The sequence below is a fragment of the Melozone crissalis genome, unplaced genomic scaffold, assembly GCF_028551555.1.
Source record: "Melozone crissalis strain CALT ecotype California unplaced genomic scaffold, PUWL_Pcris_2 ptg000027l_1, whole genome shotgun sequence".
NCBI classification, from domain to species: Eukaryota; Metazoa; Chordata; class Aves; order Passeriformes; family Passerellidae; genus Melozone; species Melozone crissalis.
The window spans coordinates 12,480,002-12,552,090 of record NW_026535805.1 but is presented as its reverse complement, the minus strand read 5'-3'; the positions used below and the strand labels follow the sequence as shown (position 1 = coordinate 12,552,090).

The window sequence follows — 72,089 nt, the reverse complement described above, 5'->3', positions numbered from 1 at the left end:
TCAGCTAGGATGAATCCTACCTAGCCTGCACAGCATCTGCAGGAAAGAATGGGTCTGGTGCTTCCAAGGAAATATTGCTCCTTTTCATTCCTGAAGGCCCAGACAAGGACAGTGGGACTGTCCTGGCAGGGGGCAGCAGAAGTCCCTGTCATGTTTACAGGGTCACAAATGGCCGGAAAAACAACTTCTACAGGAATAAGCAAGTAAGTGCACAATGAGCAGGAGTCAAGGTACAAATCACACCTGAGCCCATGAAGCCTTTCTAGCTTCAGGTATCAGATATCCAGCCTTAGGGCAGGCAGTAAAAGACCCTCTGAGCTCTACCATCTCATGATCAATCACTCCTGGAAATGACCAACCCAGCAATGTCAGCACATCTCCAAGGGGCAGCCCAGGAGAGGTTAATGCAGCTCAGAGAGGACAAGAGCAGTACTCCTATCTTTGTCCATTCAGGGTATTTGTGTTGGCACAGACATTGTGTAACTGCCAGGGAGAAGGAGATTGTCATTCTCAGGAACACTTCACAGTAAGAAGAGCCTCTGTTCTATTCTCAGGGTGAATGTTACTGAGAAGGACACAAATGAATGAAACCTGGCCATGAACTAAAGCATATAAAAGAATGGTTTTGCCTTTTTCAGAGGAAAGACATATTTGCAGCTTTACTTGCATTTTAAAACAAGCAGACAAAGGATTTTTTATCTCCTATATGAGAGAAAGACAGGGAAGAATTTGTTTATTTTAACTGCAAAATTTTATAGATGGTCTGAAGTTGGGGGAAGCATTTTAACCAGCTGAAGCTTCAGCTACTTTAGGGCTGGGAAAATACTTTATCTTCCATGTTTCATTTGGATGGCTTTATGAAAGGACAGAAAGGTCCAATTTTGCTTGTAAGTGTCACAGCAGCAGGAAACAATCTTACTTCCCTGAGCTGTCATTCCCATTAACCAGTCTCCAGACTCATGTATTTATAAACCTAGTTGCTCATTTTCTCTGAGTCAGATTTTGTCAAGCTATGGTAAAGCTCCTTTATGCTTTTGTGTGCCTCAGAAGATGCTCTTTCTGCTTCCAGACTGCCTCACCTGGCCATATGCATGTTCTGTTCTGGCCCTAGCAAAGTCACAAGGTGCATGTGAGCCAACCTACTTCTTATCTGTTGAGATGTCTGCTTCTGAGATCTGATCTCCTTCAGATGCTTGTGTTAATGAACTACTGCCAGCAATATCACTGAGAGGTTTTGTTATTTTTTCCTTCCATCATGTTTGCATACTTTTCTTTCAAGTCTCCTGTCTTCTCAAACTTGACAGCCTTACACACAGAGTGTAACATCATTAATAAAGTAGATTATCAAGTGCAAGCAAACCTCACCCATATTATTCAATTGCAGCAGAGAGCAAAGCAGCACATCTTTCCTTAACTGTGGTCAATACCTGATAATGCTGGATATTTTTAAGAAGTCAAGAGATGGGTACCACATCTTCCTTTGAATTTAACATCAAATACTAAAAACCAAAAGCTGCTCATCTGTACATAGGTAAAGGGATTTTTTTAAAATTTCCATGCATGTTTTCTTCTTTGGCTCCTCTTTTTTTCTGAACCCTACAATCCAAAAAACCACTGTAGGGTTGGTGATAATAATAAATATGATTGGGGCATGTAGTTAGAATAACTCAGATGTCGCTACCAGTTTATTAAATCAGCTGAAATTAAAGGTGGCTGCTAGGTATCAGTCTTCTCTTTTGTTTTGTGTGTTAGTTGTGGCAGAGATATTTCATAAGCCATGTGAACTTGAGAATATATGGCTTTACCAGGTGAAAAGAAACCTGAGGGGGAAAAGCTCCTTACAGCCTTTTGTTGCAGATTCCTTTGTGCATTTGTGCTTCCTTCTAAAAGGTCAAAATCATGGCAATGAAAAAAAGAGAAGGCATTGTTGCCCTGATTTTTTAAGTTTTTCTAAGCCTTCTGATGTTTACATTACTGTAACAAACTTTCTCACACACTTTATGTAAATAACTAATTGTTTTGCATTTTTTTTATGGAGGAGGAGAAATTTGATGGACGGTTGGTTTGTCCAGTGTCATTGGAGAGGTGGCACTGTCACCCTCCAATCCACTGTCACTTTTGGAAATCTATAAATGTTGGAGTCAGAAATTAAGAATTCTCTTTTTACCCTTGAGAGAGCTGCGTGTCCTATAGTGACAAGGCATTCTTGACAAAACCTTCACCCTCTCACCTCCAGTTCCCATCTCAAAGTAGCTAATTCTGAGCTTACATAGGGATATTTTAAGAAGCATTAAAGTGCTGGGAAGGGCCTCCCTTGAAGGAATGTGGGGATAGCTGTGCATGGATTTGATGGAAATTAAAGAACATATGCAATTCTTGGAGCTGCCAGAAAAGTTTGGGCCAGAGGATGTGGCTCTGAACTCACATAAGGGAAGACAAAGGCAACAAAAATCTTTAGGATGCCAGTATACCAACCAATACATATTTTAGGTCTTTTATTCTTTTCATTATCTCTTCTTTTGACAGCACCTCTGGTCCCTGCTGCTCAGATATCAGCATGTGTGGGGTGAGGATGTTTAAGCTCTCTCCACAGAAGATGTTTATGGCTTTCAGACCAGCCACTTCATCTGCCCAGCCCACACAACTGACAAAAGAGATTGCAACATATCCTAAAACCTTACCCCAAATCCCACACCCACTTATCCAGGAAAAAACTGACACTTAGTGGTTTTTAAAGTAGTGCTCCTCCTCTGTCCACACCATAAGGTAAAATTTATGATGCAATCTATATTTGAGTGTAATTTATTCGTTAAGCCTCTTCACAACAACTTTTACAAAAATTCAGGGTTGATGAGACACCAGGTGGATTTGCTTGGGCACAGAAGGCAAGTGCAGAGGCAGCCCAGTGCTATTTGCTACTGTAGAGTTTCCGAGGGAGATAAATGTAGGGAGCATGGAAGTTCCAATGCTATTGGAAGTTTTGTAGAATTGATGATACAGAAAGTATTCACGCACTTTTCTCCTCTTATCACCACATCTTTAAGGTTTTGTGGGAATGGATTTCTTCCTATCATGATTATTATTAAATAATTGGTAATATTTTCCCCAATTTACCTATAGAATCATAGAATACCCTGAGCTGAAGAGATCCATGAGGATCACTGAAGTCCAACTCCTGGCCCTGCTAAGGACAGACCCATGAGTCACTCCATGTGCCTGAGAGCATTGTCCAAATGCTTCTTGAACTCTGTCAGATGTGACCACTTCCCTGTGGAACCTCTTCCAGTGCCCAAACACCCTTTTTTTGTCTGGTCTTGTTTTGAAAATTCAGCTAAGTTCTTTTTCTAGCTCAGAACACTAAAATTCACACTGTACTTTAGTAACAGCTATCTGTGCCATAGTATACAAAGGAAATGGTCCTGAGGAACTGAACAAGTTGTTTCCCCCTACTTCTCTCACCTTTTACTCTCACTATACCGACACATTTCCAAAATGCATTGTTTTGGAACTTTTTAAAATCATTGTTTACTATGGTTGGATGGTGCCATTTCTAAAACTGTAAACTGCCCTGACATATGACCAGCATTCCCAATGCTGCTGCTGCGCTGGGGGAAAAAAGATTCCCCACAAACCACCTACACACACAAAAATTCCTGATGGAGAAGCACTGAGTTGGAAAAGGATAAAGGTCAGACCCACAGCACATAAGTGCTCAGAAAACCATTTGTGGTTTTGTGGTGTAAAAGTAACATGACTTTTTTATCAAACAATGGTACTCTGATGCTGTCATAGCTTTAGAGATTATTCCCCTTCTTGACTCAGAGCTCACAACTGGCCGGAAAAACAACTTCTAAAGGAATAAGCAAGTTCAATGATAACTTCCTTAGTAGTGGATGAAAACTACTTGAGCAATCTAAGACACACAGTGTTCCAACCACAAGGCTGTCACCAAATGTTATTTCTTGTCACCCTGTGACTCACTGAAGAGGCAGCTATTAAAACCATGAAGCTCTCATTGCTCTTTTTCCCCATGAAGCTTGGATCCAAGTGCTGAGCACTTGGATGACATAGGAGCTAACAATGAGTGGTTTATATCATCAGACTACTTCAGAAGTATAAACTAATGCTAACTTCCTCTGTTTAAATCTTTATGATAAAAGTTTTAATTTGAGTCTCACTAAAACTAGAGTTGCTCCATAAGTAGAAGAGACTGAGCCCACCAGCCCCACTTCCAGTTTGCTGTATGTGGGACAGGCAATATTAGTGTCCAGTTTCCAAAATATGCTGCATTTCATACCTTGTTCTTCTGCAGTGCAAAGAGGAACAGGTTGGGGATTTTGTTGTTTGTTTGGTTTTTTTTTTCTGAAGTCAAGCTGACAGTATTTCAACAGAGGAGAAAGCCCCTGTGGAAATGTGAGGATGCACACAATCTCAGGAAATAATATTCAGGCAATTGAATTCTTGAGGGTGGACAGACTGCTAGATGCTGAGCCAACCCATCCTGAGGGACATTGCTCTCACCAAAAGCTGGTATATGAAGAAGCAACTTGCATCACTCTGAGAGAACTTGTTCTTGGAGGTAACAAAATCAGATAAAACTCTTTGCAAAAAACAACCAGCTGCAAATGGTGTCTACTATGAGAACAGGGCAGGAAACTCACTGGATTGGGAGCTGTACTTGCTCTTTTTGAAGTCTGGTAAATTGCACAGAAATGTGCATGAGAAGAGCAGGTAAACACCAAATGAAAGAAATGTTCTTTGTGTCTGGTCCAGACAGGAGCTGAGGCCAAAGTCAACACAAAGAGGTAGCTTTAGTCATAAAACCCCTCCGTCGTCTTGATGGCCTGGGTTTTTTTTCCTCCTTCCTTAGGAATGTCGTAATTATGTGCAACAAAGAAAGATTTAATACAGTTTGCTTAAATATTAACTGCCTCTGATTTGAGGAAAACCCACAGACTTTGCATAAATATTCTGCTGTTATATGCCAATGAATGACACATATCCCCTCTTCTGAAAGGGCATCATGCTTACCCCTTCTCAGCTGTATGCAGAAAGTCATGATTACTTGGTTGATGGGAAGAATTGCTTTCCACAGCTATCAAGGAGGAAATCAGAAAATTGTGGTTTCACTATAGGCTAAAATATAATATAAAGGGCAAAATCAGTGAAACGGAAAACACAATATCTGTAAAAAGAACATTAAAGACCCTGTGGAAAAAAATTGGTTTCAGAGTAATAAAATGTGCATTGAAAATAATGAAACCTCTATAAAAAGATGTATCTCACCTAAATCTCCTTGAGAAAGAAAAGCTAATACATTTAAAATCTTTACTGAAAGTGAGGAGGAGACATTTGAAACAATATCTGTGCTACACAATTATCTCTGTGATTTTCAAACTGCTGTAGGAGTTTATTCATTCCTGTTCTTGCCAAACATGAAAGTGCATATTGAAATAGTCTGGGTTTTTTTATATGACCTGATTTGGAATTGCTTGAGTGCTCATTTAGAGTACCAGTTCAGAGTCCTTAACCCTCCATTCAAATCCAGCTCTGGTGTGGCAGAGCCTGTAATGAACAAATAGAATTTGTTCAGCCAAGGACTGACTGGATCAGCTGCTGCCCACCCACACCTCATCACTTTGCCCTCTGACTCTGGGTACAGAGGTGTGACCTGAGCATGGGCAGCATCTTCATTACCAACACACTGATGAGCCTTTAGAAATTAAAACAACCCTTCCAGAGTTACCATCATTTACACAAGAATGACTGGGTGAGGGAGTCCACAGGGAACAGGCATCACAATACAGCCCTTGGGCCGCATCTTTTGTGGAGCTTAAAGCTGCCTGAACCTGGAGTAAAGCAACTTAAAGTCCACCACATTATGGTGGCTAATTGTAACTATAGAAATGCCATTAATGAGTGCTATTTAACTGCTGCCTTCACTATATAACCACATTATTGCATGCTTGGATTTTCACTTGTGTCCTTGCTGTTTCAATACTGTGACTCAGCGGAGAATAATTCTTAGCTTATTTTCCAACTTCTTTGTGGTCTCTCCCATTGATACATGCAGTACAAGACAGGAAAAAGACAGCAGAAAACCGTTCAAATCCTGCCACTGTGTGTAGACCTGAAAGCCAAATCTTCAGGCATTGTTGCATCCAGCATTGCTCACTGATGGGAACCATTGTGCTAGGTGTTTGGCCCTGGTCTTGTACATTGGAGCTGTGCAAGCAGCTTTGTGAGCTATCAGGACTGAGGTGGCCTAAACATTCCTCTCCCAGCCCTTGTACTGGTGCTGTAGTGTTTCCAGATGTAAGAGCAATATGAATGCAGGATATGGTGCACTCCTTGCACAGGATTTGACTCAGGCTCCCTTATCCAAACAACACTCCAAACAAGTACGACTTCTCCTGAGTAATTAGCCCCTCTCCTAGACCATGGTGCTCATCAGCTGGCGTGGCTCTTGCTCTGTTCTCACCAACTTTATCCAAGTGCTTGCAGTTTTCACAAGGCTGGGCTGTGAGCATGAGGGGCAGAGCACACACAGCTTGGCACAGACATGGGCTTTACCATCTATAGAGGAGCTTTGGATGCTCCAGAGGCTGAGAACATTCCTGGATCTCTGATTTTTAATTAAAGATTTAATCCTGTCATTTGACATTTTCTATTCCAAGATTTCTCCAGTGGTGAGCTTCTTCAATTGGCTTAACACACCTTGTAATCCCACATCTTCAGATCAGCTGTCAACTGGATCACTGTCTCCTCCACAAACACATGTATTTTGAGATGATGTTGATGATGTATGTGTGCATGAGATGTACATTCCTGGGAGTCATTGTTGACTGGGCAAACAGACCTCAGCTCCTCAGAATTTTGAGAAGGGTTGCCCATTCTTTTGGGTATGATTTGAAGTAACTTAAAAAACCAGGCAACTAAGGACAGAATGACCACTCCTACCCCCTGTCAGATTTCATCAGCGCTCTCATAGTGCTAGACAGGTTCTTCACCTTCAGTAAATTTAACTCTTTTATCACACCCTCCCAATCCTTCAGGTTTTGAACTCACTCAGACACTGTGCAATTTTGGGGACTGAAAAAGAATTTACTGCAACAATATTATCTGCGGGGCTTAAATCCTACTTGGTTTTAGATTATTACTTGGAGCACATTTCATTTATGTTGCTTCTACCAGCTGTGATGACTAGACTGAATAAATAACTAATATATATTAGTTGTATCCTGAGAGAGAGGAGCTACAGGTGGAGTCCAGGAACAAGAGCAGCTGCTGTGGTCTGCAGCCTTCAGCCTGGGGGACAGCAACCATAAATAACCTAAGAGATCTTCCTGATTATGGAAAAGCCTCACAGCAATATTTTCTGTGCTTCCATCAAGCCAAGACAGCATGAAATAGCCTTTTTTAAATATTTGATTTCTTTTGGAAAAAAATAAAACGTCAAAAAATGGTAAATGTTCAAAATTGAAACTTCAGAAGAATATTTTGGAATCAGAGAAGTTTAAATCTATCAGGAGCTCAAGATGTCACCTACAGCTTGTTTGATCCAGATAGAAATATCTGAACTTAGATATTCCCTGGCAGAGGGATCTTTTAAAAACTTCCAAAATCAGAGTCTCCAAAATGGGCATGTAGCTTATTTCTAAACTTAGAAAGCTCTTTTCAATCCTTCAGATGAGTGCTGATCACTTTTACATCCTGCCTCTACTGGACATGGAGAGCACCTGATGACATTTTTTTGAAATCTATTATCAAACAAGCTGATGACTTTCATCTGGAATAAGTATTTTCCTTTAAATTTCTTCCACCTTCCACACAGTCCTTATCATACTTCTTGATTGACTGCAGCCTGTGATATCAGCTGTGAATTGTGGTGCCTTTGTCAAAAGATTTGGAAGGTCTATGTCACCAGGGATACACTTTTACATTGTCTTAATTTCAGGTAAATTTGAGACACTGAAATTTGGGGATGTTCTGTACATAGATGAGGAAAGCTCTTTCCCCTTTGAATAATTCAGTTTCATTATAACATTATAGCCACTTGCATTACTTCAAGTTTAAAATACTTTTCTTCCCAATAAGATAGACAACTATTTGTGCTGATAGGCTTAGGTAAGTTTTCAGTCCAGCAACCTGTGAATTAATTGAACTTCCCTCCAATTCCATTTACTCAACACAATAAAAGTCAATGGAGATATACTACAGAATAATGTTTCCAATATGTCTAAGTTGTGCATCAGTGGACTGGGTGTTTATGTGACATTTATTTGTGGTTGTGTTGTTGAATTTCTCTCCACAGCAGGACTGATTCCTTGATTTTGCATACCATTATCTAACAATCACTGAAGCAGGATTAATACTACAGGCATATTTCAAATATTTGCAAATTATTATGATTATTTATTTTGGTCCTTGTTCCTACACAGCATCTGAGCATCTGTCAGTGTAAAATGTTGTGCAAGTGTTTTGCAACACTGTTAGTGTCCTCTTCTGCAGAAGGAATACTGGCGTTCTCTGTTGTAGACTTTGTTTAACATAGTGATCAAAAGGCACATTGCATTGCCACCAAACCTTGAGTCACCTTCCCCAAGGAACAATCACCCTTTCTTTCCATCTGGGTGGAGATTGTATATTTCTTAGTAAGGGCAGGGATGATCTCAGTCCAAAATTTCTTGATAATACTTACTAAGCAGCAGAGGGATATTTTATATTGAGGTGGCAGGAAAAATGCTCATTGCATACAAGCTGGTAAGCTTTTGTCATTGCAGTGCTGAGACCACGGCAGCAGCCTCGTGTCTGCTTTCTTCTCAGCACAGTTAAAGAGGGAGAGGGAAGGAGCATCTGTATAGGTGGTGCTGTGAGCTTTGCAAAAACATCTGGCAGATCCTGGCTGTAGCAAAGGAACAGAAATGTCTCTCAATTTTTTTTTCAGACACGCTGCCTGGTGCTCTTTCTCAGTCTCTAATGGAGACATTCTTCTGTGGAATCACTGGGTTTGGCTTTTTATGGCTAGCAAGATGCAGCAATGTCAGTACACATCAGGATACACCCCGATGGTGACTGTTTGCCGGCAGCAGCACATGGTAGCAGAGGGAAATGGTGGGAGGTGGAGGGTGATGAAGCTGCCTGTCATGTGCTCGAGGATGAGGATGGACTGGAGTGTGAGGAAGACTGGTTAATCCTGCCCTAGAGGAGGCAAAACAGAAGGCTTTGCAGCCAAAAGCCACTTCCTTTTGCAACAAGATGAAAAGCAGGAGGGAGGAAGGAAGGGGAGGAAGGGCAGGGCTCAGAGCCAGGCCTATGACAAAACCAACCCATCGGGGTCTCTCCATTTCTCTCCCATTGCTACCATAACCCTCCCAGCAGTGTGGTCAGGGGCAGGAGGGAATAGAAGAGCAGTTAAAGGGAAGTGCAGGGGATGCAGGGTGGTAGATCAGTAATTTGCTGGAACTGGACATTTGGGCTGGACCATGACGGGGCTCTAGAGAGTTACTCATAATACAAAGTTTCAAAATATGTACAACTCACACTCAAAAAATGATTCTGTCTGAGGGCGGGGAATGTTTTCCCCAGCCCCTGCTTGTGAGACAAATAGAAAAATGGGAGGGGTGTGTGTGGGGGGGGGGGGGGGGGGGTGAAATTACTGCAGCGAACTGTTTAAATAGAGTTGCACTGAAGTTTGCTCAGGTAATACTTCATCTTGCTGCCTTTTCTAGAGACTGTGCACAGCAGGTACCTGATAGCACAGCTGGCTCCTGGTGGGGCACAGAAGCAGCACAGGACTGTGGCTGGGAGCCTGAGCCTGGGCTCAGCAAGGACTTTGGGGGTTTTATGTAAGCTATTTTATGACTTAGGACAACTGATACTGAGTGCCTATGGTTTTTAAAAAGGCTGTCTGCAATCAGAAAGATTATTAATTTATTTTAGCCTTAAAGAGACAGCAGCTGGTAGATGATAGCTGCCTTTAGCCTATTATTTTTTTCTTATATGAATTTTTTGCTCTTTTTTCCCAAATGGACAAAAGCATGAGTCTCCTTATACACAGATACACTTCTGTACTGTCTAACTAAAAAAAAAAAATTAGAGCAATGGCAGGAAATTCTTTTAATTTTCACTATCAGATTGCTCTTAAAGATTATTGAATCTTATAGCTGGCCCAAATTTTGCCTGTGTTGAACTGGGTACCAGTGCTACTGCTTTACCATCACTGACCTGGGATGATCCTTTCAAAGGCACTTCTGAATAGATACATTTGACTGCTGCAAATAATTCAGCTGTGACTATCCCTGCATGGTTGTGGTGTGAAATGACAGTGACCGGACACCTGGATTTCTCATAGTTGCAGAAGATGAAGTGACAGAACAATGTTTGAGCCTGAAAGCTTCTTCCCAGCCTGTCTGACTTGGAAAAGATCTTTGCTTGCATCAGCCATGTATCAAGTCACTCTGACCTGCTACAGTCAGGTTTCCATAAATACAATCTACAAAAGGAAATACTTGCTCTAGCTAGTGCTGCAGGAAATTACAGGTCAATTCATTTATCATATGCATCAGTATAATATAGCAGTGGGTGCACACATTATTCCTTTGATTATTCAGAGCATTGCTCTAAATCATTTGGTGCTCAGGACATGTTGCTGCAGACAGCAAGAACCAGCAAGTTCAGTCTAAATTGGAGAGCCATAATTTGCTGTCTCTGTCAGTTACACTGACAGCTACATGGAAGTTTAGCTGTGTTGCTGAGGGCTCTGGTGCTCTCTCAGCTTCAAATTAACCTTCAGGTGATGTCCAGGGTAGATGGACATCAGGAGCCAGTGAAGACTCATCTCCTCTGGAGATGCAAACCGATGGGTGATTTTCCCTGCTTTGTCGCTAGCTCTCCCCCTTCCATTTCCATCTGTCTTTACCTGAAACTGCAGATAAGATTTGTGGTACCTGCCTGCCTTTTCCACAGTTGTCACTCTGGGGAGGTGGGGACAAGAAGCAATCAGAAATTAGCATTACATATGAGGAGTTTGCCAACATAGTAAAGAGATAACATTGATAGCATTGCCCTTTGCTTCGAAGCTCTTTTGATCTAGCGGATTTCAAAGCACTTCACAACAGGGCAAAGTTCAAGTGCTCTACTGCTTTTTTTGCAGCTGGGACCACTGAAGAACAGAGAGGTACCAGAATGTGTTCTAAATTACCCAGTGAGCCAGGACTTGCTGCACCTGGCACTCCAAAGAGCCCTTGCTTTATCTTAATTAAAATAATGTAGGGTGGGCAACTCAAGCCTGGTGAGACATGCAAGGAAGAACACACAATCTTTGCAGGAGTCACACATGCCATAGGAAGGACTCAGTAAGGGCTGGTGTCTCCTTTCAAGCTCCATTAGAGTTTCTCCCAGTATTTATTCTGTCTGTTGCATTCTCTTCCTGCAGATGTTTTGAAATATATATATTAAAAAATTCCTGATGAGTGTCTTCATGATGGAGGCTCAGCAGTTCTTACAAGACTCAAAGCCAAATCCTCACTTCTAAAAGTCTTTTTGAGACCTGAAATTCTTTGTAGGAATAAGGATCTCTCACAATCAAAACCATCTATCCCCAGGGGTACTAGAAGGATGATCTAGTGTGGGTTAACATCAACACTCAGATTATCCTTGTGCTAGGTACAGAAGTAAAGAAAGCCTCTAAGTTTCACTTGGAGGTATTGGGAGCTGTTGGAAGAACAACAGATTCCCTTAAGCAGATCATTCCCTGATGCTGATGTTCCCTTCTTCCCAAAGCATTCCCAAGTATTTTCACTTGAGTTTTAAGCAGTTGGATAATACCATAGCCAGACACATCTTTAAATACTTTTTTATGTTTGCAGAGGTTTACAGGGTGGACATTTTGGTGGAAAGAAGTTTCTGGTGTTATCGATATTTTTCACTGCATAGCTTTAAAATTTCCTTACAGGACATTCACTGAGTTAAAGAAAAAAAGAGAGAGATAGCTTTCATCTTCTGCCAGTGAAATTCAGTTTTTGTTTCTCACACTGAGGTCTCAGAGATTTGTTGTCCTTGTCACATGAAGCACTTCATGACAGGAATATGATGTTCCATTACCAAAAGTCATCAGCAGAAAGATCCTGGCAATGCAGCCATGCTTGCTGTTTACTTAAATCAGGTATTGTTTTAGCAAATTGGATCCACTTTTACAGCAAGGTGTTTAGATTTGGAAACATATCAAATTGAAAGGGAAAACACAACTGCTGATCTATTTAAATGTGTATTTATTTACTGAACTAAGCATAAATTTGAGAAAAGTGGCAAAATAATATTTCTGTGCAGAAGTGCAATTTGGTTTATCAATTCTCCATACTTTCAAAACTTCAGTGTGCTGCAAAACTAGGTTGAAAAACATGACAGTATTGCAGACTTATCAAAAGGAGATAGAGCTGGAATGAGGGCAGCTGCTTATTTAAGCAGCTGTGAGGAAGGGACAGACAGTGTGGGATGATAAACAAGTTAATTGGTTCTTCTTCCTAAAATTCACCTCTATTTCATTGCCACCATGAGGCTCTAACACTCACATACCTGCTATAGTGAGCAGAATAGCTTAGAGAGCCATTTTTCAGGTAGCAAATACCAGTGCATCAGTCTATGTTCAGGTTTCCCTTGCCATCACAGTGGTTGGAAACTGACCTTTTGGTAAGTGAAGGCAGATCTGAAGGGATTTCACACCAAAGGAAAATGCCATATTCCTGGCTCACAGAAATCATGCAGCATGCACAGGACTGACCTAAAAAGCTTGGCTGATTTGTCTCCAGGTGTTTTGGGGATTATAGCCATCCCCATGGTGAAAGCTGAGCTCAGGATCTGGGATGAGAGGAGGACCACCAGAGCAACAGATCTCAGCAGAGTGTGCATCTGTGCATCAGCGGCACAGGGTACTGCAGGTAAAGCAGCTCCTCTCAGCCCTCTGGTGAAAGTATCTCTGTTCTTAGGATGTCTTCAGAGCCTCTTAAGAAAGACATTTCAGATGTGCAGAGTCTCTCTGGGCCTGCCTTCAGTGCTCAGCCTGTGTCCCCAGCCCCAGCTGCTGTCCCCTGTTTTAGGCTCTTCTCCAGACATGGAATATTGTCAGCACTTCCCAGACAAGGGACAGCTCTGCAGCTCTTTGGCAACACAGCTCCAGTCAATCCCCATGCAGTGTAAAGCACACCAGAAGAAAACAAACTTCTTTGCTATTATTTTGCCTGCATCAAGGGTTTTGTAGTTGTAGTTACTGTGGTTATCCCTCCTGCATTCATAATTGAGACACAAAACAATTTGTTTTTTAGATTAAATTGACTCTTTCTTTTAATCTCCATTCTGCTGCTTGTGGGGGTGTTTCCTGGAACGTCTAGGGTTTGGTTTTGTTCTCTTAGAGAAGCTCAGGAAATTTCAGCCAGATTTGAGTTAAGTCTGACCTGAAATGTGATGTCAGCTCTCATACACTGAAGTTTGTTAAAAATATGAAAACACAGTGTGAATAATAAAGAACAAAATTATTTTGATTCCAGGATTATGATTCTAGCTGGAAAAAATGAGAATCAGTAAACTGAAGACACAAGATGATGCTTTGCTTTTGATGCATTTCCCTTGAAAGGGAAGAAGAAATAACTAAATGCATCTGTTGATCAGAGTATGAAAAGCAGATACCATACAATTTATTGCTATTGCTAAAATAGGAATACTAATAATAACAATAGCACCTAGAGTTTATTGCTGTAATAGAGTATTCCTTGCTGAATTTCCTAATGTAAAAAAGGCATCTTTGTTTGATGAGCTTTAATCTGTAAAAAGTCCTGACTACTGCTGTGCACACTGGAGTGGAGCAGAGAAAGACAAATATGCTGGTTAAGGAGAAGATGAAGGACATCAGCTTGTTTAGTCTAACAAAATAAGCACAAAATAGTGAAGTGGGGATACAATTACTGTAAGTAAATACACTGGGCCATAACACTTTGAAAGGAAGAGAATACTTAAGCTAAAGGATAAGGTTAGCTTACTAAAATTAGGTAAGAACACGTCAAGAATAGATCTCTGCTGGAAAACAGATTTCCAGACCCCAAAGGAATGAGAATTTGGAACAGTCTTCTTCTAGAGCTGAAATCCCTCATTAGTTTTAAAGGGAAGCTGGATGTATTTGTAAAAACAGTACCTGAGATGCCCATGAAATATGCCTGATTGTGTAGAAGATGAAGATACTCTCTGCTCTGGCATTTTTATTTACAGCCCTTTCTTTTGGATGTAGCATGAGAAAAAATTCAGAAAGTTTGCAGTCCAGACACACATTTTCACTGTACAATTACAGGGCAGTAAGGATGCACCTCTTGTACATCTGTCAAGTGGGAGCTGAAACATGGCCTTTCTCAAGAGCTGTTATCAGTCAAACTAAGCAAAACCAAATTTTCAACAAGTGAAAAAAGTTACTTGTTTCTCCCCACCCTGTATTTTAGTTATTTGTTTCCCTCCATGCTGTATTTTGTTTCCAAAGGAAAGAAACCAGGAATGTACTCCCTTGGTATGAAGTATAAAAGGGAGAAACTTTATTGCTTTGGAAATGACCTTGTTGAGTTGCTCCAAGCAAACTGATGGTTTTACATCTATCAAGTGCAAAGATTAAATTATTAATACATGTTTACAGCACCCATAAGCAAACCTCCCTACTACATCTAGACAGCAACAAGAGAAAGAACAAAATACATAATTTAATGGGAGTTGGTGAATCTGAGTCGTCAGTGGGGAATCAGACCTGCCAAACTTTTGCTACATCAGGCTGCTGAGGTAAAAGCACTGCCTCTTGTGCTTTGCTGCTGCAACAAGAGAGGGAACAAAATACATAATTTAATGGGAGTTGGTGAATCTGAGGAGTCAGTGGGAATCAGACCTGCCAAACTTTTGCTGCATCAGACTGCTGAGGTAAAAGCACTGCCTCTTGTGCTTTGCTGCTGCCAGAAGGATTCCTCAGGCATCAGCTCCAATGAGATCATTAGCCTGAACAAGGTATCCCTCTCAGCAGAATTAAGTCACAGTCTCCAAACATTCAGACATTATGACTCAGGCCTCACAGAGGCACAAGTTTTATCTTTAAAAGGCCTTTGATTTGTTAAGTATGTGTTTGTCTAATCTGATAAAACTTTAAATGCTGTTTTACCAGTCTTTTGCATAAAAGATCAGGACAGATTAGGGTATGCCTGATCCTCAGTGTGAAATCCTGACAATGCTGCAGGCAGTGGGAGCTCTGCTGCCGACTTCAATAGACCAGATGCCTTTTGCTTTCATCTCAGGAACCCTTGCCACTGGTGAATAAAAGCTTCGTTTGTGAATTACAGAGGAAAACCAGTTCTCTTCCTTTGTAATTGAAGAAATTAGTAACTAAAGGGTCATTTTAAAAGATATTGTTACCTAATACAAAAACTGGGGGGAAAACTGCAGTTCCTCAGCTGTTATTAAAATTAAACTGCCTAAGATGTCACTTCTTAAATCCTATGAAAGAGGATCTGGAGCTCATTACAGGCAAGAAAACAAGCAATCCAGGAGATGTTTATTTGATAGATAAGATTATATTTTGACTCATTTTTTTATATGTCTTTTGAGCTATGTAATTCATTGGCCAATGGGCTGCCTCTCCCATGAAAGCTCTGGTAATTAATGCAAACTCACCAAAAGCCTCAGATATTTTCTGCAGTGAAGCTTTATGGTAATGTGAATATTCACATCCCAAACCAGTGCTTCTCTACTGCTTCTTCCATGCTGCAGACAAGACAGTAGCAAAGAAACATCTCTGTGCAGCACAGTCTTGAGAGAAACATCTTTAGCTGAAAAGGGTGGGAGACCAGAAGCTGGAGATAAGGATCAACATGAAGTAAATAGTTGAGCACCTGCATTCATTCCCCAGGAATAGTATGGGACGTTTCTGAAGATCTTCAAAAGTATGAGGAAGGTCTGTCCTCTGGGGTAACTGGAGTATCTCAGATACTTACACTTGTCTTTTTATTTCAGAGGAGCAAACACTTCTACAGGACACAAGTGCACTGTGGTTTGATTTTGGTAGTAAATCAGTTCCACAAATTCCTTATAATCCATATGAGAAGCAATGACAGAAAATAGATTTTGAAAGTTATACCAAGGTCTTAATTCTTTTTGAGGTATATGAGCTTTCTGTGAGCCACCAGAGCATCCCAGGACAATGCCACATGGGAATGATGTCTGGGATGCAAAGTTATCATGCTGCTCTGCCAAAACATGTTCCAAAGGACAGTATCTGTTACTGCAAAGACTTATGCACTTTCAAAGGAATATGTGGAATGCAAAATGATTTGCATTAGGTGCCGAGAGGATCTGGTGAAGTCCTGGTCACATCTGTCTCAGACATAAATTTGGGTGGCAAGATCAGGGGAAGGGTTTGTTACTGTAAAGTCAGATGTTGAGAGAGCAGATAGTTTCAAGGTAAATGCTTGTATGGCAGTAAGTCATGAGCAGGACAGAGATACCTTTCCAGGTGGAGCAGAGGAAAAATCAAGTTGATTTAGTGCTGAAGCAGGATCCAACAGCAACGTTGAGGCTCTCCCTCCATGGCTCAAGAGTGAAATATCACCACAATGGCAGCTTCTTCAAAGACCAAAGCAGAAAGCCCCTCCTGAAGAACTTGCTAACTTTGAGGTGTTGAGAGAAGTTTAGTTGGTTTTGAACTTCTGAGGTTACAAAGACCAGAAGCAGATTCAAAGAGGTGGAGGGGTATTCAATCTTAAATGTGGGGGCTGGAGACTGATCAAAATGTCTCACAGAAATGCACACTAGAAGAGAAACTGGGAGTGGCTAAGGAGACAAGAACTCCAATAGCATTATTGTATGGATTTGGGCAAGGAAAAATGTCTGATCTTGGCAGATGGCATGCACACACATTCCCAGTCATGTGTACACTGACACTGTCTCAAAGAATAATCCAGGTTTTCCAACTGCCGTTCTAAGATAAGATCAAAATTTATAAAAATAAGTTATTTTGATAAATTTGATCTAAACATAAAAGTTAAAGAAAAAAAATGGCATCACAAGTTTTGAATTACAGTTGCCATTTGAACATTTCTTCTCCAACAAAAGAATTGTTGCTTTCTATTTGTGCCATTGCTGGAGGTGTACATTGCTATTTGTTATTATGGACAAGCAAACAAAGGGAAGAGAACAGTTATTTTGTGAAAATTATTATTTGTATAGAGTTTCATATTTATTTTCAATATTTTGAATTTTAGAAAACTATAGTGAGCAACAGTAGCTTATTTAACAAGTTAATATAAAATAGTTTGCAGTAGTTAGATGGCTGTTGCTAGTCTGTGAGTCTTTGCATGGTGTATTTTACCAGGAGTCGAATCTATTGGATTTTACAGCTGCAGTTAATATGAAAGATCCATCCAAACCTTGCAAGACAGGACTGTGTTGTGAGTGCTTCGTCCCTGATAGTGTTCAAGGCCAGGTTGGATGAGGCATTGAGCAACCTGGTCTAGGGGGAGATGTCCCTGCCCATGGCAGCGTGGGTTGGAACTAAATAAATCTTTAAGGATCCCTCCAACCTCGACCATTCTATGTTTCTGTGATTCTCTGAATAGGTCAGCCTGAACACTGAAACTGTGGTCCACATTTTCAGTAGTGTTGGTGTGCTACTCCATTTATCCTGTAATCTGTTGCCAAGCTAATGCGTCACATACATGTCCTTCAAGTAAATACAATTATTTTTCTACATTGTCTCAGATTTCTACATACTGTTGGTGCTGCCGCTGCATCCAACCCCAACACCGGCTTTCCAGCAGGATTCAGTGCAACATTTCAAGCCTACTGTGTGACCCATCAGAGTTGAAAGTGCCACCTAACATTACCAGCCTGCTGGCACATCCATGGCACCCATGGAAGCAATTCTCTTTGACCACTCTTGGTCGTGTTCCCTGAGCTCGCAAACCAACTGGGCTGTGCTTTCCTTGGAAATGAAGGAAAGAAACACTGTGAACAGCAATTGGCAGAGCTGCTTCATGTTCTCTATGAACCGGTTTGTTCATAAATAACCTGAAATCAGATTTCACTTTAATAAGTGACAGATTTTCTCCTTGCAAACATCGGGACAGAACGAGCAGAAGGGTTGCCTGCCCTGTCTCACCAGGGTGCTGCTGGGTCAGGTGCTGTAGGAATCTGCCAACAGAGTGTTTGCACAGGTCTGCTCCCCACCCCACAAGGGACTGCAAGGAGTCAGTGTGTCCTCCCTCTCCTCCTGTCCAGGGATTTGGACTAGCTGAAGAGATGGAGCCGTTGCCTGATGTGCTCCTGTGTTTCTGCAGAGTGCCAGTAGAGGGCAAGGATGGCTTTAGGCTTGATGTGAACAATCACACAAGTTGCCCGGCAGAGCAGAAAAATTGCATGACCTAAGGAAAAAGGCAAAATTGCGTGGGAGTCTGGGAAAAAGAGTGCCCCAGGACCTCTCTCTTGGCTCCTTCTCCCGTCTGTGAGACAGGCAAGTGCTGTGGACCATGGTGGTGAGCCCAGGCTGCGACAGGAGCCTTGCAGGACTCAGGCACAGGAGTCTGTCTGTCCTCAGCGGGACAGACGTGGCCCTGCCTGCCTGAGGTGCTGTCGGTCCCCTCTAAGCCTGGGCCTGGCTGCTGGATCTGCTGTGAACAGAGGCTGCTCTGTTACACTGGTCCAAACCTCACTTCTTCATCAGCTTTCCCACTGTCTTCCTTGAACTGCTGTTTAACATGAGCTACGAGGAAGGGTCTTCCACTGGAATCACATGGGACCTCATTCCCCTTTTCTCTGCTAGAAAATTTTAAATACAAGGGTAAAGAAGTTTTTTGACTCTGTTTTGAGGAAATGGAATTAGCTGCAGTATAAATAATCTTTAAAGGTTTTTTAATCCAAATAACTTTATAAATTAAGAATAAGAAAGGCAGCTCTCACTTAGGAACTTTCTCTGAGTTGAATAAAACATCATTTATGTCAGTAAGTACTTCAAATAGTCTCTAATATACCTTAGTAAAGCATTGTTTTCTCTTTTCACTGCAATTTCAAGTCCTCTGTCCAGTTGATTTATAAGTTCATTATAATACACTTCCCTTCTCTACAAGCGCATTGTAGGTGTCTGAGAAGATTGTTAATTCCTCTGCTCCAGAAACAGAAATAGCATAACATTTTGTAAATTTGTCTGAGTCTCTCTCAGGAGCTAATGTAAAACCTTTCAAAGGGAAAAAAAAAAAAAACCAAAACAAAACCAAAAAGAAAACCAAACCAGTGATAAAAATGGAAGTGAATTGTAAATAAGGTTCTTGTTTTTTTTCCTGAAAGAACGTTTTTCATAAGACTTCCCAATAGTCAGAGGTTTTGCCAGTTCTCTCACCCACGAAGGGAGTGATGCTCCTCTGAGACACCAGTTGCTGCTCTTTAGCTATGACTGTGCAAAGCATCTGTGCCACCCTGGAAGGCAAAGCCTTTCACAGAATTCTTGCCTCTCTTCCTATCCTTTCAATTAGGCAGAGAGGTAAATGAACAGGGACTTGTGACACAGCAGTGAAAGGCCACCAAATGTGGAACTGTAGAACTTCTGGAGAACTGTAATCAAGAGATAACTCTTGTAACTTTACATGCATGACAACTGATGTACAGAACAACCACTTCATCCGAGTCACACAAATCCATACATGTGGCTGAAAAGCAATGGAAGGAGTGGGAGGGAAAGGTAGGCAAGGAGAACGTACTGTTCAAGGAGAAGCTGATGGAAAAGAAAAAGAATAATTTCCTTCTTTCAAGGGGAAAAGCAGATGGGATACACTGACGTAGACATAGCAGTCTTTGCCTCAACTCCATTATATCCAAACACTTGACACTGGAAAGGAGAGCCAGACAATGAACTAGAAGATTCCACACAGCACCATATTCCAGTGGCCTTGACAACTAAGGAAGTGCAAGAAATAGAAAAGATATGAAGTCTCCTTGTCTTTTTATTATTTACCTTTTAATGTTAGTACATTCTAACCATGTTGGGGGCAGCCAGTCAAGTAAGTAGAAGAGTCATTTCTGCAATGCATATGAAATATTGCATCTAATTTAGAGTCTCATTAGTCTGAGTAACCCTAATACATAAGAGCAATAATTTAGAGAGTGATAAAAACAGATCAGACCTCTTAGAATGGATGGACCCAAGCTACAGCTGAAAGGGACCTCTAGAGATAACCAAATATGCCCTTCTGTACTGGGTGTCCCTGCATGTAGCAAGACTATCCCTGACAGTTCAGCTGTTTGCCTAAACCATTTGCAAATTCTCCAAGAATTTAAAGTCCATGTCTGCCTAGGAGTTTATTGCTCTTACAGTTGGAAATCACTTTGTTGTAGCACTAAGCTCTGTCATGTTTATTGCAATGTTGACAGATTTCTTTTATTATTTTCTCCAAGGCCTACAAAAGAACAGTTTATCTCCTGCTTAGCAGTCTTCACCAGTCTTTTACCCATCAGAAAACTTATGTGTACTGGCTCTTTTGTTTTCTTTTTTAGTCTAAATAAACATATTTTCAGCCTTTTCTAATGAACTTTCTCAAATGCCATCATTTCTTAAGGCATTTTCTTTTTTGCTATAATACAGACTGTCCTCAGTTTACCTACACCTTCCTTAAAATCTGATGATCTGATCCCATGCAAAAGTCTATATTAACCCCACCATCCTAGGGAGTGGAACAATACTTCTTTCTCATCTCTCATGTTCTAATTTTGCTCATACACCTCAGGAATTATGGCTTTGGAGGCCATCTGATGTGTTTGGTGGGGGATCTTTGACACCTCCCAGATCCTTTCATACAGTAGTAATTCTGATGCTATTCTAGATATTTTATTTGATTTTAATTATCTTTAAAGTGTTTGAAATTCCTTTCTTGAGGTGCGAGGATGGGATTTTAAGAATTTCCTGATATGGGCTCTATACTGGTGCATGTTGATTTTGTTCTCATTAATTCTGGTTTTAGTTTCTTCCTGTTTTGCTGCCCAGAGGCCTCTCCACCCAGGACAGTGAAAAATTAAAATGAAGATGAGAACAGGAACCAATTATTTCTACTTGCTAATGGGAACATAAAATGACCACAAAAAGATCTACTGGGGCTGAGGGAGGTGGTGGAAACAGCACCAGTACATCTTGCCAAAGACACAACCAGACTTCTTGTCAGCACAGTGTCATATGGGTTTGCTCACTGCAAAGAGTCACAGGTTTGTAAGGAAAGAAGTCTGCTCACACTCCATGGCCTCCCAAGGCTTTAATAGCATTAAAAATGGGCAAGATCAAACGAACCTTGCATGAGGGATTCTGCAAAGGAGACCCACCTAGGCTGTGGTCTGATCCTGAGGGAAACAGCGCCACTGTCTCCCTTGTGAGAAGATGGGTGAATGGAAAAGCAGAAAGACGAGACACCTCATGGTCTGTAACAACAGGGAACAAGGTTATCACTCCAAGAATTATCAGCTGCCCTCCTGGAGAGTCTTCTCAATAAGAGAGGGTTGTATGCTTCTCATGAAGCATATGGATATCATTTTTCATTGAAAGGTCATATAATGGAGACCTTTAGTATGAAGATATAGGTTTACGTCTTTTTAACCCTGAGGATCACTGTGGTGAATCAGTGGGAGGGAGGAAACAACTCTTTCTGGTGAAGTGATGACAATTTTTGCTTCTTCAAAGTCCTTTCCCAGCAGGTGGCATATGATGGCACATGCCCTGCCCTCCTTGCCTGTGGACTTCTATTAAGGGAACAAGTCCCATCCCAGAGTCCCAGTGCACAGGGATGCTTCAGGGCTTTCAGCTGCAACAAGAAATACAAAATACAGTGTTCTAAAGCTGTTAAATCCACCCAAACTCATGTTCTTATCCTTCCCACTCCAAATATTAGCCCAGCCTAAACATAAGCCCAAGTAAAGGTCAGTTTAACAGGACATGGGGATGTAGAAGAATCTTTCTCACCTATAGTTGACATGGTTTCTTATTGACCCTCATGCAGAGTACCTGCTGTGTGCAGGTGCTCTGGAGCGAGGGTTGCTCCATTTTCTTACTCCTTTTCGAAGTTCTAGAGGGTGACTGAGAGTCTCCATCTAGTCCTGTTTCTCATTCCCAGGGCTTCATTTTTGTGTACAATGGCTTTGGTGCTGCTAGATATCCCTGATACTTGAAGAAAACTCCTCTACCTCAGTTCAAGACTAACCATCCAAGAGCGATGCAAACTATAAAAATATCTCTGATAGTTCTGCCTGGGACCACTGGCAGCTGCTATTCATAGTCTGTCCTTCTGTGCCTGTAACCAGCTGATCGCCCCTGTCTGAAATGGTCCCTGTACACTCCCTGGCACCATAACACCCTAGAATTCATCTATGGCACGTGGCACCAGCAGCATCCATCCTATGAGCTTGTGCCCTCATGCATTATCAGCTTTCTATAGACTCCTTCATAACCCAAGTGGCAAATCTTCTGCACAGAGGTGGTGGTGTGAGACCCCATTCCTACTCCTCCCCTCTCCCTGGCATTCTGAGGCCACTTGGAGTCAAGTGTTACACATAAATGGCTCCTGACATTGATCTATGGTATTTTAAAGTCACAGCTTTGGCGTTAATTTGGAATTATTGTAACTGGGTAAGTAGCACATATGGATTTCTCTACTGCTTAAAAATATTCCACTGTGGGAGTTTTCTGTACCCTAAAGATTTGATATGTAGGCTGTCTAGATTATATTGGTTGCCATCTGGTTTTCAGTCCCACTCTTTGTTTTCAATCTCCAGGCCATTATGCCTTTAGTAAATAATCAAGCATATTTTGTTCTATTCAATTTCTTTTCTTCTGGTGAATTGTTGATTAGGAGCCAAAGGTTTATTTAAACAGGTGACAGCTTTGCTGCTTACTTGGTGCATTGGTAACATGATTTTAGGTCACATCTACAAAGACAAACGTAGTCATGCCAAGAGATCTGAACACACAACAACAAACTAAAGTGTATCTAAGGTGTGGAAGCCTTCTGGAGAATTCCAGACTAGAAAGAGCTAAGCTTTATCCTCCGAGTTCAGAGGCTGCAGCAGCAGGGACCACTGTGGTTATGAAGTGGGGTGGAGGAACGTAGGAGTGGCAGTAAGTGGGAACTGGAGTGGGAAGAAGGGGAGGAGGAACATGCAGCTAGAAAAGGTGCAACTAAAATTCACAATAGGCATGGCCTCTTTCAAAACCTGTTTTGAACTGGAGCCTCACTAACAAATCCCTGTATTTCAATAGGCTTGCCCAATTCATTGCCCCCTAGTGAAGTTCTACCCTTGCCCTTTACTGAACTAGATCCATGCAAATCCTAATCCCCAGCAGGTAAAAATAGCATGGCTGAAAGTGCAAAAGCTTGAGTTTTTCACTGAAGGAAGCCATGAGCACTCTGCTGGGTGCCTTGTCTGTTCAGTGTCTGCCTCCTGTAGCTGAAGCAGTTCAGACTGACATTGTTTGAGGGGAGAAGCCGAGTCTATCTTCTGGCTATCAGACCCAAGTGCCAGGAGGCTGCTGTGCCCTGCCTGCAGGCAGCTGTGGCGCTCCTAGGGGGCATGGGACAGCAACACGGCTGAGGGAAGGGGAAATTAAGACATATAAGCAAGAAGACAAGCGATGGGAACCAGAAGATAGAGAGCAAAGGGTTGGAAGTGGCATCCTTCCTTAAAAAATTGGTTGGGTCATTACTGCATAGGTCTGACCAGAATGTGTGTTTGAAACCACAGTTCTCCCCACCCTGAGTCTTGTTGATATTGCTTTCAAGAATGGTCATTTTACAGTAAATACACTCTGACAAGCCCAAAGTCTCTTCCTCCCTCTCTGTGCCAAGAGTTTATCCCAAGCATTTCCAAAACCACACAGCACTTGAAGGCACAGTAATATCTGGAGGCAGAAGCTTTTAAATAAGAGCCAGTTAGAGCTACAATCCATCTCCACCTTTTCTTTTTTTTAAATTTTCCTTGCATTCTTTGAAAGAAGCCTGTCTCAAGCCTACACATTTTAAAAGGCTGCCAGTTCTTTCCTGCAGATTTTGCACCTTTCAGCTGTTAAGCCTCCAAAAGATTATACTTTGCATCTACTGACAAATATCATAGAGTAAAACTCCCCCAGAGACTTGGCCTGACAACATATTCAGAAAACTGCTTGACATTATTTGCCACTAATTTCTTGTTGGTTTAGAGCAATTAACAGATTCCTCAGCTACTGTAGTTCTGATTTCTTCCTGTACTTGATACAAATTTTATATCTTGCCCTAAAAAAAAATAATTTCTTAATTCAACACCCCATCCCTTTAACTTTGCCTGACTGACATACTGGGATTACCACAGCTGGGGTTAAATGCCAGGGTCTCTCCATTTGAGCAGCTGTGAAGGATAGAGAACTTACACCACACAACTACAGATAACTTGAAGGTTAAATTTTAAAAGCAGGTATTTGCTTTAAATTCTTGCCTTCACCTGATCTCTATCATATATCTGAGAGTCTAGTCTCACAATTTACATCAGTGAATTTCACTTTCTGAAGATAAGCAGCACAGAAAAAACCCTTAAAATTTGAGTCTTCTTCATTGTATGAAAAAAAGCCATCCTTGCAAGCCTTTCTCATTTTAAGCTGCCAATTTTCTACCATTTATTAAAAACTAACAGCCACAAAAACAGCCAAAGTGTGCAGTGTCCCCCTCAGGTGTCCAAGGTGTGTTGCTTACTCCTGCTTTTGTATTAATTTCCCATTCTAATCAGCAGCTAAAAAGCAGGCCAAGTAGCTTACTATTTTTCCTTCCTTTCCAGCTGTGCCTGAGATGAGTTGGCAAAAGCCCCAGGATGAGAGGAATAGAGTATATCAATAGAGATTGTCTGCATCTGAAGTGTTAATTTGTTCCTTTACTTTTTGCTGCCTGCCAACAACCCATAAACCACAAATGTGAAGGTTGCCAGAGAAGGACAACAGAGCTTTATGAATAAACACTTACACTTCAGCTTCAGGAGCTTGTGACTTCCATTTCAATGTGAACACAGATTTATTTCACATTGGTGTGCACATATTTTGCAGTTCTGCCCAGCAACCAGGAGTGTGTAGGAACAAGTGCTCCTCTGCAGAGTTTATTTTGATCAGTATGGATAGCGCCCAGCCCACAAATCAGCACAGAAGAGGATTTTTGTCTCTGATCTCAGTGGCATTAGAAATTAGGATACTTCCTCATACACCCAAAAACTCAGCTAGATAAACAGAAATGTGATCAACAAGTGTCCAAAGCCAAAAGTCCACAGAACACTGCAAAGCTGTTGACAGGCCTTAAACAGGAATTTTGCTCTTGGTCATTCATACTGAGTGCATTAATTCTCCTTACAATTACAAGCATATTATGGTGCCACATTATATTTTTATATCTAATTAGATTAAAAGTGTCAAAGTATTTACATTTTACCTGAATTAATAATGCATAGAAGTAATTTGAAAACATGAGTGCTTTTGTTTAGCATATATAGGAGAGTAGCCAAAAGAATGTTATTAAAAGTTAGAATGGGAAATTTCAAAGAATGAAATATAGCAAAAAAAACCCCTGACTTAAGATATTTTGTGTTTTAACCTCCTCACAGAGGAGAAATTCATTGTTTCAGACATTTTCAATTTTTCAGAATTCATATTTTCAGTTTCTTTTTTCCTCTTTCTTTGTCTCTCACAGCCCCACCCCAGTAAGGAGAAAAGAGGAGACAGGGTATAAATTCCCACATCTTTCTCCATGTAGGAAACAACAAAACCATCAAAATATGAAGAGCAAGCTATCACTCTTTGCTCTTTCCTATGAGCAGCAAGGAGTGACAAGAGGGAGAGGAATTTTGGCATCCCATAAAAAATATTCTGAAAACAGGAAACCAAAACTCTTTGACTTCACAAGTCAAAACTTAACAAGTTTTTTCAGTTTAACTTGTAAAATCAAAAATGGTAATCAGAATATTTCTCATATGTTAATATATTTTTCATCTATTTACTCATTTTTTTATTAACCAGGAGTTCTGGCTATGGGCTGTACTTGGAATTTTGGCTATCAGAGGAAGCCCTCCCATCTACAACATGATACCTGGCTTTCAGGGAGCATAATGCTTCCAGCATCCCAGTCCACATGAACTCTCCCTTTCCAGAGAAGTCATGCTGGTGTGAAACAGCAAATTCCCCATGTCAGTTAGATGAGTATTTGTGGGTGTTCTGTTTTGGACCTCTATGCTGCCATCAGTCGTGGCACCCCTCCCTGTGCTGGGCTGGCTGTGTAGTCCAAGATAACCACTGGCTGCTGCTTTGTTCACCCCAGGATGCACAACACCTGCTTAGACACCTCTTGTCCACAAACCCCCAACCCCTTATGAGTGTTTCCTTGGGAGCTGGGAATAAAATCAAGGCAGTTAAGGGCAGCTTCGCATCCCTTTTTCCCTGAGTCGTTGCCCTCGTGCCACGAGTCAGCAGAGTTGCACCAGCTGCATGCAAAAGCAGGTATTTGCCCAAAATAAAGTGAATATCCCTCAACAACCCCTTCAAGTACCCCAAGCTGCTCAAGACCTGGTGCTGAACAAATGTGAGTGGAGTGCTACTGGCCTGCCAGAAGGAGGCAATGTCATGGCTTTGCTCTCAGTGAGATAGGTGACTCCCATTCACCCATCACTTCCCCCTTTTCCTCAGGGATGAAGCCACAACCCAGAATCAGGGAGTAAAGCCAGGCAGGTTATGTGGAGGAGGCCCAGACTGGGTGCAGGTCAAGGGAATTCCCCAAGAAACAAAAAGAAGTAAAAATCCAAGGAATGTTGTACTCAGCACAACCTTTTATTCTTATACTTCTGTTCTTATATATCACAGTATTAGTTATCTTACTAAGGGCAGGTTGAGGCTAGAAGTGTACAAAAAAAAAAAAAAAAAAGGAAAAATCAGCCAACCAAAAAACCCGCCAAAAACCAGCCAACCCTTGCTGACAGACACAAGGTACAAGCCACAAATTTAAAAAGAAAACCCTTCCTCTTTAAACTATAGGTAACAGCTCCACCACCTCCTTGCATAAGATTGAGACAGGCATTCCATGGGTCCTCCAGGACCCGGGTCTAGCTACAGGGAATTGCTCTGAATGGAGTAGCATTTCCCTGTTTAAAATGGTCCTGAACTGCAACTCATCCTGATTTCTTACTGTCTTCATCTCTCAGAAATAAAGGTTTGAGTTCTCTGTGCCCATGAGCTGCAGGTTGCTGGTTTCATGCTGCACAAGGCACTGGTAAAGGCCTAGGAAACACATTCAGTGAACACATTTCAGGCTTTTTAAGTGTCAGCTGCTCTGTGATTTTATCTATCTATTAAGCTATTGTGTTCAGAGAACCTGCAGCCAGGCATGGACCATTAGAACAGGCGTGTAACACATACAGGTTTGTCCTGTTTTCCTACTTCTTGCCACCCTCCCCTCAATAAATTAATGACACTACTAAAATTCCGAGGGCAGAAGGTGAACAATAGTCTCCAGCCTGCTGGGAGCTGATATAAGTATTACTGGGTGCTTTCCAGACTCCATGCTCTGTGCTGCCCTGAGCTCCATGAGGAGCTGCCACCTCCCTCTTTGGCTGTTTTTGGCACCAGTCACCAGTCAGGCACTTCTTCCTTCACTGCTCCTGTTGTGTGGCTGGAGGAAAAGCAGAGATTGGCTACCCTCACTTAAATCCTACAGCATCCACTCTTCCCTGCCATGCCCATGCATCTCCCCACTTTCCTAGCTTGTGCCTCAGCAATTCCACTTATTTGTCTAAAATAGGTTCAGTCTCTTCCCTCTCAGGCTGAGGTTGTCTCAATTTCTTCAGATGGCTCCATCTGTACCATGGGTATCACCAAGTCACACTTTGCTGCCCATTAAGGCAGGTAGTTTGCTATTTTCCAGCGTGTTGCCAAGGAAACTGCTGGAGCTGAAGGACTGCAAATAGTTCTAGCCTGAAAAATGGTGAGCACCATTGTGAAAATTCATAAACAGCTACTCAGATATTTTAATAGCTCTGGCATGAGATTCAGATACCAGTCATAAATGTCCATTTTATTTTATCACAGTACTGATTAATTCTAACATTTCCCATCTCTGTGCATCTTCTTTAAAAGCAGCCCACTGATAAAACACAGCCCTTAAAATAAACTTCAGTTTATTTTTCAACAGCTGTCCAAAATCCACATTGAATAATACTTTGCTATGTTGTATCTAATTGAAGACCAGATGCCGTTGAACTGAAGTCATCAATACCCTGTACAAGTTAAGGCATCTGCTTGCATAAACAGCTTGCTTTTTTGGCTCTTTATCTTTGGGCCTTTGGGCCAGGACCAAGTCTCATCTGTAAGGTGCATTACAAGTGTAGGTAGTTGTAAAAAGAAATACTGATCACCATTCTTCTCATGACAGAGAGGATAAATTGTAAATTTTTTATTGCAAAATATTAAAATAAATTACATTTTACAAAGACTTAGCAAATATTTACATACAGTGTGATTCCAGTGACAATCAGCAACAAAGAACAGACAGACAGGCATATTATGGAGTGATAAGAGTCAGAACTGCACAAATGTCAAAAGCCATATTGAAAGACAAGCAAATTTTTAAAAGTTAAATCCACCACAAATGGAATGAATCCTACGAGGCACAAAAATTACATGTCTACAAAGTTCTTTTGTTTAGTCAACAGACATATTGCTTTTTGCTCTCCTCGTCTGTCTCCGCACACTCTCCCAGATCAACTGGAGGAAAAATAAAATCTTCACACATACAGCTGCGTTACCATGGATCTGTTATCAGTCTGGTTTTCATTCTGTGTGCTTTGTGATATCCATTGCCAGCAACAGATTCACGAATCATTAGTTCAGAAAAATTAAACACTCTGATTTTGTATTTCCTCAGTGACTTCGTACCAGTGTATCAGATGGGTGAGGCTGCCTGATGTGAGACAGGTATCTGAAAGTGATGCCCTTCTGGTAGAAACAGGCTTCAGTAACGCAGTACAAACCCAAGAAGCATCACAACGCTGTCATGAAGAATGGGGTCATGTAGTCTTATAGCACTTAAAAGGCCTTTTGTAGGAACAGACTTCCATGGTCACATTTCAGGATTAATCTTTGAAAAAGGACTAAAATTGAAAGTACTGGCTCATCTTGGCAAAATTAATAAGTGAATCCATCCTTCACATGATGTGACTGGAAATAAAATCTACTTATAGGCAACAGCTAGAAAGAAGAGTTTTCACTGCTATTCCATCCCTTCCTTATTTATACATGCTTTTAAGCCTTTTTCCTTCCTTAAATATCCCACTTTCCTCTCTTTCCAGGAAGAGATCTGTCTCACCTACAAAACCAACTCCACAGCTTTAAGAAAACTGCTAACATTATTAGTTAGCCAAATGAAATCAATAGGTATCCAAAGAAAATGTTTCCAGATTGACTAAATAATTGAAATAACTACAAGACATAACCAGGTAGCACTGGGGAATTCATGCAGAGACACTTTTGGAACTGAATAGAACAAAATCCAGCCTGGACACCCCTCTAAGTAATTACATGTAAATCTGAAGGCAGAAAGATATTAGTTTAGATCCCCCAGGCAGCTTCTTTTCTCAAGACGTGGAAGACAGGCAGGCAAAAAGCTGTCCTGTTTAGCTCTTCGGCACTTCTGAGATGGCACCATAATTTTAAAAACCCTGGGAATGGTTCAGCTTTTTGGAGAGAGCCATTATGAAAGCTATGCACCAGCTAAACCCCTCCAAAACTCTGAAACATGTAGGGCTTAACGAGACCAATTCTGTCGGCCCCTGTGTAAAGAGGAATTTTTTCCCAGTGTTAAGATTACATTAAGGCACATGGTGGGATATCTTGAGAACAGTTTTGTGAGGTGTGATCATGTTTCCCCAAAAAACTGGGAATATTGTACTTTGTTTTAATAAATTTAAACTATTACTTTAAATCCCATGATACTTATTATGCAGACTTATAGTCTATGCTGACTACACTGGGAAAGGCCAGAGAGCCACATCTAGCTTGATAATATGAAACAGATCCCATCTATTCTCAGCTCTGGCATACAAGTGCACTTTGCTACACAGAACAGAGTCTGGGTTCCAGTGTGCAATATCCCCTCCCAATCAAAGCAGCCCAGCCAAGTGTCTGGGTTGTATTATTTCAGTATTCAAGAGAATTTTTTCTTTTTTTCTTGTTTTTTAAATGAAGATTGGACTATGCTTTTCCATTTCATGCACTTGCTGAAAGTCTTTTCTCTCCTCGTTGTCCTGTAGCTCTCTAACTGTTACTAAAACTTTGATCTTTGCATCAATAAAGGAAGACAAGTTGGAGAACAACAAAAACTATATGGAGTGCTTTCTCATTTTATTTTAAGTTAGTATGGACTTTTTTAAACAAAAAATATTTAAAAAAAAGAGAAGGCTAAACTGACTACACAAGCATCCTGCGCATATGCACATAATCCTACCTAACATTTCTTACAGTTATTAAGTACAGCTGTCAACCACAGCCCTTCAGATACAAAAACTTGAAGGGCTTGGAGTAATTTTAGAAGAGTGGAGATTAAGGTATCTTACTAGAAGTAAGTAAGAATCATCTTGATACAGCCTCTCCTTCTTTCCTGTCAGATACAAGTGAAATTCATCCAGCCACCCCTGCTCCAAATAGCGTAAATGTAATAAAATTTGATTACAAATGAGAATCTCTCTTCAACAATACTACCATAAATTGCAGATTAAATACAAATCAAATGATGTTGACTCCACAGTTGTTTCGCATGACAGGTGGACACGAGTTGGCCACAATTTGGCCATTGTGTTCACATTCTATTTGAAAAAATGTCATATGTGTGGAAAATTCTAGGAAAGAAAACAGAATAGTAAAGACAATCCCTTGTTTCACAGTAGATAACTTCAAAACTTCCCATCTAAAGGCTATCCAAGCAGAGTGCTAGCTTCCCATATATCTTCCTTCTTCCATGGGACAGGCCAGCAACTGAAGCTGCAGCCAATATTTGTAGTTATCAGAAATAGCCAGTAATTTAGGATTAGCATTGCAAGGTTCCAAAAGGTCTTCTTACAGAGCTCGTGAGTCTGCCAGCATTACACTGAAAATGAGACTGGGAAAACTTTTAACTGTTCACTGAACTTTGGAAACTTTCGGACATACCAGAATGGCTTAAATACTCTAAAACCAAACAGATCAGCAGAACCTGACATGTTAAGGTTTAAAGGTCTTGGCTATCTTCTGTTCCAAGTGTATTGGATAAATCTGAAGCCAATACCTCTTGCCAGCATATAATCAAGAGCCTCATGTGAAAGAGTTGTCAGGGTTAATGCACAGACATAGAAGAAGAAAGAAAAAGAAAACCATGGTAAAATTTCTTTGTAGCCAAAACAATTTGGGCATACATGCTATGAACAGACATGCTTCCTTCTAGTGAGTAGCCCATCTCCAAGTCAAAAAATAATACTTTCAGAAGCTTAGAGCCAAAGTTCCTTCTAAAAAGAAGTGCCTTATGGCCCAAAGTCATTTGATCACATTTCAGTTTGCCCAAGGTTTGATATTGCCCAAACTTCTATCGAGTGAGATAGAATAACCATTGTATATGCACATAGGTCAAACTCTAAAAACAAAACAAAACAATATATGAAGTGTAATCAACTGTTTCAAAAATCATCTCCCATTCAAGTCATGTCTGAAGTACCAAGGCAGGGAGGAACATCAAACAACAATACTGACTAACACACTGCCCAGATCAGCAGCAGTGCTACAGGTCCCCTCTGACAGGCATTAGGGCATTTGGAGAATATCTGTGCTTCCCAAGGTGATTTTTTCCTAAGAAGAACAGTGTCAATAAAACTTCACCTGTACACAGATACTGTATGAGGTTCATTCAAGTATTTCCTTTAGGAAATGGACAGTGGAAGGACACTTTCAACACTAAAAAAAAGTTCATTGCATCCTGCTTGTGTCCATACATGCTTTGATCAATAAGTCTTCCAGTCACTTTACTCTCTGACAGTTCTGGGGCTGACGTGTACCTCAGCAGCCCAACTGGCGAGCTTCATCCCAGATTTTTCCTTGTTAGAGGGCTCCTTCTCGATCCATTCCTTTGGAACTCTTAATTTTAGTATTTTATTTATGAAATTAGAATTCACTATAATTTGACAAGTACTGACATATTCTACGGAGATGTTTCAGAGCTTCCTTCTCAGTCTACCAGCACAGCTCAGTTCAGATCTGTGTGCCCTGGCATTCCATCCAAAGTTTCTCTTCAAGTACAGCGCCATATTTTTGGCAGTAACAACTTAACAAAGAGCAACCCCCTTGATTTCATTCGTGATAAATGCTGGATTCAAATCCAGGTTTTCAGAGGTGAAAGGCTAATGGAGTAACCGAACATGTTTGATGCCCAAAACAGTCTTGCAACAGTATAGTTACAATCCCAAACTATTTCCTCAATGAAATGCATGAACTCAGAGCAGATCCAGTGTATTAACTAGTCTTTTCTATTTTGTTCAAGAACCATAAAATCTAAAGGAGTGGGACTCCAAATTCAACTGTTATTTTACAAGTCTTTCAGAAAAGCAAAGCTGACAGGCTCAGAAGCCAACTTAGGATGGGAAAAGGAGACTGGAGTTTCTTAGTCTGGGACTTGCTTTTGTTTTCAAAGAGACAGGAGAAGCTGCAAACTCACTTTTCTCCTTGCTCTATGTTCAATATGCACTGACCCCTTTCAGAAAAACATTGTCCAGCATGCTTCACGTGGCAGCCTTCACATTGCTTACTGTATTATATTCATTCATCAGCTGTTCATAAGGCACAGAAAGTTCTAGCTCATTATTGGTAAAGGTAGATTCATCAGAGGATGGGAATTTTACTAATTTTTTGGCAGTTTCAGATTCCTCTGCAAGATTATCATCCATAGAGGATTTTGATGTTTCCTCATCATCTGAGATATCTTCCTCTTCATCATCATCTTCATTTACAAATGTTATATTGGCATTCTCAAATATTAAGGGCCGATAGTCTCTGGAATCCCACACTTCACCTTCTTCTTCACTAATCCTGTCCAGCTGGTTCACAAACATGGTTCCTTCTAGAGGACTGTCTGCAATATTTTTGTCATGGAGGGGTCTCAGTACATGACCATTTTGAATGTCCAGGGAAGTCTCACCATACTCAAATGACTCTGTTTTTGTGTAAGTCACCTGAACATCTATACTGGCGTTCATTTGTTTGCCATTTTCCACTATAATCATTTTGTCATTGCTTGTCTTCAGGGCCTTCTTCCCAATTTGCTTTATAAGGTCATTGTAGGTCTCTTCCTTCTTTGAAAGAAAGCTGAAAATGTTGACATCCTTTGAGGTACCCATTTGAAGGGGTTTTTTAGGCCGAGGGTGGTTCTCAAATGACTCTTTTCTTTTTTTCCTCCGTTTCTTGATTGCTTTGTGGACTTCCACAAACATACTGACCTTCCAGTTAACAAAGAGTGAAAGCCAAGCTAGTCCCAGATAGATCCATAACTCCACAAAGTATCTGTAAAGCGCATGATAGTTTGCATCTGGATTTACACCTACAGGAAATTAAAAACAAAAACATTACTGCAAGAAGACTCACAGCTGACAAACCTTGAAGTTGTTACCCTGAGAACTGCTCTCTTCCTCACTAACAAAGCCTTGTTATTTGAACACCACTCAGAGAGGTAGCAAGTGGGGAAATGAAAGAAAAAGTTGATCCCACATCTTCCACTTGTTGGCTACATGTATTCTGACCACTGGACTAACCAAATAAAAATGAAGTATATTTATCCTCTCCTTGTAAGATATAAAAGTGAACATTTTCCTGCTTAAAAATTACCAGTCTTCTTCCTGCCACTGAAGCATGCACATATAGGTACCTTCCTTGAGAAAAAGATTCAGAGTTCAAGGTATGAGGACCAAAGTGCTGAATGAAGCAGTGGCTTTTAGAGAAAGAAGAGGTTTATGAGGAGAGAGGAATATGCTCAGCATTCCCTGTTGACTAGTTCTAGGCAGGTGTAGGCCCAATGCCTACACATCCTGCTTAGATCCCATTCAAAGGTGCACAACTAACATGGTGGGCAGGGTAGTTCCTTGCCTGAAATACAGACCTGGGGTACCAGAAAGACTTATGGACTCTAGAACTTGGCTGCAAAAATAACTCAATAAAGGCCTTAGGTGTCTACACCAACACTGAAGAGCCAGATCTAATCCACTGGATCAGTAGCCAGCCTTAACGGAATATTCTATCCTGCAAAATGTGCTGTAAAAACTTAGAAAACATATTTTCAAATTAAGAGTTTGGAAGCAGAATTGCGACACTGTGCATGTGAGAAAATAATACATAAAATACAATTACTGACCAGCAACAAAATCTCCAAATCCTATGGTGGTGATAGTGATGAATGAGAAATAGAGGCCTTCAATGTAATTCCATCCTTCAGTCACCATGAAGACAAAGGGAGGAATAACCAGATGGACCAAGACACCCCAAACAATGAATATAGCCGTGCATGTAATTTGGGCTTTCCTCTGCAAAGAAAATGCAAAAGTCAGGGAACGATCTCAATTTTTTTTTCCTACCCATGGCACCAAGAATCATCTGACAAGTACCAGATATTTCAGTTGTGTGCTAACAATTTAGCTACCATAATGAAAAGTCCCTATAAGCGACTGAAGTAAACGCACTTCTTTTTTTTCCTTTATGCAGAACTCCCTATTCTTGCAACTGCTTGCTCAAAAAGGATTATTTGCTCATAGTTTTGTTTCATGCTCTTGGAAAAGTTTAAGGAGTCCCAAATATTTTATAAATTAGAATGGGATATGGACATAGCACTCTAGTCTAAAAAGCCATCAGTACCTCTAATTTTCCTCTTACTCATTTGAAAACAGAAGATCAGAAGCATTTTATGTTGTTTCTCTCCCATTTCTGTTTCCTTCTCTTTGCCACTCATGCCAGCCTCTACACAAACCTCCACATACACACATATTTCACTACTATTTTCTGTACTTTCTTCTCAGGCGCAAACCCGAGAAATTTCTTGCTCTGATTCTGAAAGCAGGACCTAAAGCAGTCCCAGTGCCCTCCAGGCACTCTGATCCTGCACTGCCTCCCATTTCTGTGCAGAGTTAAAACTGAGGATTCACTTGCAGTGGGGAAGGGAGGAGAAAGAAACCCAAACAAACCATCACCAAAAACCCAACAAAATGCCACAAACAAAAAAGCAAAAGCCAGTAACAGAACAAAATATTGTTTTGCAGTAGGTTCACTGCACAGCAGGAAATATTTGTACTAGCATGCAGGCAGGTGGGAGCCAAGCAGGACAGCATATTATCATTCCTGTGCCTGAGGAGCTTGAATGAAATGTCTGTGAAATGGAGCCTCGTGTACGTTTGTTCTAAAGGTCTTTAACATAAGAAGTAGTACCAAAGGTTTTTGTGAGATCTCATTTTGCTAAACTTCTTGCAGAACTAACACATCAGATACCATCCCTCTTTTAGTTCTTTCAATGCACACCATTTGAGAAAATTTGTGCAAGTGTTCATTTACTACAAGATAAGCAGGCAAGTTATGAAATGCAAGCTTAATTCATGCATCAAAACTACACAGTTCAAGGGTAAACAAGTAAGGGCTTACCAGGCTGACTCCTCTTTTCGTCAGAAACTGGCCCAGCCTCTTGGCACGTCCTCCAAAGAATTTCCCCAGAGCACTGATCCACGTCAAGCAGAGAGGGACTCCAAAAAGCCCATAAAATATGCAGAAGAGACGCCCAGCATGTGTCTTTGGGGAAACATTTCCGTAACCTGGAAGAGATAAGCGTGTTCTCTGTCTGTTCTGGCTGAAGAGAATCCAAGGCAATTCTAGCTGTGCACAAAACAACACAGTGTGGGCTCCTACTGTGTTGGGCACTCCTTACTTCACCTTCTAAAAGGGATTTACTTTACTTCAGCTGCCCATCTTCTGAAACTGGATGCATTCCAAATCTAACAAACACATATTCCATTACTGTACTTTGTGTTCCCTACATTTTGTGAATCTTTTTCTGGACAAGATGGGACAAATAGAAAATAAAGCTCATCTCAGAACTTCTGATGTGATGTCCCAATCTTAAGCAGCATTGTTAAAACTTGACTGATTTAATTTTACAGTGTGAAACTCAAAATTCATCCTGAAGCTAGGTCCTGGTGAAAGATACACTATACACATTTAACTTGTGACCCAGTACCTTTGCAGGGTAAGAGCTTGTGAGTCAACTGCAAGGCAAGTAAGTAAAAGATATTTCAAATGAATTTGGTTCTTTGCTGGTCATAGAACCCAAAAGAGCATTGCAGATTCAGGCTCTAAAATCAGCAGCCTATATTCTGAACTTCTGATAGAGTCTTCTTATTTAGGAGTGTTATTGACTTCAACATTTTTCATAAGTTATAATATAAGCTGGGTATTGTGAATTTTAAATAATAAAGAAAAACACAGTACTGCATACGGTTTAACAGTAAGACTTCTACATTTGGTCTTCTCTGGTTATTTTGCATTCCCTTTTTTTTTTTAATTGTGCAACAAGTGTGTAACAGCACCATGTAGCAAAGATTTTTCTGCAAAAGCAGAAGGAAAATGATGTTCAGTTCTGAAAACTTGTATATCACAGGAGAAAGACATCTTCCAGTGCAGAGGATCTTTATAAGGAAAATCAGTAGTGATATTTAAAAAGCAACAGTTGCTCTGCTTCACCTTTTTTTAAGAGGTGGATAAAAAATATAGTTAGTTCTGCAAGCCAGGAACACTGATAATTTAGTAGTAGCTCAAGAGAACGCGTGTGTGTAACAAGACAGCAATCCAAAAACCTCATATGCACTTGCTTTAGGTATTCATTTAATGGAATGCTTTGTCACGCTTTTGTTTTGGAATTTTATGATTTGGAAATTTAAGTGCATAAATCAATGGAACTGGAATGACACCAGCCAAGCCCAACAGCACCTTTAGTCCATTACTTATTGGAAAAGCACACTTCTCTCTTCTGTACACACACGGAGAGGGTGCCAAAACCCTTGGTTTTTTCCTCCATGAATCTGCAGGTGAACACACACTTTAGGCAGCTCCAGCCAGGGGACTTTATTCGGTGGTTACCTTGACACAGAAATGGGAGACTACAAAAACAGTAGAGCCTACAGAGAACTACAGATAGAAAGGTTGACATAGTAAATATTTACCAATTGTCGTGATCACAGTAGCAGCAAAGATCACAGCATTAGGCCAGTTCCAGTTGTTAAAAGTATTGTTCCCAGTGATGGCAACCCCCTGTCCAGCAGCATCTGACACAATCTGTAAGGAAAAAGTAACAAGCAATCTTGTAAAATCCTGGCAGCCTTAAAAAAAAAAAATGTGTCTGTCCCCCTCAGGTTTTCCCCCTCAGCTCGTACTTTCAAAATAATCTCTTGAGTTTTTTGTGAAGGCTGCCCTAGTATGTTCAATAACAGTAATTTTATGAAATACTAAAAACTTTCTTCACATAAGAAAAATTAATTCAGGTGCTCTGACATTTCAATAGGGAGTTTCAATTAGATGAACTTTTACTTGACTTACAAGTTTAAAACAAATAGATGTCTTCCAGAGAGCAAATAACACTCCTGCAAACTGAACTAGCATTTAACCTCCAGTGCAGATCTTGAATTTGTTTTAATATTAGGGACGTCTTCAGAACTACTATCCATTTCAAAACACTGTTACATGCCTCAGCTTGACTTGGGTATGAATGTCATGGAATCCTTGGCAAAGCTCATGTGATACATGTTAATTCACCTGCTGTCTCTAACGAAGTCAAACCATCTAAAAGCAAACACTTAAAACTGTACTTTTCAAAGACAGAGAAATTAACATTTTTTTCAAAGCATTTCATGCAACAGGATTCCAATCATTGTCCTTGAATCAGGCCCTTTTCTTCTCCCACGCTGGAATCTGGTATGCTGTGATAAATGCAAAGCAGTAATTCTTATTTTGTGCAGAAATTGCAAGTTTCAGACCAAAACCTTGCATCTCGCTGATTCTGGAGTGCATTTCTACCTCCCCAAAGTAAAAGGAAAAAACCAAACAGATATACCATATTCCCTCTGGGAAATCTCAAGTTATTTAAATGTTTGCCCTGTAGCATCATGGTGCAGTGAAAGCCTTACCACGTTACTCTGCTTTTTTCCCTTCAGTGTAAACACCGAACAAAACTCTGAGGCAACATCAACAGACAGGAAAGGTGAAGATATTTCCAAATGCTGATTTATAATGTTACCCACTGCATGCATTTCTCCCTCAGTAAGTGTTGAACATAAAAAACTATCTGCAGCTAAATATTTGAAAAACTGGAAGCAATATACTTTTAAAACAATTTTTTTAGAAATAAACATGACAGGTGATGTTTATATTAAACTGGCAAGAACTTTTAAAGGTAACAACCAACTCTTCCTTCCCCCATCACCCTTTCCTTCCTTTCTACTTGATTAAGATCGGATCTTGGACCCAGCAGAGAACACAAAGTTCAATCACTACATACAAACATACACAAGTTAACACAAGTTTTAATTATTCTTGAGACTTATTACATATTACCACCCTCCTACTGTAATAAAAATGCCCTCAAAGTGAATGTATTGTACATATACAAGATGCACATGATTTAATTAAAAATGCACCTTCAACACACTGTTGTGTGTTGTTCCAGGCTGTTCCAGAAGACAAAAGGAGAAGCATTGAAAGTGAATGAAGGTAAAGAACTCGATTTTTTTTTCTCCTGGTAAAGTCAAAGTGTGTGTAAAACTGGATGCAGTGTCTTTCCACAGCCTACACGCTCTGGATAGAAAAGGGACAGAGTTCTCACCAAGGCACTCATTTATCATGAGAAAGTGGTGTACATATGAGAAGCAGCCCTAAACCAGGCAGGTTGAGGGCAGGCAAGTAAAGCACACAATGTTTTGAGGGCAGGCAAGTAAAGCACACAATGTTTTGAGAGCAGGCAAGTAAAACACACAAACCCTCTTCCAAAAAAAAAAAAAAGTATCACAAGAGCTCATCTGAGAAGAAACCAATCAAAGTACAATCACTCATTTCTGCCATGGTCTGCAGAGGAACTTCCTGAAAGTCCCAAAGGACATCCAAATCACCTAAAAAACACAATCTGTTATCTATTATTCTTGAAAAGATGCCCTGACTTCTTCCATTGCCTAAATGTTACACTAAGAGCCAGTTTTCCAGTCATTCTCCATTCCATAATCAGACTTGGATATTTTTTAGTTTTTGTTTCCTCACAAAGCAAGCGATCTCCAAGAGACCCAGTGAACTATCCACTCCCATTATCTCACTGCATTAATCCACCTTGGCCTGACCTCATGAGCTCAGCTTCCCAGTACATACAAGTATGTCAAGACCTGCCAGGATTTGAGGTCTGGAGGTCTGAAGAGGGCCCAGATCTGAGGGGAAGGAGCTGCTGGACTGAGTGGCACACAGCTGCCCTTTGCAGCCAGGCCGCTAACATTCTGGGAGAGATGGCCAGCTCCACAAGTTATATGAACTCTTGGTATGGTGAACGAGAGATAATTCTCCAGGCACAGCTGACACCCTCTTCCTGTCCCTATTTGCACACAGCTATTGGTTATTAGCACACAATTATATAAGATCTATAGTCCAGTCTTCTAAGTTACTTCATGCCTGCAATAAGTCTGAATGTACTATATGCATCCCAGCTGCAGGAACAAAGACAGTCACAAAACATGCTTATATAGCTTTGGTGCTGTGGGAAATATGTAGCTGCTTTCCAAGCAGCTTAACTTTTGCCCATACTGAAATAATTAAAGGTTCTGGCTAAAAAAAAAAAAAAAAAAAAAAGTGAGTGGACACTATACAACTGAACAGCAAACATGGCTGTGTTTTTTTGCTTGGCAAATCTGTTAGGCTCAAATGTCAGAGATGCCTTTGTTTTCATATATGAGGATATAGAATGCCCCAGGTTGGCTGTGATTGATTTCCTAAAATACAGAAAACTTCCACCAAAAAGTCTTTGGATTGTAAAAAACAAAGCAAGGAAGAAGAGGAAGAAGAGGGTAGATGGTGCAAGTGTTAGTATCTTGAAAGATGTAATTTTAAAATACTTTTTCAAGTATGCCCAAATGCAAAAGCTGAAAATAACTAACTTATAATTTATACATCGCCTTAGATCTCACCTCAAGGAAGTTCATACTGACAAAGGCAGGAGTGTTTTAGGCACCTGCCACTTGAATTTCCCCCATATGAGTAAGAGTAGGGCTGGAAAGTTCTCAAAACAGATTTAAAAATAGCAAGGAGAAGTCTTGGCCCATATAGGTCACACACCGCTACTGATTTTATTCTAAGAGTTAAGGAGTGCAAGAAAATCTTAAGAGACTCTAGTAAGGAACAGTTGGGTCTGACGACAATAAGCAATAGCAAGAAAAAAGGACTTCTGGGGTATTTGTGGCCAGATAGACAGACACACCAGACTGAAGACAGAAGACAATAAACTGACTATATGTAAACTAGAGCAACAGATCCTGCCCCACAGGCACCCTATTACATAGAGGAAGAAGAGCCAGATACTGCTCAGAGCCAGGTCTCTTTTGAAGAGGCTAAAGCCTCCCGTGTTATTCAAAGCATTCCCGGGATCTCACATACAGGTCTAATGGCAGCTTTAAGGTTCTCCCAGTGGTAGGAACAATTGTCTTTTGAAATGCTGTTTTTCCACAAGAAAGGAGATGTAATTGAACTATTAAGCCTGAAATTACACCCAATGGCTTTCATTCTACTCCCAAGAGTATTACAATGTAATGGACAAACACAGCTTCTGAAAGCTGAATCCATTAAAGCAAGAACTGATGCATCCTTTGAAGACTCCTAGGCTTTGTCCTCACTTCTGACTCCAAGAGAACATAGGAGTAATTTTGCTTCTTTCTTAAGTTGTTTTAACAACATGGATGTAAAGATTTAGTGCACTGAAAAACGCTGAATTTAGAATCTACCAAGTACTTTAGAGACTTTCCTACAAGAAATGAAAAAGCTTTAATGGTAATCTTTTTTCACACTGACACCTAAATACAATTTGAAGAAACCAGAGAAGTGCAGTAGTTATCTAATCATAGGTATGTATAATACTGACAATTAGCCAATCACAATAAAATTGTCCAGGGTAATAAATTTTAAATTTAAACTATCAGATGAACAGTATACTGCTGGTAATCTTTAATCAGATTTCAGATTTTAACCAAATCCAGTAGCAGCAAGGCTAAACAGATAGGTGAAGTGATACAAGCAACTGTATGAACAAAAAGCCTAAAGGAATTCGTAGTGACTTTAAAACTACATAAATAGTTAAAATCCATGCCATGCTAACTGCATACTCTTTTACTCGTCCCACATGGCTTTTACAGTGATTTAGGTTTCCTGGCTCCAGCTATAAAGTTACAGTAGCACTCAGCTGTTTATAATAATCTTATTTTTAGATGCAATAAAAACATATTTAATTGTTAATGGATATCTTTCCAATAATAAAAAAAACCTGAGTCACATGTTAAGACTCCCAGATCAGATATATATTATAAAGCTCTGCTGACCTGGATAATATTGCCCCAGGATTGAGTACATGTATATAAAGAGAAAAGAAACCCTCTCAGCCAGTAACCCTTTTGAAGGAAAAAGGCCTGTGGGTGGTCACAGCTAAATTGACAGGACAGCATCCTCAGACTCATTATGCAGACAGGCAGCACAGTGGCCATGGGTGGAAGTTTCCTGTCCTGTTGGCATACTTTACTTTGATGTCTGCCTACACATTAAAAGTAGCAGAAGCTATTTCACAGACACAGGCACAGTCTGAATTTTGTAAGTACTTTATAGCTAGATCAAGTTGTAAATTCACAGTCGAACTAGAATATATTAATCCTGGCTTACAGCTGTTATAGCTCAACTACTGTGTAAGTTTCTGTATGTAGCTGCTAAACAACAAATATATATCTAATGTAATACTAAACAGCATAATTTATTATTTTGAGTTATAGTCACTGGAGAAAGAGAAAACAACAAACAAACAAGGTAGATATTGAAGGTGATTGGCTTTCACTCTGCACCCCCAATGTGCCCCAACTGAATGGAAGATACTGTCCATCAGAGAAAATATTTTCCTCTCCGGAATACCTTGGCAGCTTGGGTTTTGGGTAAGGAAGGGGAAAGTGAAGCCAACTATGCAACTAATGATTTTACCAATGAATAAAAAACTCTTTCTCCCCAATTACTTTTCATGTCTAGATCTATGAGGTGTACACAAGTAATGTTTTATTAAAAATTCCTGTTTGAGTTCTTCAAAGACTTCATATTAACCTATATATTTTTTCACCTCTCTTCCCAACCTCAAAGACAGATGCAGTACTGCTAAGAAAATCTTGCTGTGCCACGCTGCTTACTTTGGTAGCCAGAGACACAACGTGGCAGAGCTGCAGAAAGCCGAGAGAATTCCCATACGGTGAAATGATTTCACTGAGGCAGCAGACAGATCAGCTATTCCCATGTCATCTTTACATTGGCTGCTATACACGTGTCAGTGCACAGAAATGGAAGCTCATCACTTCTTGGAAAGGAAAAAAAATTCTTTAAGGATTAGAATACAAAAACCTCACACAGCCTAGAATACAAAACAGCAGCACCCTCTCTGGACATGTTTCTGCCACTTGGCACCTGGCACATTTCATATGTGATCTGCTCGAGGCAAGAGTTGTCAGGAAAGCATGGCAGTTACCATCCTCCCCTTCTGAGCAGCTCAAAGCCACCAGAAAAGCACACAATTGTGGTTCCTGCCATCCTTTCTCACTGCCATCTCTAGTGTAATGACAGACCTACCCTAACTGCTCGCGTTCCCATCGGAATCACACTGGCAACATGACCAGGGCCAGCACACGGAGCCAAGTGGACAAGCCCTTGAGGCTGCCTTTGCCACTTGACAGTCTCTGCAGGATTACAAAAACCTGCAGGACTTAGGATAGCTGACCTCTCATTTCCCTCTCAGCATTATCTGTGTTTGCAGTATGAATTTCATGTTTGTCAGGGCAAGAACCATGCCAGATGTAAAAGAAGTCTTTTAGCTGAGTCCTGGATTTCCTACTTCTCTTCTGTGGGGAATGGTTTGCGACCTTTTTTGAGAAAGAAAAATAAGACAAATGAACCACATTGTCTCAGTCTGACAGGCAACACCCTTGTGTCTTGCTAACCTGTGAAAGGTTTACTGTCCTTCACTGACCTATGCAGAGAGTTGAGCTGGAAGCAAGAGGTGCAGGATATGAGTCAGCAGCACCTGCAGTATAGGAGGATGGTGGGAATTACTAAGTTCCACATTAAGTGAAGAGGACATTGGTTGACTACACAAGTTTGGTTCCGGATCAGCTAAGCATAAAGGAGTGAATACCCAGCTGGCCTATGTTAAACTAGGTTCTGCAAGACTCTTGTTAATCCTAGAACTTGTATAGTCTGTTTTAACAAACAAATTCCAAGGCAGAAATGTCTTGTTTCTAACAGGACAATGGGGTTGTGGACAGTAGCCGCCTACCACAAGGTCAAAGTTGAAACTGAAACAAAAAATAGGAAGTAATCATTGAGGGAATAATGTTAACTTTCACTTCTAGAAGAACAGAAACTCCACAAGCTTCATGCTTGATGTTGACAGATGTAAATAACACACATAACCAAAAGAATACATGAAGATTATGCAAAAAAACTAGAGAGATCACTAGACTATATAGGATTCCTTCTCCTTTATGTATGAATTTAAATAGAAGAAAAAAATAAAAACAAACCCTGGAAAGCAAGTGTTATTCCTCAGGTTTACATTCCAATGTAGATCAACTACAAACAGCAGGGGAGAAGTTTTCCCCTTGCTGTCATAACCAATCACTTTATAAATGTAGTGCAAGTGCTACAGCAAGTGCATAAATATTTTGCATTTTTCAATCAACAGTTTAGTCTTAAAATATAGTTCTCTTATCAAAAGACAAAGTTTTGAAAATTCCCAGTGGGGGAAAAAAATCCTGGCAAAACATGGATTAACATACTTCAAGGGAGGAGTTTTTTTCCAACAATAGCAAGATTTAATCCAGAATGAGATGATATTTTCACACTTTTATCAATACAGCAAATAGAATATTATCTACTCACTTTTTCACAGTCTTGGGAAAAAGAAGAACTGAAAGAAGTTTTGCTGTTTTTTTAAAACTGTTTCAACATGTCAGTGGTTTTTGTTTATTTGTCTGCTTTTAATAAGACAATTATAAAAGTTATTTACATTTGCTTCAAGTGACTTTAAAAGATCCACCAGTATCTTACAGCATACAAACCAGAAGGGTATATATAGAGTTTGAACACATTGTATATAACACACTTTACCCAAAAGGTTATATAACAAGATTGAACTTGCTCTGCAGAAAGAGTTTGGCTAATCTTGTTGATTCTTCATTTACCCAGCCAACTTCTTAGTGTTTCATTCTGTTCATGCAACAGTGCTTCTCAATGCATAAATTAATTACAGAACCAAGACTCACTATTGCTTTCCCTTCATTATGCTTTACTTTGGTCTGTCAGGAACTTGTGCCTTCACCTAAGCAGATTTTTTCTTACCTAACTGAGTTTCCAGCACACGCCACTTCATACAAAGCTGTCCCTACATCTGAGCCTGATAGTTAAAGAATGCGTGTAAATACATGTCTGGTTTTCACTCTGCATAGTTTTGTGATCCAACAGACAGCAAATTAGGCATCATTTTTGGCTGTTAGTTTAGAACACAGAATACCCAGAAGATTTCTTTACATGTCTTGTTCTTGATTTCTTATTTAAGTCATTTTGTCACAATTCATTTTTTATTTGTTTTTAAGTGGGAAACCTCCTGTTCTGAGACTTAGATGTGGCTGGCACTTTTTTTTAAGCAGTCTTGCTAGTTTTATTGCAATATTTTACTATTTCCATTTAGGTGGAGAAAGCACAGAGTGGGATACCTTGTCCTTTACTGGACTTTGAAAGCAGATTCCAATGAAAGTAATTAAGTACATGCTATGAAGAAAACTGTGGATTAGAGCTCAACATCTCTTTTAATTTACTGATAAACCAGTACAGAACAGGCTGTCCAGTAAGAACACCAAAGACAAGAAACTACCAAACAAGATACTATCAAACACAGAGAAACATGGAAATGGTCTTTACCAGAGAGAAAATACGCTTGACTAAACAACTGCATCACTGCGCTGTAAGGAAGCCCTGTGTGTGTCCTTCAAAGGGTGCAACTGAGTTTGAAGAGGGATTAGAAAACATTGACATCTTAATCCTACACACCTACCTTTACACTTGAGAATATTCATTATTTAGTGTAATTCTGAGGAAGCTTCTGTAAGGTTTATTTACATGCTCAGAACCAAGGAAGAACACTGACATTCCCCAAAGCAAACTGGGACTGCTCAACATGAGCTCCAAAATCTCTCTGCAAAAGAGTTTGCTGGATATGCCAGTGAATTCTTATTTGCATCTGAAGCTCTATCACATTAGCTGTTCTTAAAATTCACTCTACCCAATCCCAGAATCACCTGTAAATGCAAAGAGTATTTAAACAACAGCATCCTTGCTACAGGTTAGTGAATCCATTGTGTTTTTGTGGCCACACTTTGGTAGCTTGGGGGGCTGCAGGGGTGGCTTCTGTGATAATCTGCTTGAAGCTTCCTCCATGTCCAGCAGAGCCAATGCCAGCCAGTTCCAAGATGGATGTGCCACTGGCCAAGGCTGGACCTATCAGAAATGATGGCAACATCTCTATAATAATGCAGTTAAAAAGGAAAAAAAATGTTATTGCTCCAATGAAACTGCAGCCAGAGCAGAGAGGAGTGAGAATGTGGGAGGAACAGCTCTGCAGACACCAAGGTCAGTGCAGAAGGAGGGGCAGAGATGCTCCAGGCTCTGGAGCTGAGGCTCCCCTGCAGCCCCTGCTGCAGACCATGGTGGAGCAGCTGTGCCCCCGAAGCCCATGGAGGTCCCTGGGGATGCAGAGATCCACCTGCAGCCTGTGCAGCAGCCCCACAGCAGAGCAGCTGGATGCCTAAAGGAGGCTGTGACCCCATGGGAGGCCTGTGCTGGAGCAAGGTCCTGGCAGGAATGTGCAGACACATGGAGAGAGCTCACTCTGGAGCAGGTTTCCTGGTAGGACCTGTGGGGCACCCATGCTGGAGCAGGCTGTGCCTGAAGGACTGAGCCCCATGAAGAGGGACCCCCATGCAGCAGTTCAGAGTGAGCTGCTGTGCCTTAAGGACTGAGCCCCATGAAGAGGGACCCCCATGCAGCAGTTCAGAGTGAGCTGCTGTGCCTGAAGGACTGAGCCCCATGAAGAGTGACCCCCATGCAGCAGTTCAGAGTGAGCTGCTGTCCATGGGACAGACTCAGGCTGGAGCAGTTCATGGAGAGCTGTCTCCTGTGGGAGGGACTCCATGGCAGGGCAGGGGAACAGCTCCTCTCCCTGAGCAGTGCCAGCAGTGTGATGAGCTGACCATAACACCCCCATTCCCCGTCTCCCTGAGCCACTGAGTGGGAGGAGGTAGAGCCAGTGAAGGAGGGAGGGGTTTAAGGGGAAGATTTTTTTAAGATTTATTTTACTTTTCATCATCCTGCTCTGATTTTGTTAGTAATAAATTCAATTAATATCCCCAAGTTGAAACAGTTTTGCCTGTGATGGTAATTGGTGAGTGATCTCTTCCTGTCCTTATCTCAACTCACAAACCTTTCCCTGTATTTTCTCTCTCCTGTCCCACTGCGGAGGGGAGTGCCTGGCATCCAGCCCGTATCAAACCACCACATTTTACTACTGCATACAGTCTCCAGGACCTTCCAAAAATGAAGGTTTTCAGAAGAATCTGTGTTTAGATACAATGTCATTATAAATAAAACATAAGAGATAATATTGTCACACCGCCCTACCTTTATTAAGACTAGTAGCTTAAGAATCTGTCCTGACTTTGCAGAACAGACCTGCTTTCTAACCATTCTGCCAAGTGGAAAATAGTTTTCCCACACCTTCTCCCAGGCACTGATGATAGATAGTATTTTTCCACCCTTTATCTTTAGCACCACTATTTTAACACAGCACCAATTATACACATGTTAAACAATGCAGAAAGTTCTTCAGTGGACTGAGTCTCAAAAGAAACAGAGTGACAAATTTCAATCTGGGTATTTCAGGATTTTTTCCTTCTGGGTTTTTTGTTTTTGCAAGTGCAGAGTGTCTGTGGGAACAATGCTAAAATGATGAATTTGTAACAGAGACCAGGTACTTGGCTTAGTTTATCCATAACTGCTGACAACCCAGTGAAGAGAGGAAGAAACTGATTTAACATGCAAAGGGCAGTCTCATTGAAGGCAGTAATACAGGCATAAGCACCTCTCTTTGTATCCTCTTACTCTTCTGCTTCCTAGTCGGTAAAATGAATGAGGGTAGAGAATGCACATTTGTCACAGGCAGAAACACTCCTTATTTCAGTCTTTTAAGTGCTCATCTGTTTTTCTTGTTTTTCAATTAAAATTTAATCAGACTAAGTGATCCTTTAGAAGGCAATCTGTTAATTAACCCGTATTAGACAGCAGAAATCATGCTCTTCAAGTACAATCTCAATTTATTATCCAGAAATAGCTCTCATTAGTCAGAGACAAGAAGGGGGGGAAAATTTTACATACAAATTTAGAAGATATATGCTCTGCTCTGGTTTTAGCTTGTTATCTGAAGGCCATGCAATAAATCATGAATTTGGAGGAGATGTAAAGAACCATCTCTTTACATGCCTGAACCTGAAAGACACATAAAACTCTAATTGTGGCTTAAATATAATATTTATGAGTCTGGAAACTTCAGGACACAGTCCAGTGGAAACAAGTTGTGAGTTTACAGATAAATTAATTCCACATCATTGTTTGGAAACAGAAAAGGTAAATAATCCTGGCAGCTATTCCCTGCTTGAATGTATAATCAAAATTAGACAAAGCATGAGCAGCATCAAACAGGATACATAAGACTTGATGATAAAAATTTTATGGCACTCTATAGTGCCAGCATTTGCTATATTGAATATTTTTTTCCTTACTTTCCCCTGCACACACTCCACTCACCACATCCTACCCCCCAATTAAAACCAGACATTCATGTGCTGGCCATTTTAGTAATTCATATAGGTGTAAATGCTGATCACTGCAATGAATTCTACTCTATCTACAAAAAGTCCATAGGATATTGCTTCTACTTGGAGAAACAGTCTTAGTATTGTGTAATGTTCTGCAAGATTAGCTGCTCAATCAGTGCTGGTAACTAGCACCACCACCTTTTCCTTCCCTGGTGGACACAAACATCACAAAGTGTATTGACATGCTTGAGTTTTGCAGGGAAAGTTACAGCTGAGTAATAAACCTAATCAAGAGAGCTTTCCTGAGGATATGATGCTTCCCAAGATGCAAGTGCACATTTTTTTTTGTGTCACTTGGCATGGAGAACAAAGACTTAGAATTTTAAAGTTAGTGGAAAATATCTTGGCAAACAATCCTGATTGAAATGATGAGAGAATTATCTCCTGTGAGACAAACAAATGGGTGGAGATCAAACTTAGCCCTCCTAGCTTCCCAACTTCTGCAATATCTGAAAATTAATAGAAAAACAGTTCCAGGAAAGGTTCTCCATTTAATAACAGAAGGTGCCTGCCTGTAGAAGAGAACCATGGAAAACCATTTGACTTAGTTCAATTATAGGCACAACAGACTAGCAAAATACAGTTTGAAACTCATCTAGTTTCTTTAATTTCCTACTTCAGTCTAGGCTGTGAACTTAAATTCTCCTTGAATTAGCCTGCAGTAAGAGGAGAACTCCAAAACTTCCGTATCTTGAAACTGGACCTCACTGCCCTTGAGAACAACATAGGTTTTGTCATCAATTTTATTTAGAGAAGATAAGCAAGTTGTACTGCAAAAATAAAGGGTGAGAGGAGATAGCGCTGCTTCCTTTTTACTGTATCAGAAACTATAAAGCAAGACCACAAACAAAAACCATTTAAACAAAAATCCAGTTTGGTATAGGAATAAACAACAAAAAAATAAGTCTGAATGGAACTAAGCTGCAAAGTAAAACAGGCTCTCAACCAGGCAGTAGCTGTTAATCAAAGCATTCAGCATAGTAGTGTATAAGAACCTCTGTGCCCAAACCAAGGTCGAGATTAACAGTGATTAGTTTAGCTAATGTAAATACTTCTGCAATGTGGTGTTAGAGGTAAGATTTTGGAACTTGGATCCTTATTACTACTATAGTGCAGTGAGGAGCATATTTTTGTCCTTAGTTAAATCCTCTTAGTAGGAGAGGAGGAGTTCTTCAGAGAGATGTTGGGAGAAAGTGTTTATTCTTCTACCATTTTCTGTGGCTCCATTTAAAGGTGTGCAGGAGCTCTTCCTCAAGGACAGACATAGTGCGCAAGACATAAATGGGGAAGAGCAAAACAAATTACTTGGAAAGAAACTACTGATAAACAGAAGACTAATACTTTTGCAGCACGAGCTTGATTAATTTTTTCTCCTGACAGACTTCTAACAAGAAGGACTTTAAGTAAGGTTTGAGCCATACAAAATACATATAATTTCCTTTACTGAATATACTAGCACTTCTACAAAGTGGATGCATTACCCTACTGACATTGTGACTTTGTGAAGCCTTATCTTAAGGCCACATGGAAAAGAAGTACAAGTCAAGATCACTGATTTTGTAATGATAATTTGCACTCCTTATTTGTACCAAGTGCTATTCTGCTGAAGGTTTACAGATGGCTCTTACGTCTACAGCTACAGACATAACACAAGAGCTGTCCTCTTCGGATTAAGCACATTGTGCATGGAAATATTCCATCTGACAATGGAAACAGAACACAGCAACATGGAATCTCAGCAACATGGTCCAGTGAAAGGTATCCCTGCTCATGGCAAGGGGGTTGGAACTGGATTATCTTTAAGGCTCCTTCCAACACAAACCATTCTATTTTTTTTTCTTTTGCTTTGTAAGAAGCAATGCAACAGTTACATTTGTCTTTGCAGCTTTCCATCATAAGCATCTATTTTACAAAACAGTGTTTTAAAAATAGGCAGTATAAGACATTTTCAGTCAAAACACACACACATGTTTTCTAAAAAGTCCTCATATGGTGTACAGGGGTGTTTGTGGAAACCTGTTATAGTGTGCCCAGACATGATTTAGATAATACTTATTGATTTCATGGTCTGCAATGAGTTCTATGTTTTGCCTTTCTCCATCCTCATGGAAACTTCCCATTGCTTTCCCACACTACCTTTACTGAAAGGAATGTCCTAAATCTGAGGCTTCATTTTTCATGCAGTAAAATTCAAGAATAAAATCACAGAAGGATGTTCAGCCCAAACAGGGCTGGACCTAAGCACACATCCTCTCTAAGGAAAACTGAGGCCAAGCCACCACATGAATTGATAGAAAAACAGAGTAGTCAGGCCTTTGAAGATATTTGCTGCTCTTTCTATACCATGAAATCAAGCATGCAAACAAGCCTTGAAGAGAAGGTGAATGTAACACCACTGATCAGAAACCAAGCAGTTTTAAGATACTACATGGTGAATTTTGAGGGGTTTTGGCAAATTGAACGATTACAGTTGAATGAATAATCCCTCACTACCAACCACTGCTGTCCTGCTGCTAATTTTGCTTTGACATAACAACTAGCTAACAACATACTTGATTAGAGACCACCTGGCCCAGATGTATAAAACAGAAGACATGGGGTAAATTACTGTGATGAGAGAATTAATTAATTCTGCAATAAGCCCCAAGTTTTGGAGTAGTTTCTATTTTAGAGTGAAACATGAAGTCATTGAGATTTAGGTGGTATGAGTGCATAAAAAACCAATTTCAACAACTGGTGTTCTATTTCTATTATGCAGTTCAAATAGGTGTTACTGTTTCCTTTGGAAAAAAAGGTCTAATGTGTAGGGAAATTAACCTCTTGGAGGCATGTCAATATTTTTACAGCATACACTGTTTAAGACTTGCTTGTGTATGATGTATAGTATGGACAGTTAATTTTCCCATAAGTCATAATTCATAGGACAAACAATGTGAGGGATATTAATGGAAAGAGATCAACAAGGTTATTTCCTTTTGTGACTTTCTGCACAGTTAAATAATACGTGAAACTCTTAATTCAGCAAATAAGTTAACTGGAACTATTTTGTCATTGCAGAATTGAATACTGAAGCTTCCTTATTTGTGATACTTGCAGATCCTATGCTTCAGCAAACTAATGTTGCTTAATTTTATTTCCCCTTTTGATTTCTGTGCAATGGATGTAAAATACCAACTGTTTTCAAGAGGCATCTGGCTTTTTTGACAGATCATGCCTACAGAATTTAGCAGTTTATATTTTTCCCCTATTAATTTCAGGACTAGAGTCCAGTTTTATGAACTACTTAATAAACTATTTTGATGAAAAGCATATTCAGTGCTTTACCAGCATTCCCTTGCTCTTTTGATTAATGCAGTAATAGAAATGTTTCCTTTTCACTTTCCCAAGTTCCACATAGACATGTTCTGAAGACAAATTAGCTAAAGGTTATTGCTGCATGAGAACTGCAGCTGTTCTGCAGATGCTGAGTGTCCCTACTTTTCATTGACTTACCAACACTCTCATTCAGAAATAAAACCTATCAGACTATGTCATAGGTTTCATTAGTATAGCTTAATTTGGTAGACTTCTGTTTCAAAATGCTTATAACACACTTTGCCTTGGATGGAGAAAAGAAAAATAAAAAGTATTTTCACAACTTTTATGTTGCATCAGCTGAAATTTAGACACAGGAATAATCTGTAATACCAGATTAGGCTTCCTTCCTATCTGAATACATACATGGTGACTAATGTAGCCAACTCCCCTTTAGAAGGGCTTTGGAAAATGCTGTTGTCCCCATTTCAGAGATAAGAAAGTGGAAGCAGAAGAGTCAAGAGTTTAATCAAGCCCTCACACCAGCTGGTGACCTGTGTTAGGCAGGGCTAGAACCAGACAGTGTTTGCATGAGACTCTTGCAACAGAGCTGGTACCGATTGCATAAGCAGATGGTAACCCATGGAGCAGTCTGTTTCCAAAATAATACATTTCAGTTCAGTAGCAATTGATTTAAGTAGATTTAAATGAAACCAAAACAGTCATATTGTCAATAAAAACACAGTTTTTTGAGATGAATTTATAAGATGCAGAGGGGCTGGACAGAAAATGTCGATATTACACAGGAGAAGCAGAAGAGGAAACTGAGTTTAAAATGAAGCCTCCCAACACCCCCTCCCCCCCAACCTGCCGTGCTCTCAGTGTATAAGAATAGTTAATTAGAACAAGTCAAAACACAAGTGATCTAAACTTGACAGCTTTGCTTACAGAGGCCCAATAAACTTCTCAACTCAGTGGGTGAACTGAAGCATAAAGTAACACTGCATACTATATTCGCTCCCATTTATAGCCATGCATTAAAATATGCTTCAGGTTAAGAAATTTACAGAAAGCTACTTGTTAAGAACGCTCTAAAAACTATTTGGTTTCTTAGGCACCAGGAGGAAAATGCCATAGACTTTTGGTTTCACAAGCACTTTTGTATTGCATCCCCAAATTCCAACACAACTTTAAAGGTCCTGTTTCTCTGAACACATGTTAGAGGCTGCTGCTGAAGCAAGCTAGTAGCACCATACACCTCATTTCCTATTTAACAACCTATCCTAACAACTGACTTGTCTGACAATTCAGTGAGCTTACACATGCTAGAATAAAAATCTTGCTTGTCCCACCAGCATCAAATAAAAAACTTGGGCAGAGCAGAGTACTACTTGTAATAACATTTTTAATCAGGTAGACTTTTGAACTACAGAACGGGAACAAGAAAAAGACACACTGTTGGCTATTAACTCTTTAGGGTAGTGCCTTCACTTAAGCCACCTTGTTAAGCCAAAAAAACAACCAGGTTTCCAGGGTCAACCAAAACCTTTTCATAACTTCAACCACACCAGTCTATATCCCTATATCATTCCTGTATCAGGCAGCAGGAGGAGGAGGCAAGGCAAGGCATGCTTCCAATGTCAACAGGGACAGGATGCTCTGTATGACTAGCAAGGTGATGGGTTTATCTTAAGGGATCTTACAAGGGCAAAAACCCTGCCACAGAAAGGCTCTAAGCTTTGAGACTTCTGTTATTATCCAGGGCTTAACCTGAAATAAAATGTTACTTACTATAAATCTCTTCAACACTAGATTAACTGAAGACTGATCTTTGAGGAGGACTGGGGAAAGAGTGGAGGCTGCTCTGAACAAATGTTTTCAAATATAGAGATTTGCTGGCATATAGAAAGAAGAGTGATCAGTAACTGAGATAACAGACTAGGAAACAGTCTGACCTAGACACTCAGACCTGTAATAGCTTGGTTTGCCTAGAGCTGGGTGAGTGTATTATACTGGCAATTACATCAGTTTGCTGCTAAAAGATAGCTGCGCATTAGAACATTTCTTAAACACAGTTGTGTCCCCTTTTTATTTGCAGTAATTGTATAACATTAAAAATAACATAAATAACATTAAAAACCATATACACAACATATGCAAGAGAACACAATCTCCTGCTATTTTAATACATTTGGCACTACAGTAGTAAGTACACAGAAGGGGCTTTCTTACCAAGGGAGCTTCCAACCACTAACTGACAGAAAGCAGAACAGATACTGCTTCAATCATTCTCCAATCATCTTTTCAGTCCTGTACCACATCTAGTTCCTGGTCAAACCCCACAAGTAAAACAGAAATTGCATGTATCTTGTAGAAAGGATTTTAACTAAGTGAAAAAGTAAGCTTAGTCAACTGAAAAATCTTTCCACTTTAAAACTACCACACACACTTTCAGATTCACAAAATTTCCCGTCCATTTGCAGGTTTCCCCCGAACAGCTAACACAAGACAAATTGCAGGCAAAGAGCAATGTACAGCATTGAAGTGTGGTAGGTTATTAACAGACTCTGTGCTCCATCACTTCTCAACTGTCCCATCCCTGACCAAGCCAAACCACTTTGTCACCTTCTTGCCACCGTATTGAAGGCAAGAGGGATCAAGTGGCAGAAGTACCATAGTTGTTGCCTTCTGCTACTCTTCTCCTTCCGAGCCAGATTTCCTGCAACTGACATCTGTGACTGTTCAGCAGCATCGAGTACCTTCTCTGAAGCTGAGACAGAGCAAGCACTCATACATTTCTAAGTAGAGAACTCTCAAGCTTAAAAGCTGCTCATGTACAAGATGCTAAGGAAGTCAACAAAACCACAGAAAAGCTGCATTGTCTCAAGTAAGTGAGACGGTTTTTCCAAGATGCACAGAATTCAGCTAAAAACACCTACTCAATATCTAGCATGAAACTACTTTATGACAGTGATTCTCCACTAGGAGACAAGAAGTAGCCAGCTGTGAGAACATCCGTCCAAATAACCAATTGTCTAATTGTAGCAGAGCTGAACAAGCATTATTAAAACATGCAAATAATGCCAAGGTACCTTCAAAGTTTGAACTATATTTTACTTCCCCTAAATATAAAATAAAGACATCTATTCTCATTTCATTAATCAAGTTGACAGCTTTAGGACCTTGCAGAGACTATGTAACAACTTCATGAAAAAGCATTGTTATCCTATAGTCACAATCCAGAAACTTTGGACTACCAGAAAATCTAGTATTACTGTAACAAATAACACAGAGACACAATAAAGAGGACTACTGGGTTTGCAGCTAAACAGAAGCAACTTCAAAATTTTTGCTCTCTCCCTTTCCTTGCCTTCTACCTGAAAAGCCATGAAAAAAGTCGGAAACAGGCAAGTGGTAGTTTAAAAGGGCAATTGATAGTGACACAGGTGAAAAATTTTCAGAGTGCACTGATAAAAATAAGAAAGAGTGAAGCATAATAAACTCCAGTGCCCTTCAAAAACCCTCGTGCCAACACGGCAAGCACTGATTGCCCTCTGTCATTCTGCAGTCACGTACACACCACTTAGACAGGCCTGAAGCCTTAACTGGCAGGTTATCATAGATCAACTATTTAACTTGATTTTAAAATATTTGCATTACAGTCTGTAGCTGGTTAACTGCCACTGCAAGAGCCGAGCATGTGGCAGGTTGAGCGTTCCAGCCAGACGAATGCAAGAGAGGCTAAGGGAGAAGTCGGTATCACAGTGAGCTTGATTAAACCCTTCTCTTTGTTCAGCTGCTTGGCTCCAAACACCTCCTCTGTTTCTTTGGTGCCTGGAGGAGACTCATCAGCCTCACCTCCATTACAGGCCAGAACCAATCTACTCACAAACTGCCATTTCTCTAGCGAGGGACCAAACATGACTCTTGAGCAACTTTCCTCCACAGCTTTTTTACTCATCTGGAGTAGGCTGGGAGTAGCAAAGAAGAGCAGCAATATGTGCACTTGGAGGTCACACAGAGAAGTCATCACTGATAATTTGATATTTTAGTCAGGCCATCAAAAATACTGTATCATATCTGGCTTTGCTTTCTACCTCGGGACCTTCACAACCCTTTGCAGAATTATTTTCAAGTTCCATCAGCTATTACTCACTCGCTGCCATTATCTGACAATCTTGTGACTTAATTTGCAGTCCAACTGAATGTTAACCGTCACTGTTGTTAGGAAGTATCAGAATACAGAGATCTGTGATAGGTCCAAATGGAACATTTGGGCACCTCTTGCAGTCTCAAAGAGACGTACAGGTCTGGGGGTTTTGTTTCTCAGCAGTTGGAAATTGCTTGCACAGTATTTCCAAGACGCCAACACAGAACAAAGTCAGTTTAGTATTTGCCAGTTTGCTCAATCACAATCTGTGTCTAGCTTTTCATTAAGGCAGAAATACAGTGCTACAGACAGGCTGATCTGTAGCAATCGACCCCACAACAGAGATTAAAAAACACAGGTCCGTTGTAAGAAACACTACAGATACACATATGGTTAGGAAAAGAAACACAACCTATTATTTGTTTCCTACTTCAATTTTATCACTCACATTTCTTTCTCTTAAGAAAATCTGTGTATGAGGTTTGATTTTTCAGAAGCTATTCTGCACCCAAGAGTGTATTTGATCCACTTGAGTTCACACAACACAATGAGGGGGGAAAAAAAAAAGGAATCACTTCCCTACTGTTTTGACTGTAAATAGAGCTACTAGGGTGATACATGCCTAGGAATAATCTCTCCTGCCTACAATTCAAGAACCTGGTGTTTTAAAGAAAAGATCTACCAATACTAGAACCAGCAGTGATGATGAGGGACCTGACAGAATCAAGACAGAAAAGAAAGGAAGATAAAGCTCCTTCAAGCCCAAGGCATCCCCTCAGCAGACAGAGCTAGCAAAAATGCAGAGTATATATTACATGCTTATTTTGAAAATTCAATCGGCCTCAAAGTGTGGCTCTCCTGAGGATGTCAGTAGCACCACCACAGGTGGTGCTTCAGGACTTTAATTTAACTGAAGAATGCAACTCTTCCACTCGTCCTGTTACCGCGTTCTGTTACATACTACAGAGCAGATTCAGTTTGTGATGAGCTCAGCTTGGACTAAACAAAGCCCAAGGACATGCTGCTATCCCAACCTACTCCAGGAAGAAATTTAACTACATGTTCCTATGCATTCAATCCACAGAATCAAACAAGTGCCAGGACAAAATAAAACCTCTGCAAATCACAGGCACTGTGATCAGCAGATCCACAGCACCAAAGTGCACAAGCATTCTCCTTTGCTCCCCAGCTGATCAGATTATTTACTCTCACTTGTAATCCAGCTTGTTTCTGGGTTGTGTATTATTATGTTGACATCTAATTGCACTACCAGCAAGGAAAACAACTGTTCTGAAAGTCAACAGCATTCAGAGAAAAGCAAAACAATTCATTGTGTTTAATTATTAATACACAGCAAAAACAACTATTTGTTTTTAAGAAGGAAATCTGTACTAACTCATCCTTTACACTGTATCTTCACTGGCTACAGAAGGTATCTTGCAAAAACCATATATACAGTATGAACCAAAGCATAGAACAAGCTGTTGATAACTTGCAAAACTACTTGCATGCCATGGTCTCTGGAGCAGAGCTTGCCAAAAACACACCTAGTAGCAGAAGGTAACATGCAAGGTAACACAAACATTCAATTCTACAGTAACAGAAGGACAGCATACTAGGAACACTCAAAGATTAAGTTCATAACAGGAAAAAGGAAAAGCCCATAGCAAAAAAATTATGGCTTCTGATCGATTGCTATTGCTCCATCAGCAGAGTTGCAGTGTATGCACTATCAGCTTTGTTTAACTATGTTCCAAGAAAGTTCAAACAATTTAATGGTTAAACAGGGAAAAAGGAAAAAAAAAAAAGAAAACACAACAGAAAAGCATGCCTGCTTACATTTGGTTTCCTGCGTAGAAACACACAGAGAAAAAGCTGTGGGGTAACGCAGCTGGACAGCAGCAGGAACTTCTTTGCAGAAAGGGCTGTTAAGCATTGGAATGGACTACCCAGGAAGGTGCTGGAGTCATCATCACTGGAGGCATTCAAGAAACAACTGGACATGGCACTCAGTGCCAGAGTCCACTTGACAAGTTGGTGTTTGGTCAAAGGTTGGACTCTATGATCTCAGAGGTTTTCTCCAACCCTAACAATTCTGCGCTGCCTGTCCTCAATTCTTCTCTAATGTTGCAGTGGCAGTAACCCTAAGTCACACTCTGAGGCATCTTAGTGAACAGTGGTCCTACATTTTCATCTCAGTTCATAGCTGCTGAATTTGGACTATGCATAATTAAGATATAAATTTGAACAATCTAGGAATACCTTCCTCACATGCATAAGCCTTAATTTACACTGTCAAGTTTTTATATGAAAGATATTAGAAGTAGTTAACAACTTTGTTTCATTGGCAGTCACTTGTCCTTCTTTGAAAGATGCTCAGCTTATGAAAAATGCTTCGCCTTGAAAGAGACAAATCAACTGGCATTCCAGATAATTAATTCAGTTGCCTATTTATCCACCCCACCTTCAATATCTCCAATGGAAGGGATCAGGATGGTAAAGAGCAAACAAACAAACCCAAGTAAGTCTAGAATCTCATTTATCCATCTCCTGAAGAGCACAAAAAAGGGAAAATATTATGAAAAAGATGCCCCTATTAACTTTGCTTTGAAAAACAAATCACTTGATAAAGCCTAAGCAAAAGCCATCATCTCTGTTACAGGTTGAAAACCTAGTTCAAGTTTTTAAGAAAACTTTAGTTTTTCTAGTTTGCAGACTCTCTCAAAAGTGTTGCACATAGATTTAAACCTTGAGGTAGCAGCTTGAAATTAAAGCAATGTGGGAAACAATGTTTGGAATGAGAGAATATTCTCAAATTTTCATTATTTAAGCTAAATTCCAAGAATATTCAAGCAAGCTTCACCATCTTCAAACACAAACCAAAATCCTGGAAATGCACCTGCAGGTACTTGTGAAAAGTGAAGACACTTTAAAAGCCAGGGCAGAAACTAGTATTAATCCACTTTACTTGTATTTTCTTTAGCATAAACCATGTGCCATGTATATTACAGCAGCCCTCCTTAAAAGTTTTCTAAAATGTTTGTTCACAGCACTGGGCTTTAAGTCTAAACACTTTGGTTTCTAAAGTTATATCTCAGACCTGCTTAGAGTCTTACACGCTTCTCAAATAAAGACTCTAACTATTTGTTCTCATACTCAGTATGTTTGTCTGCTTCTGCTAAACACAGGCAGCAGTTTCTCTTTTCATTTTATTGCTGTTTTGAAAGCAACCATTTTCACTCATCTGCAAATGATTCCCTTTCTTTTCACCAGCCTTGATGTTTATCAGTGGGACCGGTATCATTTTTCAATGACTCTGGTGGGCAAGTAGAAGATTTCCTGGTAAGTAAGACGTGGCCCAGGGTAGGCAAACCTTTGCTCATGTGAGTAGGCAAAATTGAGGGTCAAGAGGGCACCTCCTTGCATGAATAGCTCCTTTATCATTAAAGCTGATGTTTCACAACCAGGATGGAGCAATAAAGAGTAAAAGTAAGGAACTGGAGGAGAGGGAAATGACCGAATCACCTTATATTTGGTTCAGTCTTCCAAACTCCCTCCTACAGCAGGGTAGATAAAAGTGTCATCACTGGATCCCTGCTTTGCTGCCCTTCCTAAAGAGTCCCAGGACTTAAGGCCACTGAAACAAGTGGCAATGACAAGCCACAGAATTGTATCAACGGACAAAGCTGTTACACTACTTTTAAAATCCTACAATGATGATAAATATGATATAGTGACATTAATACTAACAATGTTAATTTCTGCACACATTCCAAAGAGTTATGAGACTTCTCTTCCAAAGTAATTGAACACAGAGATGGGAGATTACACAGCTCCTTGTGTCAATACACAGTTGTGGTTGAGGGTCTTTGGAGGCTTAAATAATGTGAATAATGTGGCATCTCAGCCACATTTATATCTGAGCAATCAGCTCTACCCAGAAGAACATGGACAAGCGGAAACCAGCCTATACACTGCCCAGGGTGAGTTACCTTTAAAATCAGGGTCCACATAACGTTACTCTGAGAAGTGTTTAAGTACTTTACCTCTTACAGTTACGATAAATAGTATGGTACTTTCAACAATCAAAAGCAAATGGATTCTTCACACAAGAGACTCCTAAAAGTTGCTTTTAAGCAAGTTTATTTTTAGGCATTTCTCAGGATGGAGGGAAAAGGCTTTCTTTTTAGCATATCCTACAATACTTAGCTTGTAAATTTTTGCAAGTGTGTTAAACACATTTCAATAAACATTTATTGTGGTGTATTTCTTCTGTAATACATTGTGAAATTTTTATTACAGAATATAACCTTTAGACAGTATTTGACCAAATACAGCCTACTTAATAATCAGTCAAACTCTTGGTACAGAGATGCTGGTCTGTACGTGAGCTGAGAATCTGTGCTGATAACCTATTGTCTTTTTAAGTGCTCAAGATCAACGCTACAGATCTGGCTTTGTAGCCATTCCACACAGTTTCCATTGCACTTACAGCTAGCATTAGGCTCAAAGGAACACACGAGCTAACCTGGGTGGGGAACAAGGGCAGCAGAGAGACCGGTCTCTGAATAAGTCAGTCCTTGTCACCTTTCAGGCTGCTTCTGGAAACAAAATTGGTATTGTTAGTCCAACTTGAACATTTCTTGGCATCCTTTCATTTTACCAACACCCATTTAAAATTCTACAGTTGGTGATATTTGCTGAAGAACTTTATCCAGTATGTTTTAAATGGAGGTCTTAAATTAGAACATCAGAGAAGTAACAGCAAAGCTCAACATGGCTCTGTAAAGTCACAAGAGTATCAGTGGGGACCAACATCAGAGTGAATAAAAGGTTTCAAGATGAAATTACCTATTAAAAAAGAGACAACAGCGGAAAAATTAGTTAAACCACACAAAAGCCCAAGCACAAGTTTAGGGAGTCCTTGGAAGAAGCTAGAAGAGAGGCTCATAGGAACAAGATAGCAGTGGGGATGAGGATGAGTGGGGAGGTGTTAAAAGCCCATTTTTCAAATCAACATGTTCTGGCTGTGAATAGAGAATAAATCTGGAGGTTTAATAATAGAAGAGGATGATCAGGTTTTGTGAAAGAGATGCAAGCAATGTTTTAAAGATTCGGCAGAACCAACAGAAGCGGCAGTGAGTGGCTGAGAAAGGACAACTACAAAGACAAAGACTATTTCTGATATTCTTTACAGCTTATTTAGGACAGAATCCTGATGTCCTTACATGATTTCCCCCCCCACCCCAATCAGTTAGCTTCAGCTAGGTTAGATTTCCCCCTACCATTGTCCTCAGATATGACACACTCCCCTCTTTCCCATCACTTCTTACATAGAACTTAAATAAGAACAGGCACAAAACTACAACTCTAAAAGAGAGCAGGCAGTAAAATTTGCAGTTACCAATAACTGTGAAATAAAGGCATTTACATTTGAGCTAACCTGAACTTAGGATGACAACAGAATATCTATGTGGGATCATAAGACTAGCAAGACTGGACATGGAAAGTAGGATAGGATTGGAAGAAGTGCAGAGGGAAACCTCAAACCACGTATGATATTATCAGCAGGAGCTAATGCATTGGAGAGGAAAGGCCCTCCACACTTTTTCATTATCATTTGTATTTTAAGAAAAAAAAAACCCAAAACCAAAAGACCCCCAACTTTCTGCCACTTCAGGATTCACTGTGATACTCATAATGGGAAAAAACAACCAAACATAAAACCCCGTTAATGATTCCCTCATACCAACATAATTTTCATAATAAATTAAGGCAGAATGTAGATCTTGCATTACGTCTGCAGCAAGTTAAGCGTGCCAGGCACATCCCGATCCAAACAATGCTTTTTTCCTCGAGGACATTAAAACAGGTTTGGGATATAACCTGGAGTAAGATTTCACTAAGACTCCAGAACAGCAAAAACCTACTCCAAACACATAGCATGTCTTTCATTTTCCAACATCTCTTTATAGTTTCAAGCCTCTATCCACCTGTCCCACTAAATACCACGGACACTTAGCAGGGCACTAAGACGGGAACAATAAGGTCATTGCCACCAGAACGCTCTGCTATCTGAAGCAGACAGAAGGAAGCCACCAACCGAAGAAAGAGAACTTTAACCACAAACTTTTAGGATAAAGAATCTATACTCTTCCAAGCTTGCATAGTATCGATTACACCAAGAAAACTAATGAGCCACTTCGCCATTCTTCTGTATTTGAGCATTTTAATCGACTTTTAGTGAATTTGAAAATAAAATAATTTTATTAAAAATCCAAACATAATGAACAGAAAATATTACTCGGTATAAACATTTCTGAAATAAAAGTCCCAAATGGCTCACTCTCACCACTGGAGCCCCACACATCTGGGCAGTCTGTGTTTCATAGTTCACTACTGTTTACCACGACATTTTAACAGATTCCACACCCATAAGAAGGCATTAACTCAGTTTATATAGCTCTCGGATTTAATACACGCTATCGATTAAGAATTAGGTTTGAAGAGCATTCTGCCGGATGAGCGAGACAGGACGATTATCAACTCCTTATGGCTTGGGAAAAAGTCAGTTTCCTAGAGTATAACAGCGCAGGAGTTGCGAGCATCCCTCCGTGCGAGCCGTGCACCCTTTCCTCCCGTTACCCCGACTGACCTGCGGGACCCCTAGGCACCTCTCCAGCATTTAGTAAGGGAAGAAATTAAAAAAGAGAAAGGGAAGAAAATCAGACCAAACGCAAGAGGATCGAGACACTTGGTTTCACCTTCCCTTCCTCTTAACACAACATCCATTGAGGCAGAAGGAGCCACCGTGGGTGCTAAAACAAGAGCCGCATTCACGGGCGCCGGGTTGAGCAGCGGGCGGGAGCACGCTCCGGGCGGCACCTCTGGGCCGGCCCGCTGAAAATCAACCCCCAGCTCCTTTAGGACTCAGAGGGAAGGAGCAAGCTCTGTCATTAAGTAGTTAGGAACGATTAAGAGTTTTCCCTACGCTCCCGCTCCAGGGACAGGTTTTCGGCACCGGGCTTTGTGAAGGCACAGACAAGGTCGGGCTGTGCCGGGTCCCGGCTGGTTCCTCAGCCCGCTCGCCCACGGGCGCGGGGTTTTCCGCTCCAGGGAGCCCGGCAGCACCTGCTGCTGCTGCCGCCGCTGCTGCCTCCGGCACCCCCGGCCCTAACCCCGGTTCCCGCCCCGGCGGCGCCCGCAGTACCTACCTGCAGGATCCTGTCCAGACCCTCTTGGCCCAGGCAAGGGAACTGCTTGAGCAGCTCCGTCTTCTGCCGCTTGTAGTTGTCGGTAGCCGAGCGCCAGTGGGGCTCCTCCAGCACCTCGAAGATCGCCGCCCCAATGGACAGGTAGAAGATGATGGCCGAGGTCAACAAGGGGCCCCTGTCCACCATGGTGCTGGCGGCGGGCAAGGAGGGCGGGCGGGCGGGCGGAGTGCGGCGGGTGGGCGAGCCGGGGCGTGTGCCCCGCGCTGCGGCCGTGGGTGCCCAAAGCCGCCCTGTCCTTCCCCTGACACCTCTTCCGACCCCGGCCGTCTGCCGAGCCTCCGCTCCCGGGTTCTGCTGCGTTCCCTTAGAGTCTTCCACACTCCCCTTCCACACTCCCCTCCCACTCTCTCCTCCTCCCTCCACTCCCCCCCGGGCTGTCTCCTTCTCCTAGTTTTCTCCTCCCTCCAGAACAGCGATTTGAATCTGGGGCTCTCCCGCTTCCTCTCTTCCCTCCGCCCGCGCATGCGGCGCTGCCGCCGGGGAGCGGCCGCCGGGGCGCGGCGGGACCCGGCCCGCGGCCCGGCCAGGGGCGGGCGATCCCCGCGGCGCGGGAGGGAGGCGGTGGGCTCCGGCCATCGCCATCGCCAGCCCCCGAGGGGCCGCCTGGGGGAAGGGGAGCGGGGCCGCGACCTCCGTTTTTCCCGCCCTGCCTGCCGGGAGCCGGTGTGAGGCCGGGAGGGCAGCCCGGCCCCGGCCTCTTCTCCCTGAGCGCGCTTGGTCCCTGCGCCCGCAGCCGTCCGTGCGTCCCTCTCTGTCTTTTCCCCAGAGTCAGGGTAAGAAGGGGTAACGTCGCTCAGTTTTATTTTACTTGTTCCCTCATGCCGGCAGGTTCAGCGGAATTTCTCGTTTTCGACGCCGGGAGGCTGTGAAATGAGACGTGTGGCTTTCCTGGATGTGTGGAAGCATGAGGGGAAGCTCAGCAGGAGCTTTGAGGAGAAAAGATGTCCGTCGGCAGATTTCACCCTTCCTGAGACGTCCACACGTGGGCATTACAGTTCACTAGGAGCAGAAACTGCATCTCCATTTCTTTCATGCCTTTGGTACCCTCAATAAATATCGCTGTGTGTTTGGGAGGGAGGGGAAACACCGGGTAGTGATTTTCCATAAGATGCTCAAAATATCTTCCAAGCTGAAGCTCATCCTATTTGTGAACTCCTCTTCTGGGGCCACTTACAGCCACACACAAGCCCTTGCCCTTCTGTGTTCGAATTTAAATGGGTCAGGGAGAGATACAGTGATGTGTTATACGCACTGGCAAAGTGCTTCTGGTGTGGACTTACAAACATCATTTTTGTGAGGGTAACTTGTTCTGTTTCTCCTTCAGCCCCCACAACAGGAAGTAAACACTCAAGAAGTAGAGTAGTTCATGCCAACTGCATCAACACTAAGAGATTTGGGGTGTATAGGTACTCAGTTGGAGTACACAAACTAAAAGGCTGAGATAAGCCCGTGCAGACATAGTTGAAAAGGGGGAATGGATGAGAATGGGAAAGAAAAAGCAGAGAGGTAGAAAATATGCAAGAGAGTATAACAAAACAAAAAGGAGAGTACATATAAGGTAGAGGGACATGCATTGGTTGGAGTTACCTATATAAAACAATCAGGCCCAATGGATACTTATGTGATATTGCCCTCAAGAAATCACATGGTCCTTACGCAGTCCTTCCACTAATGTATATAGTGGTCAGTAAAAATACATCTGCAAGAGGTTCCTAGCAGCCTAAGAGCAGGACTGGAGGAACTACAAAATCCACAAGCACATCAAGTGATCAGTCTTTGCATGGGATTTTCCAGTTGTTAAAAGGAAGCATTAAAAAGAAAAAAAGATTTTCAAACTGCAGTAGTTAAAAAAAATAATTTATATGTATTAGAGGGAATAGCAAGAAAAAAACATCAATAAACATTTTTTAAATGTCATAAATTATGCTAATTTTTTACTAAGGGAAAAATGGGGGATGCTTCATGAAGTTGAAAGGCTGTAATTTCCTTTTAATTAAAAGGAAAAGAATTTCAAGATGCACAATTACCACATGAAAATTATTCCCAGGTGTTATCACTTGGCCCAAGACCTTTGCAAAACTTGAAAAGCCATTGGCCACAAATGAGTAATGTGAGCATCTATCATTGTCTCACTCGCTGATTTTAAAAAATTGTATGTAAGTACTTATGGGAAGTGACTGAAAGAATTGAAGAGCTTTCAGTAGGCAAATTATGATATAATTTTGCTTTTGGTGCTCTTGCACCTTGTTCTGAGTCACCTGTGAGTGGTTAGGTTACTCCAACAGCGGCAGCGGTAGCCTGACACATTACAGCAATGCTGCGCTTGTGTGTTCCTGACCCTGAACATCTGTGCTTCGTAACTGGAAGGTATTTGATTAAATTTTGAAACTGTACTCTTCTCCGTCTGTCTTTAAGTCTCTAAAGGCCCATATATACATTGAAACAGTATCTTAAAGGCACAAGGAATGACACGAATGACCCTGAACCCACTGCAGTTGCAGAGCGCAGACAAGAGCAAAAACAATTTCAGGCATTTTACAGAAAGTTTGTTTGTGATTTTGATTCAACATTTCTACTTTCCACTCTAAACTCCCAATCACTGATTGCATAATTAGTACTCTCAGTAACTGAGTCAGTCCATATTTAAAAACAAAGAAGCCTGTAAATCACATACCGTTTTTCCCTGTGTTGAAATGCTATTGCACTTGTTAGACTGTCTCCTTGTGTTTCTCTGGGTTTAAAAGAGGTGAGCCTGGTAAAGAGCAACATCCAGAAGAATAGTTTATTCCCTGAGGAACCATAACCGGCTACTCCTGCAAGTAGAGGTGATCCACTGAGTACCAACAAACTTCAGGCACTTAGATATTTCACTTTGATTCTATTGTCTTCTGCAGAACAAATTACAAGGTATACTTTCATGTTGCTGGCCAAGTAGTGTGGCAAGAAGGAATGTTTTGTGTAGCTGGCCTCTCTTTGCACCTCCTGATCTAAAATGCTTCTCCTGACCTCAGAAAAGATCCTATATCCTTTTATTCATGGCCCTTTTCTCCTCTTTGTTTCCCTTGGATTAAACAGTACCCCTATTGTCAACCCACAGCACCTGCCACATAGGCCCCACAGCTTTTCATGCTAGCTAAGTTAATCAAAAGGCTGGGGTTATTCACTCACAGGCTTTTAAATCTCATTAAAAATCAAGGGAGAAACAGCAGAAAGCACTGTGGTGAGCAATACCACACATATCAATCATTTGTATTATTTGCATAGGACATTATTTCAGGCTGTCCAGTCCAAAAGGAAATCTCTTTCATCCAAGCTGTATGTCTAAGACACATTTGCTGTACAGATGTTTCCTAGGACAGCCTGGAATGAATGAATAAATGTCAGAAAATGTTTTAGATGGAGCGAGTAAAAGACATTATTTGGGTAAAAGAAGCCTGTCATGTAGTGGCAAAGATTGCATGTTATACTGGGTAGGAACTATGGGCCTCTCTTCAAGCCTCTGCCATTTTTCACTTAGAAGCCTATTTTTGGCTGGTTGATGACTGTTCTCAGTGCCTGTCAACTCTGCATCTTTCATTTATTTTTTAACAGTTGAAATTTAGACACCTCCAACGTTTCCTTCAAGTGTTATGCATCCAGCCATGGGTGGTTTAACTAAGTTGAGGGGTGCCCTGTCGTGACTGTCGTGAGCAGTTTTGCTTCTTTGATGCAGTCCAGTGCACACAGAGAGGGTAAGGGTGGTCTGCAGATGATGCAGAATTTTATATGAGGCATTTGTGGAAAGTTCAAAAATTCTCCATGGGATTGTTCATACCTTTTGGCTTAAGTATTTACAAAAGCACATTTTATCCTCTGAATGTACAGTAACACATAGTAAATCATAATAAAAACCTTTACCAAAACAACCTGCATACCACTGCAGCAGACTTCTTTACCCATGGACAGATAATGAGTGAACAAACACCACATGACAGATGTTAGTCATGCCGCTTAATGAATAACTGGTGATGAGTACAATACCTGTGTGGAATGGCTGTAATATGTTCAAAGAAAAGTATGCATTTGGATCATCTGTTTTTCACTGAGGTACCTGCAGTGCTCGAGAGAAATGTCTTCATCAGGAAGAAGCCTCGGTATCAGGAAGAAGCCTAGCTATTTCAGCTGTTTTTCTGCATCTGTTTCCTTGACTGCCTTGTTCCTCAGCCATCCATAGCAGTCACTAAACATTTTTCCTTCAAAATATTTTAAAAAGAAATACTCTGGCCTTCTCTTTCTGTTCCACCATGACCTCACTGGTAGTGCCAGAAGCTTTATGGCAGTCCTTCATGCTGACACTCATGTCAGTGATCCAAGCATTTCAGAATACAGCTCTACAAAAAAACGCCGACTTGTACAATGTCAGTCCTGGGCTGGCTTTTACACCATGATACCCGGAGGACATTACTCTTCTAGATAATGTGCTCAAGGATAGCTGAGCACCATGGTAACAGTCAGTGAATATGCAACAATCTGTTATTTTGTTAAATAAAACATCACTGTCAAGTCTTATTTTTGGGTCATTAAGAAGGAATTAAATTTTATTTGTATGTAGTAATATGGATGAATGTTTGCCCATCGTCCTGAGACTTGTTTCCCAAACCAGTTTAATTTATCAGTCTGGTGTCATGCAGTGCATGCAGTGCATACCTTCCCCAGTGTTGCTGCCTGAATGTGGCAGTGCTGGATTACAGGGGGGAATTCAAGGAGCTGTTAGCCTCCCCCGTCTCCCAGCTGGGTTGCACAGCTGTGTGTCTGTGTGCCAGGTTGTGCAATGAAGGGCCTTGTATGTGACTGAGCAGCTCCCAAATCCAAACTGGGCTCCCTTCCATGCACGGTGTGTAGCACTCACGTTTTGTTAGTCAACGTGTCAGAAGAGATGTTCCCACCTAACTCTTCCCTTTATAGAAAAAACGTCTGCACATTAATTTTGGCAGTGGGAAAGCAGACGGAAGGTTGAAGGCTTTTTTGTTTCTCCTCTTGGGTGATTAGAGCCTCGTGGATAACAAATGAAGACAGCTATACATTGAAAAAACACTGAAAAGGATCATATTTTTATCATCTGTTCTCCAGTTCCAAACCCTGCAGCAACAGCTTGTGAGGTTAGATTGGGTCTTATCTAGGGAAAGAAAAGATTGAGTAAGTAAGTGAAAGAGTTGGCTGCATGCAGTTAAAGGAATACGGATTTTTAAGATTTTTGTTTTCTGTGGACGCGAGTTGCTTTTGTGCTTGCTGTCCTGGAATGAAAGAAGGATCATGGCCCATGCAGTCTCTATGCATGAGCCTCTGCCTTAAGTGTTTAAACAGATTTTGGAAGAAGACAATAGCTGCTGGCATAGTCAATCTCCACAGCCCCTTACCCTGCCACATGGTTCTTTGTGATCCCTCCTCCGTCACATGTGGTATTGGGAAAGAAAACAGCAAAGGCTGAGCACTAACTCCGACAGCTGTCCTGCAAGGGAAGGGCTTGCAAAGCTGTTAGTGGCTTTTAACTTAAGCTTCGTACCCTCCTAGACCATCATCAGGAGATGTGTTTACAGAGTTTGGAGGGACTTGGATTTCAGTGTTACTGCCTTCCAGTGGTGCCTCCCACGTGCCAAAATTCAGTGTAAAAGTAGCAAGGAAGTCTAGGTGACTTGCAGATATGACTCTTGGGAGGTAACTTGGCACAAAGGTGACTGGGTTAGAGCATCAGAAAAAAGTTCACCTGGTCTGGTGCTTCGGTCAACAACAGGAGTGCTGTCATTGCTCTAAGCATAGAAGCTGCCTGCAAGTCCTAACTTCCAGGCCTCATGGTGAGCACCATGCTCATGGCTCTCAGTGACTTTGTAGGGATGTCTGTGTGCGTGGTCACAGTCAAGTGCAAGATAACCCATGACTGAGGTGGAAAAGCAAGTTGGATGCTGGATGTTTTCCTCCTGTTGTGTAGCACCTCAGCAGTGCTCTGTTCATCATTCTGTCTCACAACTGGAACAGTCCAGGGAAACTGAAGAAGCAGTGAGTGAATGGAAGCAGACTCAAATTGTCCATGTTGCTGATCTCCTTTGGGAGCTCATGGGGAAGTCCTGGTAACTCAGGTCAGACTCACGATGGTGCCAACAATGAGGTTTGGGGGAGGCCTGGCAACAAGCAGGGTTGAGGGAGGGCACAGAGTGTAAGAATACACAACTCATAACTACACTTGTGCATCTGCAAAAATCGCTGAAGCAGCTGGGAGAGAGAGAATATGAGGAAGGGAATATTGACCCCATCAAGATAAAAGGCTGTGGTGCTTTCTAAGGGCATCCAAACTGAGGTGAACATCCCAAGCTTTTTGGTCAATCAAGAGGACCATCTGAGGCTGAACATCCCAAGGGAATACTGCATTGCCAACATGGGTTATAGAAACTAATGGTTAGCAGCCTGTTAGAGGTTTCACAACTCATTTCCTTTGAATATTAGTTATTTCTTTTGCCAAAGAGAGGCGAAAAAGGGGAGGAGGAGGAAATAAAAACTAAATGGGCTAGTTAATTTATTTTATAAGATCAAGTCAATAAGCAGATGGGTGAACTCTGCAAATGGCATTGCTTCAGTCAAGACAGAAAATTCACTGCTTTCCCCGCATGTGTTCTTTTGCAAGATTTCTTTGGAACAAGGAAGTGTATGCAAATAATGGAACCAATCTGCAAATGCTCATTCAGCTAAGCAGCCATGAACTCTCACTGACTGTGGGTACTTGTAACAATAAAGACTCCAGGCTGGGGATCCTGCTTCATATTCTACCCTTGCTTCACTGCTCCCCACTCTTATCCCCTAACTTTTGCAATTCAGTGGCAATCAGAGTTAATAAAGGTGTGTCTGTGATCCTACAAAGCAATTTGCATCATCATCTTTGGTGATGAAATTTTCACAGGGGAAGGAGGAGCAGCAGCATTTTGTCCAAGTAAAGGTTGCCCTGGCAATATACCAAGAAGCCTGGAGTCCTTAATTTTCCTAAGAGAGATTTGATTACCGCAGCCCATATCTGAGTGCAGAAATGTGTCCTGCAGAAACTACGCTCCCCCACCCCTTCACTCCCCCTTTTCCAAGATAAGTCTAAAAGTAGTCTGGAACTTACAATCTTGCATTGCTGCCGCTGTGTCACAACCACATGGACAAGCTTGGGCTGCCTCGCTGAAATTATTGTACTAGGTCTACAACAGATCACAGATCTGCCTCTGCCCTACCAAAACCATCATTTTCCATAGCTGGGTTGAAGAAACTGCTGCTTTCACTAGAGAGAAGTGGCCAGAACCTGCCAGTTGACATTAACTGTCTTGTATGTTTTTTCAGTGTGTATCTGTTATAAACAAATGACAATGCAACTTGCATTTTGTCTAAAGGAACTGATAATTGACACAGAGCTATTAAAACATGACAAATAAGTAATGTCTAAGCCAGATAAATAAATGAGCTGTTGGAGAAGTCTTTCTTCTGCTGTGCTGCCTAGTGCAGATACAGCAGCCTTGCTTAATAAAGGAGGCCTCATTTAGTTCTGGGCTTGTCTCAACACTAGTCTTTTACAAGCACTTTGGACAAGATCATTAATCTTTCATGTATCAACTGAAGACATGCCTCCCAATTTCCTTCTAATGCTGAGAAAAGCCCTAGTTACACAATGATACCTTGACTAACAAATATCTATTCTCAGCTGTGGGAAGTATGGTTTTTTTTGCAGCTATCAGAGTGTACAAATGCCTTGTATGACATTTAGAGAGATTAAATTCCTTTGCTTCTGTTTATACCTGGACCGCTTGTAGGGCAGGCTGCTTGGAAAACATGGGAAGATTACAATTGGAATATCTATTATCATGATAATGTTGTGGAAATCTGCCAGCTGTTAGCAGAGCAGTGTGAGAAGGACATCGCTGGGGTTCATAGGTAAAGAAGAGAGGGGATTTTGGTATCTGTCATTAGTACAGAACAATGGGAGAAGCTGCAAGACACAGCGGGGAGGCTGCTATTGCCACTGGAAGAAAGGGTGGGATGGAGCCTACAGGAAGTGTTGTGCAGGCTGGCTGCCATGGGAGGCCTTTGCTGGCCTTATTGTGGGCAACAGGGCCACGCTGATACTCCAGCCACACACAATCCAGCTATCATTTTTATTTTCCATAAAAAAGTTGGCTTTCCTGTTCGGGGTGACTAAACTAAAGTGTTTTTTCTCCATTTAACCTTGATGCAAAGTCCTCTGTTTTTGAACAGAGATCGCAAGTTTTAAGATGCAATTCAAATCTGAACCTTTCCTTATGGTCCCCACTGTGTGGAGAATTCCTCTGAGTCTGGCAGTTTTCCATGTTAGAAATCTAATATAGTTTACATTGATTGTGGTTTAGACATAAAGCTTGAATTTGGTCCTCTGTGGATAGAAGAATTGAATATCTTCAAACAGGGGTGCGGAGAGAGAAAAAAAGGAAAAAGTAAAAAGGCCTTGAATAATATAAAATATGGGATCTAGCACTGCTAAGGAGGCAGATCAAATAATCTCCTGGTCTTTTCATATGTGTCTTTTGCAGTTAGCATAGGCTTTCCAGGACAACTGAGCACCCACTTCAGGACCAGGGAGCAGGGGTAGGGAAGAGCTCACAGGAGCACCTTGACAGCTTGCCAATGCACACACAAGCACTACGCACCTTTCAGTCAGTCCCTGCAGTGAATTATGTTTTCAGTTGTACTTTCAGTTGCAGAGTGAATAGCAAATAACTTTAGACTGTAACACTGTCCAATCTGTTCCCCCATATGCACTCGTTTTCCAAAGAATACACTGTACTGTGCAGTAATGAGTGTGTTCAAATAACAATGGAAAAAATGACTGTGATATTCTCCTGAACTAATTTCAAAGCTGCATATCCAGTTCTCTGCCTTTTTTGGTCAGTATCTTTACACCATTTATGCCTGCTTTTAAACAGACTGGGTAGAAGAAGAGATTCCAGCACACCTGATTCGATTTTTAAACTCAGCTCCACGGAAAGGCAGCTAACACACAGCCATAGCTC

The 72,089-nt window shown here is 41.0% G+C and overlaps 1 protein-coding gene across 1 annotated transcript; it reads right to left on the bottom strand.

The window, feature by feature from the left end:
* Positions 1–28,532: 28,532 nt before the first annotated feature.
* On the bottom strand, positions 28,533–63,177 carry KCNK5 (potassium two pore domain channel subfamily K member 5). The gene is made up of 5 exons (XM_054280394.1): positions 62,983–63,177; positions 37,300–37,411; positions 35,729–35,895; positions 34,455–34,623; positions 28,533–33,647 (listed from the first exon to the last, which is right to left on the bottom strand). Exons 1-5 carry the CDS (start codon positions 63,166–63,168, stop codon positions 32,833–32,835), a joined length of 1,449 nt encoding a protein of 482 aa, XP_054136369.1. The 5' UTR covers positions 63,169–63,177; the 3' UTR covers positions 28,533–32,832.
* Positions 63,178–72,089: the final 8,912 nt, after the last annotated feature.

Bases quoted from the DNA above. Each gene is read 5' to 3' on its own strand.
- KCNK5 (XM_054280394.1), bottom strand. From the start codon at position 63,168: ATGGTGGACAGGGGCCCCTTGTTGACCTCGGCCATCATCTTCTACCTG. The intron at 37,412-62,982 runs GTAGGTACTGCG...TTTTCCTTACAG, and splicing joins GTCTGGACAGGATCCTGCAG to ATTGTGTCAGATGCTGCTGG. The intron at 35,896-37,299 runs GTAAATATTTAC...TATCTCTTCCAG, and splicing joins TACTGTGATCACGACAATTG to GTTACGGAAATGTTTCCCCA.